This window comes from Tachypleus tridentatus, chromosome 10 (genome assembly GCF_004210375.1).
Source record: "Tachypleus tridentatus isolate NWPU-2018 chromosome 10, ASM421037v1, whole genome shotgun sequence".
Lineage (NCBI taxonomy): Eukaryota > Metazoa > Arthropoda > Merostomata > Xiphosura > Limulidae > Tachypleus > Tachypleus tridentatus.
Genome location: NC_134834.1, coordinates 25,531,485 through 25,603,573, shown reverse-complemented (window position 1 = coordinate 25,603,573; position 72,089 = coordinate 25,531,485). Strand labels below are relative to the sequence as shown.

Genomic DNA, 72,089 nt, shown 5'->3' with positions numbered 1-72,089 from the left:
CAATGGAATTCTTGACGAGTACGAAGTCTGCATAACATTCCGAACTTGAAATGGAATTCTGCTACTTACGTATATAGATAAATTTCTTTTACGTAAACCAACATTGCGCATGACCCAACGTAGGATACGTTTCAAGTGACTAGTTTGTACTGATATTTCTGAGGTGAAGCTTTTGATTGGGTGCTGTCAGCCAATACCTTGCAACGAATGGATGTTTGAAAGTGTTAGTTAGTCATAGATTACCTTCACGCCTGGTATATCCATACAGTAATCCACAGTTCATACAGGTACAGATGTGACCTTCGTATTAGATATGTTATACAACACTCACATTAGCACCTGTATAAACTGTGGATTACTGTATACATATCTAATACAACGGTCACTATTTACCAACATATAGTGGAATGACTCTCATTATAATGCCACCTTGGCTGAAAGGGCGAGTATATTTGGTGCGACGGGATTTGAGTTCACGACCCGTAGATTGCAGGTTGAGCCTCTAACCACCTGACTGTGCCAGGTCCCACTTGAGATTGTGCAAGTCTAAAAATTTGTCTTTACTGTTATACGTGTATTCTTCTGGTATGCTATCTCACTTGTCCACCACCGCAAATCTATCGTACCGTACAATTATCTTCCGGATTTACAACGCTAAAATCAGGAGTTCAATTCCACTCGGTGTACACAGCAGATAGCCCATTGTGGCTTTGCTAAAAAAAAAACACACACAAGCAACTCTCTTCAGAATTCGTAACAAAGATATAAAAGTCGTCGAAAGCAGGAATGGTACTTGGTGATGACGTTATCTTATCGAAATGTTGTACATTTAAAACAGTTTTTGTGCCATTTTCATATTTATAACGGCATGGCCAAGCGCGTTAAGGCGTCCAACTCCTACTCTGAGGGTGGCGAGTTCGAATCCCGGTCGCATCAAACATGCTCGCCATTTCTGGCGTGGGGGCGTTATAAGGTGGCAGTCAATTCCGCTATTCGTTGCTGAAAGAGTAGCCTAAGAGTCGGCGGTGGGGGATGATGACTACCTACCTTCCCTCTAGTCTTATACTGCTAAATTAGGGACGACTAGCGCAGATAACCCTCGAGTATCTTTGCGCGAAATTTAAAACAAACAGCCATACTTTTATTTTCTAAAAAGTAGGTCCTTCATGTGAGATAACAATTTTTTTTATCATTATGGTTGTGGTTATCGTTCATTTATTTTATTTGAATAAATTGTTTCTTGTTCTTGAAACCTGATTGACTTGTGCAACTTTTCCTTTATTAGTAACTATTTTGTAACTAACATCGTTTAGATGTTTCTAAAAAGGCTCAGCAGAAAGACGGTCTTTCACTTTAATTTTGTCTGTTTTCACTAATTAAAATTAATATAATAAAAAAGCAGAAAGTTTTAAACTGAATTGTGCTTTATTATAAATGCTTGCTTGCTTGCTTTTGAATTTCGCGCAAAACTACACGAGGGCTATTTACGCTAGCCATCCCTAATTTAGCAAGGAAAGACGAGAGGGAAGGCAGCTAGTCTTCACCACTCACCGCCAACTCTTGGGCTACTCCTTTACCAAAGAAAAATGGGATTGACCGTCACATTATAACTCCCCACGACTGACAGGACGAGCATGTTTGGTGTGATGGAGATTCGAACCGGTGATCCTCGGATTAGGAGTCACGTGCCTTAACCACCTGGCTATGCCGAGACGTATTATAAACGTCATATCTAGTGAAAATAAAGATTAGATGCAAGCTTATAAAAATACATTTCTTGTGATTGAGGTCTGTTTAATCTATACGGTTGGATAACGCAGTCCCCAAGATAGATTAAAATGTTCCTTCCCTTTAATCCGTAATATCTGTAATTAAAATAAATGTTATATATATAGAAACAACATCTAAGTAACTTAAATAATCATTCAACTGCTCTTCACATGGATCGGAAAGTTCGTGCTACAAATGGAAGTTGTTTATTATATAGTATCCACAAGTTATGTATCAAGCCAAGCTAATGTTGTCCATTAATCTAATTCTAAACTTAGCCTGCGTTTGTTGGCGAAATGTTATTTTTATAAGTTATATTTAATTCATCAAATGTCAGAACTGGGTCTATTTAGGACAGAGGAACCTGAGTATACTACGGCCAAAGCAGAGGTGTGGAAAAGATTTGTTGTTGTTGTTTTGAATTAAACACAAAGCTACACAATGGGCTATCTGTGTTCTGCCCACCACGGGTATCGAAACCCGGTTTTTAGCGTTGTAAGTCCGCAGATATACCGATGAGCCACTGGGGGGCGTGTGAAAAAGAACAGCACGTATAAACAATTAATAATAAATAAATCGTGTGTTATATCAAAAATACAAAAATTGGTAAAATTGAACTGTGTTTTTTTCACTCTTTTATCAGATGTCAGTAATTTTTAATTGTGTGAAATTTTCTGAAATGTCCACTTTGTAGCTGAAAATAAGAGAAAACACTTAATAATCGAAACATTTTAAACTATTTTCTGGCAAAATTACAGTAAACTAATCTATGACATTTTTTGATTTTTAATTAACTATACTTTGTGTGCCCCCAATACCAAGAGTGGGGGCACGTATATTCCAGATCAGATTTTATTACTCATCAGAATCTCTACCAGTCTACACTCAAATTTATGTTATTTTAGGCAGGGTTACAGTGAATGAATCAGTGATATTTTAGACGTGGTCAATGACATCAATCGAAAAGGTTTGACCTGCTGAGTTCAAAACTGTAATTAGATCTCATATCGGTTGAGAGATGAGAAAGCTGTGATCTAAAAGTTTGTACTTGAAAAAAACAACAAAAAACTCGGAACCGTAAGGAACCAAACAGTAGAACCATCGACAGTAGAAACCAGGCTTGAAAATTATAAACGTTCTTTTGATGGTTTCAATGGCATTTCGAATGACAATATAAAATAATCTTGAACGCATTCTATTTTTAAAAAATGTAATCCTGCGTGTTATTTAATTTCAATACAATAATTCCATAATGACTTTACGCTAAATCTTGGATTAGAAAAGGTAAAGAAAAAAAATTATTACATTGAGTATATATTTTTAACTGTAGTAAAGGTGAATGGCCCTGCATGGCCAAGCGTGTTAAGGCGTGCGACTCGTAATCTGAGGGTCGCGGGTTCGCATCCCCATCGCGCCAAAAACATGCTCAACCTCCCAGCCGTGGGGGCGTTATAATGTGACGGTCAATCCCACTATTCGTTAGTAAAAAGAGTAGCCAAAGAGTTTGCGGTGAGTGGTGATGACTAGCTGCCTTCCCTCTAGTCTTATACTGCTAAATTAGGGACGGCTAGCTACCGCTTTGTGCGAAATTCAAAACCAAACAAACAAAGGTGAAAAATTATGGCGAACATTTGGTGCACAAAAGAAATATTATGGTTGATAGAACTAGGTAAGTCAAATTAGCAAAATATACTCAAGTCGCTATATCTATACGTCATCAAGGTGGTTCATAACTTAGTGATTGACTTGGACTAAATTTCCAGAATAAATATATGGTGTTCTACAAGCATAGAATCTTCCAAATTTGGTGGAAGATTACATGTGATATAGGGTTAATTAGGTAACTTGCAAATACCTCCTAGCTCTGAGCCGTCTAATGAGTCTTACTGTTGCTCTTATAATGCATCTATAACTGAAAATGTGGTGTGTGTTTACGTGATATCCCTACTCCCTGTAGAACATGTTAGGCTTCACTGAGATAACTGCTGCAGTGAAGTTGCAAACATATTCTTATATTTCACAGCTTTCATAATTAAAAATTAATGTAATGTAATATTTTTGCGCAAGTTCTGTTTTCTATTCGGCTACGACGTTTTTCACATTTATCACGATTTTTTAGTTTCAAGATTAAACAAGTACTTGTCTCCTTGAATTGCGGGCATAACTATTCGAGGGCTATCTGCGCTAGCCGTCCCTAATTTAGCAGTGTAAGACTAGAGGGAAGGCAAATAATCATCATCACCCACCGCTAACTCTTGGGCTACTCTCTTTTTCCCCCCAACAAATAGTGATATTGACCGTCATAATATAACGTCCCCACGGCTGAAAGTGAGAGCAAGTTTGGTGTAACGGGGATTCGAACCCGCGACCCTCAGATTACGAATTGAAGCACCTTAACCACCTGGCCATACCGGGTTATTCACGAAGTGCAAAGCTACTCAATGGGCTATTTGCGCTCTGTTAACCGCGGGGAACCAAACCTTGAATTTTTGCAAGAACACAAAAGGAAAAACTTTAAGTGGTTCAAAACAAAATATAAACAGAAAGGTAAATCACCTAAGAATTTTATTTGGACTTTAATCTTAGATAAACTATAGAGAAAAAAAAATGAGTGTTTAAGGGTTAATTTGTTAAAAACACAACAAAAACTCTGGACTGATTTATACCTGAACATAGAAACCAGTGTATGCAAAATATTGGCAAACCTTGACCTTGACAGTATATACTGGCATCTTAGTTATCTGACACCAACCAGTTTTAGTTGGGTGATAATTAGTTAGCTTTTCTCTTTGTGAACATGCCGAAAGAAAATAACAACGAAAAAAAACACATTTGTAAAAACGGGTTGCCCCGGTATTCGATCATCAAGTCTGACATTATAGCGTGGAATGAATTTTTTTTTTTGAAACTCTTGCCTACAAAACGTGATGGCAGACTACAGTAATTATTAATTACAGATTTTCCGATATCCGCATTAAGCAGAGTATAGGTAGTTAAGCTTTGACAATTCGAATTGTTTATATGGTGATTAGTTCCTAAATAAATGACACATACGTTCTGTGTTTAATATTTATGGGACAGTTTCATTAGACGTTACATGATTAACGTTGTTCCCTATCTCTCCACGCTAACATCATCAATTAGAATAAAATAATATTTTGGTTTTTTTTTCAGAGTGATTATTTTGTTGCTAATATCTGATACAAACAACCGTTAACTGTCACAATAATGTATATAGAATACTTTTTGATGAAAGAAAGTGGTTAAATATACATGCCAGGTAAGGTTTGTTTGTTTGTTTTTAAATATCGCACAAAGCTACTCGAGGGCTATCTGTGCTAGCCGTCCCTATTTTAGCAGTGTAAGACTAGAGGTAAGGCAGCTAGTCATCACCACTCACCGCCAACTTTTGGGCTACTCTTTTACCAACGAATAGTGGGATTGACCGTCACATTATAACGCCTCCACGGCTGAAAGGGCGAGCATGTTTAGCGCGACGGGGATGCGAACCCGCGACCCTCAGATTACGAGTCGCACGTCTTAACACGCCTGGCCATGCCGGGATCGCCAGGTAAGGATTTTTTCCTATACGCCGTAGGGTTATATTTTCTTTTTAGTACAAATACGCACGTAATAACTGAAATTCAGTCAAATTCTTCTTGCTAAATCAATCGCTAAGCAATGGCCGATTTACAACTATTCAGAGTTCTCATTTGAATTTCTAGGGCAATCTTACTTGTTTTTGTTTTAGAAGTTGGTCCCCCCCCCTTACTTGAACGGCTTTACTTGATTTATTTCCATGTCGGTAGATAATATGTAAAAAGCGAGACAGAAGAATGGATTAACGAAATTAGGGAGGGTAGGTTGATAAAAAATGGGACATATAAATAGAGAATCAGATAAATATGAGCAAATTAGCCTTGGTTTATTCACTTCAAGCAGTGTAGTTTCATTTGTATTACTGAAAGAATCGTTGCTTCTCTAGTTTAAAAAAAATGACAGTTTTTAACGATATCAATTTCTTTATGAATAAGGTGAGACGCACAGGTAGAGAATTGTATGTTTGGTTTTTGGAATATCGCGCATAGCTACACACATGAAGTCACTTCCCTGGTGTTGAAACATAGGGGTTCAGTAATTTATCGATAGCGAAACAGGAAATATTTCCGCTTCAGAAAAAAAAAATGGTATTTTTCACTTGTGTAATCGGTCGAGCAAGAAATAAGAGTACAAAATAAGCTTGTTGCTTAATCTTATAAATGCATTAGTTGTTTATAAAGATTAAAAAAGTTCGCATAATATTCGGAATTATACACATGGTATGCAAAGAGATTAACTAATCGATTATTATTTGTTATTCTGTACGGTTACGAATACCATTCTATAACCTAGATAATTACATACATAACGGCTAGAGAGTTGTTTTAAATATAGAATTGCACTTTAAATGCAACCAATTATGGACGAATTATGCTAACATTAGGGGTTAGAAAGTTATTTGCACGTTGTCAGGCATAATGGTGACACATCAGTGAGCTACTCACCGCGGGTGTCGAAATCCGATACACAGATTTATTGCTATTTATATTTGAATTTCGCGCAAAGCTACACGACGGCTATCTGCGCTTGCCCTCCCTAATTTAGCAGTGTAAGACTAGAGAGAAGGCAGCTAATCATCACCGCCAACTCTTGGGCTACTCTTTTACCAACGAATAGCAGAAATGACTGTCACATTATAACGCCCCCACGGCTGAAAGGGCGAGCATGTTTGGTGCGACGGGGATTCGAACCCACGACCCTCAGATTACGAGTCGAATGCCTTAAATCCACCTGGCCATGCCGGGGCCTACAGGAAGAGAAGGAAAAGCTGGACTCTACAGCTACACTAAGATTAACCAACACTGAAGTTAGGCCTGTTATCTATTCACATGTACAGTGTTATGTGTTATAGTGATATTATCCATAATTTATGCTTCTCTACCATGCCTAAGAACAAAATATTCCTACGATTATCGAGCTAGACCATGTTCCATTCCATCTTATACACTCGTTCTATTTATTTAACCGTTGCTCAAACAACAGTTAGAAGAACGCTATTGAGCACTTTAACCCTCGAAAGATACATTCCTTTGTGTATTTAGAATCTTTTAATTTCCTATTCATAGTGAAATCATTATAAACATGTAAACAAGTCGGGGTGGTTCAACCAGTTGTCCATATAGACTTTACCCGTTTTATTTTTCTTTTTTAGCTCGCAGCATTTTGGACTTTGGTTATTCAAGACGTGAGACATAAATAAAAGATGCTGGGCTCGCACCAAAGAGTCGGGTACCTCTCTTCTCCCTATTACCGTCCCACGGTTTCCACCACATGTGTGATGTGATCCGAATCTGACCAATGTCCATTTGAAGAAGTGATAGCAGAAAGTAGATAATTAGGACTTGCAGTAAATCCTACTGTGCTGTATTCGGTGAAGACAACAGAGTAGTTCAGACAGCTCATACAAAATATAAAACCCGTGCTTATGTTATTAAAACTTTTTCGCGACGGGGTTGGTATAACATACACGAACTAAGTATTTCTACCATAACTTTCCAAGCAGTATGTATACCGTCGTAAAATTTGGTAGACTTTTCGTAAAGATTGCAAGATTTTCGTACGAAGAAAATCAGACGTTTTAATGAACTATTTTTACCAATAATTTATTTGTGAAAATATCAAGTCTGTTTCATTACTAATCCCAGTGCGAAGTGATTTTCATGTTGTGAATAGAAATGTATTCTCCGTTCTAAAAATATCAGATATTATTTGTTTAATCCCTACAAAAACAAAAAAAAAACCTTCAAATATATTTCAAACGTTTGTTTTATTAAAATTTATATTTTGTCTACTATTTTCTCCACTCTAACAATAGGGGTCTGCCAATTTTACCGACCTCGTAACCATCATAAGAATATAAATTATGTTTTTCTCCTTTTTATAATAAATACAGATTACAAAACAAAAACACAGCTGTTTAGTGTAAGTACTTCAACCCTCATATAACAATACATATTTATTATTTTTATTATGTTAACGTTCTAGTCGTGCCTGGTTAAGATTACAGAAGGTATCCCGCTAGTACAGCGGTAAATCTACGGACTTACAACTCTAAAATCAAGGGCTCAAATCCCCTCGGTGGGCTTAGCAGATAGCCCGATTAGGCTTTCTTATGAAAAACACACACATTACATAAGTTGCATTGGCGTGGTATACATGATTCTCATGTTATTGTCTCCAATAATATAAAACTGAACTGTGTTGGCTGTGATTTAATGGACTAGTATTTGGTAAAATATAGTCATATTTCAGTTATCATACATTTATATATGTATATAGATTATTACAATTTACAGATAAGTTCTTAATTTATTTTTTTAAAGTACAGAGCAGTAAATGTACGAAGGCCATGCCGTCTCTTTGGTGACCTGCATTCAAATTTTTTTGAATTGCTTTATGAATTATTTTGTGTATTTATGTGAACAAGTTTAGTATCAAATTGTAGATTAGAACACACCTAAATATCGATTTTGAATGTCACATGCTATGTTGAATGTAGCACTGGTTCGAATCATATATTTGTGTTGTCAACATATTAAGTCTGTTGTTTCATATAAATGAGAAACTCAAATTACTGATATTGGAAAGATAGAATATAAAATAAAAATATCATATATTTTTATTTGTTAAGATATGGCCTACGTACAGAATAAAACACAGTGGTTCCACTCACCTCTTTCTATTTTTGGAAACACCCCTTCAATCTATGATACATGATTAACAATGGCAATCTTCGAATGTCCTCCTCAATGCTTTTTCTGTCATTCTAAAATGCTTGAAAGTCATTTTTTCTTTCTAACTACGATTTCAAGCAGATAGATTAAGTCTTTAGTTCCAAAATACATGCCCGGCATGACCAGGTTGGTTAAGGCGTTTGGCTCGTAATCTGAAGGTCGCGGGTTTGAATCCCTGTCGCACCAAACATGTTCTCACTTTCAGCCTTGGAATCGTTATTATGTAGCGGTCAATCCCACTATTCGTTGGTAAAAGAGTAGCCCAAGAGTTGGCGGTGAGTGGTGATGACTAGTTGACTTCTCTCTAGTCTTACAATTTTAAATTAGGGGTGGCTAATGCAGATAGCCCTTAAGCAGTTTTGCACGAAATTCAAACCAAATTGTTTTTATTACAAATTACAGCTTAGCTACTAAGCTTCATAAATTATGGTAGAATTCTATGATTTCTATATAGTTAGTTATTTATGAGTTTTTGGTTATTTCAAATGTATATATGTTTGTTTATTTTTTCTGAATTTCGCGCAAAGATACACGAGGGTTATCTGCACTAGCCGTCCCTAATTTAACAGTATAAGACTAGAGAGAAGTCAATTAGTCATTGTAACCCATCGCCAACTTTTGAGCTACTCCTTTAACAACGAATAGTGAGATTGATCGTCACATTATAACGATTCCATGGCTGAAAGTGAGAACATGTTTGGTGTGACAGGGATTCAAACCCGCGACCTTCAGATTACGAGCCAAACGACTTAACCACCTAGCCATGTCGAGCAAATGCATATATAAAACCTCACAAATTATCATTTAGTTTCACGTGTCAAATTTGAAAAGGCTTTGCAGCTTACGGTAAACAGCAAACGAGTACAAAGGTTGTCATAACTAGAAAATATTATTGTTCGCTATACTTATTTATTTACTGTTCTATGTTTTAAGGAAAATGAGTTTAAGAACTTATTTGTAAACCTTAACAATCTATATACATATATAATGTAAGATAATTTAATTATAGCTGTATTTTACCAAATACTTGTCCATTAAAGCACAGTCAACACATTTCTGTTTTATATTATTGGATACAATAACATAAGTCACATGCAAAACGTCAATGCATCTAATGTAATGTTAACCAGACACGACTAGAATGCCATTATAATAAAAATAATGGATATGTATTGTTATATGAGGGTTGAAGTACTTATACTAAAATTTTGTGTTTTCCTTTTGTAATCTGTATGCATTACAGAACAAAAAAGGCATAATTTATATTCTTATGATGTTTACGAGGTCGGTAAAATTGGCAGACCCCTATAGTTAGAGTAGAGAAAATAATATAAATTTTCACTGAAAACAGACGTTTGAAATATATTTGAATGTTCTTCTGTTTTGGTTTTTAGGAATTACACAAATAATATCTGAAATTTTTGGGATGAAGAATGCTTTTTATTCATGACCTGAAATTCACTTCGTATTTGTACTAGTAATGAAACAGAGTCGATATTTTTACAAACAAAACTTTATTAAAATACTCCATTGAAATATTGGATTTTTTGTGTACGAAATGTTTGCAACCTTAACTGAAGGTTCACATAGTGTAGGAAAAGTTATAGCATAAATACTTAGCTCGTGTAGAAATAAGCATAATTGCAGATTCCAAAATAGATACTGATCAACGAATGTGTATGATATGAATACTTTTAAACAGGCTGGTACAAGGTATATTTAGCCTGAACATTAAGTAATACGATACATGGGCCAAATGACTAAGTTAGAAATCCCAAGGTTCAGATATAGCCATCCTTGTTTCACAAATGGTGACCAGATGAATTAGTCAGCAGTACTCGTGATCCATGCAGTTACAAAAAATTAAGTTTATGGATAGAGAAGGTTATGTCACAGAGTACCGAAAGTATGCTTCTGAGATATTTATTTCGTTGTTTTTAAGTTGTATTCTTGATCAGAGTACAACTTTTGATCGAGTTCCTCATAATCATCTAGATTTTTGGATTTTGAATTTCAGATCCCTGGAAATAAAGCTGATTGGACAACAACTACAGCTGCTGCTTACAAACGAGTATCAGACTTATGTAATGTTGTAAAGCTTGTACCATCTTGGCAGAAAGAATGTAAATATTTGATTCTGTGTTTTCATCAGTTAACCTAAGACCATGCTAGGACTCTGATAATTTATAACTCACTTCGAAACACCCACATATATTAAGAATACACCTGTAACTAGAGGTTTGTACTGCCATCTAGTGAGAGTTATGCATATTCACAATAATTAATTGTTGGAGTGGAAATATAGATTGACCTACCATCTGCTGGTAGCATTTCAAATTAGACAGCATTTGCTATTTTAAATCATATGTCTAAGACATTTTATTTATTTATTTTACTCAAAGAGCTTTGCTCTTAAAGAATTATAAAAATATTTTCATCAATTTTCTTCTATATATCCAAGCATCGTTCTTCTGGAACGTTCTATGTTATTAGAAAACTAGGCTCACAGAAGATATGACGATTGATGTACAAATTACCTTTCTGATCTCTTTTTTTTTTTTTTTGAAACGTTTTACATGACAAGACGACTTTTAGAAATCTAATTGAAAAACTCTTCGATAAATCTTCATTTCAAGAGGGGTGCTGAATAACGAATGAAATAAACTACATTATCGGACCTTCATCCACTAACAATGAATGATTAATATGGAAAAAAAAAGATTTCTCTGTCACGTTACGCCATTCTAGACGAGGCTGTGTTTCCATCTTTGATAGAATTATGCAGGAATAACCGTACCTTGTTTGGACGATAATACCACGCCTTATTTCATTTAGTATTCAACAGTACTTTGATAAATAAATGTTATCATTAAGAATATACCTGTTGTGAAATTTTGCTCATCTTATATGATTAGTTTTAAGAAATAATCGATTTTTATGTATGTGTGTGTGTGTATGTATATATATATATATATGTATATAATTAATATAAAATATTATAACCATAATTTTAAGCCAAAACAAAACACATTAAAATTAAACAAAATACGTTGCATTTAAAAAAATATATCCTCGGGTAGAAGATACAAGGTGGGATTATAAAATGTATCCTAGGCTTTGGAGGTGAAGTAATAGGACCCACATCGCGGTGTAAATACATCGTCTATCAGTCTTATAATCAGATTATAATTATAATCTCAGTAAGATAGGCAGTCAAAAGTAATAATAATAACATAGTAGAGAAATAGTATCTTATTTTTTTATTTTACTTTATCATTTTCTTTTTCTTGTTTTAACTTGGGATACCAATCACCTTCCCACAACCACCTGCAGGCAGTGGAGGGTGATATAGATGTGGGACGTTGTGGCCTTCAGCACCCACATCTCGCTCTCCAAATTTCTAGTCTCATTGTGTCTATTTCTTAAGTGAGACTAGCAAATTGGAGGTTAAGACTATAGACGGTGTATCCCCACTGCAATGTGAACCCTACTCCCCAGTCACCTTCAAAATCTAGGATATATTTTATAATCCCACATTGTAGCTTGCACCCTGGGATCTTTTTTTTAAATACAGCGTATTTTGTTTAGTTTTTTAATTTTAATATATTTTGTTTTGACTTTTAAAAATTATGGTTATAACATAATTAATTAGTGGTTGGGATTTACTGTTTCTAAAGCAGTACATACTCATGATTTGTTTACCTATTTAACTTTATTTAAATGAGGCCCGGAATGACCAGGTGGGTTAAGGCGTTCGACTCGTAATGTGAGGGTCGCGGGTTCGAATCCCCATTAACCAAACATGATCGCCCTTTCAGCCGGTCAATCCTACTATTCGTTGGTAAAAGAGTAGCCCAAGAGTTGGCGGTAGGTGTTGCTAACTAGTTGCCTTCCCTCTAGTCTTACACTGCAAAGTTAGGAACGGCTAGCGCAGATAGCCCTCGTGTAGTTTTAAAACAAGCAAACATTGTCAGTAGGCGAGCAAATCATCGCCTATAAAAATATATTATGAAATTGGTACAAATCAAAACCAAAACGTTCAAAATAAAGCTTTTTTTTTTCCTTAAATAGCCTTTTTCGCTACCATTAGGTTATAATGAAAAATGTCTGTGGTCGTTGGAGTTGTTCTACCATTTAGACTCGATCCAAACGGATACGTCGAACTACTTAACAGCCACGGAGAACAAATTAAGGTTAGGAGTTTAGTGTTTAAGTCAACAACGTGTCAACTTCTACTGCCTTTAGACTCGTAATCTGAGGGCCGCGGGTTCGAATCCCAGTCGCACCAAACATGCTCGCCCTTTCAACCGTGGGGGCGTTATATGTGACGGTCAATCCCACTATTCGTTGGTAAAAAAGTAGCCCAAGAGTTGGCGGTGGGTGGTGATGACTAGCTGCCTTCCCTCTAGTCTTACACTGCTAAATTAGGGACGGCTAGCATAGATAGCCCTCGAGTAGCTTTGTGCGAATTTCAAAAAACAAACAAACAAAACAGCTTTGTACGAAATTCAAAATAAACAATAAACAATCTACTGCCTTTTGTTGACTACAACCAGCTGTGATGAAGCAGTTTCTACAAACGTTAGACATAAAATAGTGTTATAGTAGAAACAAACCACTCTATATTTCTACAATTTTATGATCTCCTACCTCTACCCTTTTCAATAACTATTACGTATCAGATTTATACTCAGATATAAAAATAATTTTGTATTAGAAATAACAGAGGCCTGCGATGGTTTTATTGTTTTGAGATGTTTACGCATTTTACTGTAATTCTTGTTCACCGAATACTGAAATGATATCCATTTTTCTCCACCGCATACAGATTTTTCACGAACCGCATATGCACTTTTGGTCAAGTAAATCGTTCTAAATGAAATCGGGTCTCATTTTGTTATGCTTAAAATGATGACAACCACCAGTTATATATTTCTCTAGACCAATCGCGACGTGACAGTCTTATCAATCGTTCTAGAACCCAAACATAATAATAAAAATGTTCAGTGTGGTAAATGAAACAATACTTTGATCTAAATAAAAGTTTTCTTTTCCCGATTTGTACAAAAACCGATAGAAAAATTACATATTATATTCGGAAACTGCGTAGTTAAATTATGATTTGTTTTCTGGTTTCGCGCAAAGCTATCGAGGGCTATCTGCGTAAGCCGTCCCTAATTTAGCAATGTAAGACAAGAGGGCTACTTTTTTACCAAAGAATAATGGAATTGACAGTCACATTATAACGCCCCCACGGCTGAAAGGGCGAGCATGTTTGGCACGATGGGGATGCGAACCCGAGATTACGAGTCGAACGCCTTAACACACTTGGCCATGTCGGACTGTCTGAGTTGTGGAAAAATCTGTTATTAAAACCAAAACTACTTTTACGAAGTTTACATTTGCAGGTGTTGTGTAATTCACCCTATTTGCAGTTTTGTAATACCACTAGCCTCCATGGTTTAATAATTATTACAAAATAATATTCACTGGTGTTAAAGTAAACAGAAAATCACTAAGAATTCTGTAACTTTTTGTTTTAAAAAAATGTTTTCAAGCAAAACAGCGTTGGCTGAGACATGTTTAACTGTTTGAAGTTGGTCCTTCAGTCACGATATACTGAACAGATGCCTAAATATATATATAGAAAAATAAATTATTGCGGGTATTTAATTTTCAAAGGAAAGATATTGCCCTTTCATTAAGTGAAATGTTCAGGAGTGTTGTTATCCCCCGAACCCCGCTCGTGTAAAGGAAGGATTTTGCTTGAGTCATGAGGCTGAGAGAAATTTGATAGATTGTTGATACTTATTGGCAGAGAGACTTGGCGTACGTGTAGTGGATAGACCATGAGGCAGAGTGAGGACGAATATAAATATAGCTATTTATGGCTATATAAATTTATAAATAATTAAGTAGTGACCTCTATGTATTCCAAAAGTAAGTTCAGTAATCAAATATTCATTTTTTTTAAATATGTTATCATATTTAGCCTAAAAGTGTAAAACTATAATTATTTGTCAGACTTTATAATATTATTTTTAATTTATTTGTTAATATTTGAACATTAGCAATAAAGGGATTGATACTGTTAGAAAGTGTCAAACGTTTTGTTTGTTTTTAATTGAGAAATAACAATTATTGTTAATACTATAAACAGAACTACACTGGAAAATTAAAAACCCTTCTTGTATTAAAAATGATTAATTATGCTCTGACTTCGACGAAAACAATATTTAAATCTAAGCAATGTGTAATAATATTATTATAGTTATTATTACTTTTATCTATTGATCTATTGGATATATTTAATTTAGAATAACATTTTATTATTGGTAGATATTAGATCATTAATATAGCGAAATGAATAAGTGTACAAGTTATGGTTTATTTCTTGTTTTATAAATAAAGTTTCAGTCTCATAAAAGCACAGGTACAGGTTTAACAATATCTGTGCAGAAATTAGTTATATGAAATAACCTTCCGTAATAAGCACATTCCCGCCATGAAACAGATGATACAAAGGTTATCATCCTGTTCAGAGTCAAACTTTCATTCTGAGGAAAGATTATTGGTAGCCATATAATTCCTGGTCTGTGGTTCTTCTGGTGACGTGTTTTTCATACTGTTTAAATTAAAGATAATTATAATGACATCGGTGACACAAAGAACTTTATTATTAAAGATCACTTTGTGTGATACATAAAAACAAAGTTAAGTCATTGTATTTCATTTAAAAAAGTATATTAAGGTCCTATTATTATAATATCTTAATATTTTACCAGCATTATATGACGTACAAAGCAATCAACACAGTACAATTAACTTTACTTGGAGTTTTAACGGATACAAGATAAATACTTTTAATAACTTCAAACATTCGCTGAATTGGTCTAAGATTCTAAATATATTTTTATATGTTGTAATGAATTCGCCACATTTATTAATATACAGACGCTTGTTTCTGTACAGTTTTCGTTTTTTACATGTGACGTATATTCTTGACTGTGTATTGCGCAAGTCTCGCATGTTCTCGAAATGTGTAGAATGTTCTTGAGTGAGGATTAACTATATATTGTTTGCGTGTATAATACTAGTGATTGACAGTATTGTCCCAAGCTTTGCTAAATCTCTAAAAACGTAAGGCGAGATTATTATTGGACAGCTACAGTCGGTGTGTTATTGGCCTTGGAAGCTGTAATTGTGATTTAACATCTATTAATCGAAAAAATATAAAATTTCAACAAGAAAGTTCACAGATTTCGAATATCACAAACCTTTCAACTTCAGTGAATTACTTGGGACGTTAGAATTTTATGAGAACATTAAATATGTTTGCTGGTTGGAGTCGGTTTTTACACCGTGTGAGGCCAGTCAGTAAAAAAAAAAAAGGCTTTAGCTTCAGCGTGGTGTGACAATATTAACTCAGAACTATTTTGTTCGTCGTAGACCTGAATCGTCGATAAAATATTTATTTCTAAACTGGATATAAGACTCAGTGTCGTCTGTTAGCTCGTAAAACTGTTGTACATAAACCACCATTTGTAATAATTATTAGTAATAACCGTTATTATAAATTGTATTGTTTTTATGTTTGTATAATAAAACATATTTGTGTTAAAAAAGGAAATTGTGTTTATCAATATTGTTGGCAAATAGCATAAATTTAATGTTTATTGTTATTTAATTAACTACTAAGTTCAAATACAAATTTCCGGTTATTTGAGATGGTAATACAAAACGTACATAACACGTCCGAAATAAAAGTAATATCAGTAAATAACATCATGCTAATTGCTCTCGATATAATTATGACGAATTGCACTGTTTTTGTTTCGTTTCCACGTTCGTCTCCTCCGCCCTTACTTTTTCAGTTTGCTAGAACATTCAAAAAGCATAGAAAGGGTGAAATCAGATTTCTCATTCTCACTCAGTTGATCACTTTGCCTCGCTCCGTGTAAAGTTAAAACAACGGTCGATCTTCTTTCTGCATCATATTGGTGATATACTAAAATTTTGAGAGAGTTTTAAAATGATGACAATTTCCAGCTTAAGTAAATTTTGAAAGTGTGAAAGTCAACCAAACAATTTCTGCTACATTTATGAAAAATGTATGACAGCTTCATGAAGGAAAACCATCACACACAAGGTAAAGATATCTTACTATCACTATTTCAGATATAAAAATAGACACTAAGAACAACGTTGGGCTCCATGTGTGTATAGTACAGTTTACAAACTTGGCTTGGCACAGTGGCTAAACAAGAAGAGAGCAAGTATGTCATCTCTATTTCTCATGATAATGTGCAAATCCAAAGATAATTTTACTGTTATTTTTGCATGATTAATGTTTCTGTGTATCCAGGTAAAAACTAAACAATACGTTAATATCTAGATATTGCATCTATAATAAAACCAATACCTCATGGAGATGGTCTTCCAGTACCACATCCACCAGCGAATTGGGAACCAGATGCGTTATCCTGTGAAGACAATGAACCGTCTTCATCTAGTAACTCTATTCCTGTGACACCTCAATATAAACTGTCTCATCTGATCACACAAGAAGAAACAAATGATCTGTTTTCTAACTTGTTTCTACCAAAGCAACATGAGGAACTTCTTAGCTCTCATTTACAACATTGAAACTTATTAACTCCAGGAACAAAGGTTTTAATTAACCAAAGTCGTCATCAAAGTCTTGCTTCTCACTACAACATGTATAACACTGTCTCTACAGATTTTGATGCACTACAACATGTATAACACTGTCCCAACAGATTTTGATGCACTACAACATGTATAACACGGTCCCTACAGATTTTGATGCACTACAACACGTATGACACTTTGTCTCTACAGATTTTGATGCACTACAACACGTATGACACTTTGTCTCTACAGATTTTGATGCACTACAACATGTATGACACTTTGTCTCTACAGATTTTGATGCACTACAACATGTATAACACTGTCCCAAAGATTTTGATGCACACTGTCCAGATTTTGATGCACTACAACATGTATAACACTGTCCCTACAGATTTTGATGCACTACAACATGTATAACACTGTCCCTACAGATTTTGATGCACTACAACATGTATAACACTGTCCCTACAACATGTATGACACTACAGATTTTGATGCACTACAACACGTATGACACTGTCTCTACAGATTTTGATGCACTACAACATGTATGAAAGATTTTGATGCACTATAACATTTGTCTCTACAGATTTTGATGCACTACAACATGTATGACACTTTGTCTCTATGCAGACAACATTGATTTTGATGCACTACAACATGCACTTACATAGAATAATTAGGTGCTACAACACGTATGACACGTCATTCTCAAGAATGGAAACTTTTTATTAACTCATCTAAAGTTAGTCTGAAAGCTGTACACAATGAGAACACCAAGTCTTCGATTGTTCTTGTTCTTGGTGTGGAAGATAAAAGAAACTTATCAAAGCATGCAAGTGATACTTGAGACCATCAGACATGATCACAAGAGGTGGGATATATGTGGCGATCTAAAAGTTACTGTACTCCTTCTAGCCAACAAAGTGAGTATACCACACATTGTTGGTTTTGTCTTTGGGACCCGAGATGATAAAAAGAAGGAAAGGCTAGTGAATGAAAATTACATATCAGGGAAACATAATTTTAGTATATCCTCAAAATGCTTGTCTGCCCTAATTCATATCGAACGTAACTCGTGAAGAATTTTATAAAAGAAATTAACAAAGACATTAATGGTAGCAGATATCTGTCTGAAAAGTTTCCAAAAGTCAGTAAAGCAAAAGTGAGAGGAAGTATCTTTGTTGGGCCACAGACACGGGAAGTGCTGATGGGTGATGATTTTGAAACAGTTCTCAAATAGAAAGTACTTGCTATCTGAAAATAATTCAAACTGGTTATCCAAACTTCTTAGGATATCACAGAAATTAAAAGATTGATGATATACTCGAGAACTACAAGAAAATGAAGTCTAGGATGCCACTAAATATGCACCTCTTACACTTCTTTCCAAATGATCTAGGTTCAGTAAGCGATGAGCATGGTGAGATGTTTCTACAATGGAACAGCGATGTAAAGGACAATGACGGGAGATTACTGTTGGTTTTTACAGCGTGAAACTGAGAACATACACAAAAGGTGCAAGTTCAACCAGATTTTTTGTAATAAAAATTAAAAATAATACCATGATGAAAGTTTCAAACATAGCCTGAATGTGCTTTCAGTATATGATTACAGTCATTACCTTTTCAAACTCGTATTGTTTCTGAACATTCTAAGATGCAAATTTCAAGGAATATATAACAAAAAGTAATTTTCACAACAGAAAAGAATATTTTGAATACATTTATCATAAGTTGAAAACTACAGGTTATCGGTAATTTTAAACATGGTTTTTGGAATCAGCATTGTCAAATTACTCACGAACAACTGTAATATTTCTACTAGCAATAAAAATTGTCTTTGTTGGCTGGTGTTATAAGACGGTTGTTGCTCAAGTTACTGCAAAGTGTAGGATAAAATATAACATAATTGAAAATAACAAACTCGGGTGAAGATTAGTAAATAAACACTTAAAAACTCTTAAGATACATTTACTTACTCAGAAACTGTATTTAATAATAGATTAATATGAATAGAAAATTGTCCGCCATATTAAAAAAAAAACGTGACGGTAAAATATCAAAGCGAAATTTATGTTAACATTTTTTGTCCATAAATGTGGGCAGAGATAAAATGCTCTAAGTTTTTTTCTTAAAACGCGTTCCGCACTTAAGATTTATTAATATAACTTTTTAATAAAAACACACAATTTGTTTATAATACTTCTATCAGGAAAACATGTTCTAAACTATGTTAAATTACAACCCAAAATGTGTCGACACTTGAAAAAAAGTTATGTAGGTAGAACATATAAAAAAGAATATATGTCGACATTTCATGCAACATGTATGAATTTGAGGAAAGATATGGAAAGCAACAAGACACCCATCAGTAACCCTTGTGGCGAAATGGAAGAACTACCACAAGTCTCCATGTCGACATCTTTACAAGTCATTTCCATGCTATCTAACATCTGTCCCATGGCTTTATTCATAAGATTCTCTATAAAATCGCTGCATTTCTTCTCCAGGACATGACGAACACACATTTCGGTTTGTTTCATCGTGCTGGAAAAGAAAAAAAACAAAAAACAGGAAAGCTCATTGTTATCAAATTAGCCATTTATTCAGTGTACATGTACGCCAGTAACTCAAGGGGGCGCTTTTGTTGAACACGTAAATGTTTGTTACTTTCGATGAGGTTTTGAAGATAAAGAAAGCTCATCTTTTCGACAGTGGGACTTAGAATCTGACTGCTGCTCACATATTACGCGATTTATCTTGTTTGTTTGTTTGTTTTGGAAATTCGCGCAAAGCTACACGAGGGCTATTTGTGCTAGCCGTCCCTAATTTAGCAGTGTAAGACTAGAGGGAAGGTAGCTAGTCATCACCACCCACCACCAACTTTTGGGCTACTCTTTTACCAACGAATAGTGGGATTGACTCTCACATATAATGCCCTTACAGCTGAAAGGGCGAGTATGTTTGATGCGACGGGGATTTGAACTCGCGACCCTCAGATTACGAGTCGAACGCTTTAACCCACCTGGCCATGCCGGGCCTGATTTATCTTGAAAACTGAAGAAAGAATAGTTATGATTATCTATCATGCATTTATAAAGAAGACGGTAGATCGTATAAAGGCCCCCAGTGACACAGCGGACTTACACCTCCAAACAACTGTTTTCGATACTCGTGGTGAGCAGAGCACAAATAGCCCATTGTGTAGCTTTGTGCTTATGTCAAAAACAACGACAACAACAATAGATCGTATAAGGACATCCGCTTATGGTCAATAAAGATGCGAGGGTTAACAACACAAATAAACTAGAAAAACCAAAGTGAGGTTATGGACTTGACCACTGGATGATAATACAGTAAGAGTTTAAGAACTACAAAAATGTCATGGTATATTTACATTCATGTTTTTTCTATCGTTCAGTTTGCTTGTATGTTGGTTACGACATCAGTGGGACCGATGGTGTGAAACGTTTGTATATAGTTATTAAGTTAGTAGGCGTTGAAAATGGTTCATAATGTTTTTGTTTGTTTGTTACTAGGTGCAAAGCTATCTTTTCTTTGCCAACAACGGCTATCGAAACCAGTTTCTAGCAGTATAAGTCCACAGACATACCACTGTGCCACTGAGTAGCTTGATAACAGTTTAACAACAATGCATTTATTCAGCAACACACACACACTCATGCGCTCGCAAAGCGTTGCGAGAAAAAAAATGCGGATTTCTTCCCTGTTCTAAAATTAAATCGTATGGAATTTGAACTTCCTCTTGATGCAACAACCACGTGCAGGAAAGATTTTTTCCGTTTTTTCTGAGTAAAAAAAACACCCAGAGGCACTCACATGCTTGAGCTACTTCAGGTCAAAATGAAAAAAAAAAATTAACAAAGATATGAACAGCATCTTGGACTAAAAGAAGTACGGTCTGAGTAAAGCTACATACAGGCTGCCTGGGCTAGCTAACACTAATTTTAAAATGGTAGGCTAGAGAGAGACAAGGCAGCTAGTCAAGAACACCTATCGCCACCTCGTGGACTGCTCCAATCGAATAGTGGGATTAGACAGTCAATCTTACAATACACTCACGACATGTGTAGTTTTTTTTTAGACGCGAACTAGAGAATTCTCAAATTCATCATTCTGCAGTATGCATATTATTAACTCACAGCCAGTCTAAGAAATACAGGAGGACTGTTTTAAGGCTTACCAGCACAGGAAACGAAGTTTTTCTTTTCCTTCCTTTCCTTCTACCGCACTTGAAGATTCTTCAACTTTTGATGTACATTCTTTCAAATCCTCGGCTACTTCAGAAAGGCAGGCCATTTCTGTTTGAAACAGAATATAAGAAGAAAAAGTTAAATTGAGCATCTATTCTTCAGATGATCACAAGTTTTTCCTCTTAAACTCTTGAAAAATGCTGACCTCTACTACTACACCATGGTATTTGATTTCGTATTAACCAATATAAAAAAAAAAACATGCTGAGAGGTGTTTATTCATGAGACATTATCATGTGCATATCAGTTTGCACTCACTTCAAAACTACCTTCTGTAATGCTATTATAATCAATAAAGGCTAGTCCCTTATCACATCCCAGAAGAGAGATCCACCCTATTGTGTAACCACGTATTTCATGAAATTTTATTTAGTAATCACGTGATGAACTAGAGTAATATGCTTTTATTATAATAAAATAATTTAATTATACTAAATGACTGACTATTATGAAAATAAGGAAATTCTCCTGTGTAAGATACTCTGACCTTTTAGGTTGATTAAATCCCTTTTTACTGGCAGAACTTTCCACAGATTGTTTTGTTTTTGAATTTCGCGCAAAGCTACTCCAGGGCTATCTGCGCTAGCTGTCCCTAATTTTGCAGTGTAAGACTAGAGGGAAGACAGCTAGTCATCACAACCCACCGTCAATTCTTGGGGACCCGGCGTGGCCAAGCGTGTTAAGGCGTGCGACTCGTAGCCCAAGAGTTTGCGGTGAGTGGTGATGACTAACTGCCTTCCCTCTAGTCTTAAACTGCTAAATTAGGGACGGCTAGCGCAAATAGCGAATAGCTTTGCGCGAAATTCAAAACCAAAACAAAACAAACAACTCTTGGGCTACTCTTTTACCAACGAATAGTGAGATTGACCGTCACATTATAACGTCCCCACGACTAAAAGGGCGAGCATGTTTGGCGCGACGGGGATGCAAACCCGCGACCCTCAGATTGCGAGTCGCACTCCTTACTCCACTTGGCCATGCCGGGCCTACTTTCCACAGACTGACCGTCCTCTAACGAGTAAAACAGAATTTAATTTCACCAGGTAGAGCTTTACAAGAAACAAGAATTTCTATGTTCTATAGAAACTGTTGTATGGATTGTATGGTTAAATTCTCCTTCACATCAAACATGCTCGCCCTTTCAACCGTGGGGGCGTTATAATGGGACAATCAATTCCACTATTCGTTGGTAAAATAGTAGCCCAAGAGTTTGCGGTGAGTGGTGATGACTAACTGCCTTCCCTCTAGTCTTACACTGCTAAATTAGGGACGGCTAGCGCAAATAGCCCGCGAGTAGCTTTGCGCGAAATTCAAAAACAAAACAAAACAAACAACTCTTGGGCTACTCTTTTACCAACGAATAGTGGGATTGACCGTCACATTATAACGTCCCCACGACTAAAAGGGCGAGCATGTTTGGCGCGACGGGGATGCAAACCCGCGACCCTCAGATTGCGAGTCGCACTCCTTACTCCACTTGGCCATGCCGGGCCTACTTTCCACAGACTGACCGTCCTCTAACGAGTAAAACAGAAAAATTAATTTCACCAGGTAGAGCTTTACAAGAAACAAGAATTTCTATGTTCTATAGAAACTGTTGTATGGATTGTATGGTTAAATTCTCCTTCACATCAAACATGCTCGCCCTTTCAACCGTGGGGGCGTTATAATGGGACAGTCAATTCCACTATTCGTTGGTAAAATAGTAGCCCAAGAGTTGGTGGGAGGTGGTGGTGACGACTAGCTGTCTTCCCTCTAGTCTTACACTGCTAAATTAGGGACGGTTAGCGCAGATAACCCTCGTGTATCTTTGCGCGAAATTCAAAACAAACCAAACCCTATGTTCAGAGTCGTCAGTCATTTAGTATAATTAAATTAGACATGTTTAAAGAACATTTGGAACTTGTTACCACTACACTTACGAACAATAAAATAAAGGTGAATATACGATATTCTAGAATTAAGAAGAATTTTAGTCATGACAAATTCTGAGTGTTTTATACTGCTAGTTTTGAGGTCCTTTAGTCATAAGCTGTACATTTCTTTATCGGTAATAATTATCAATCACGATTACTTAGTATAATTAGTATAAATATCACCTATCATTAATTTATAACCTGCTGACCACTGACCACTACAAATTAAGATGTTTAAGGCACAAAACTCGGAACTTAGTTACCGAAAGTAAAGTTCTTTTGTTTTTGACACCTACCTTCAGGAGAAGGTGCAGACAATTTTTGAGCGTAGGGTTTGTCCATCTTGCCCTTGGTCTGATTAAGTCTAGGACATTGCCACACTAATTCTCCAAACTTGTCAACCAGAAATAAGTCTAGCTTTTCTTTAGGACAGGCTTTGAGCTTGTTTGTGACACACTCCTTGTAATACGTGTATTTTCTAGTTGGTACAAAACAAGTAAATAAACATCTCAATGGTTAGCATTAAACTTAAAATAATGAATATTATTTTGAAGAAACTTAATACAGAAAAGATACTGAGGAAAACCAAAAATACACATTTCATTAATATGAAAATACTCGAGAAGAAATAACACAAACAAATACAAGATTTACAGTTTTGTTTTGGGATATATATTTTTAAAAATATCAACTAATACAAAGGCACTCTCGAATTAATGAGATAGATTTTCTTTCAACGATTTTTTTCCCCAGTAAAATACGCACGAAGACATTAAACATAACCCTAGAACTGTCGTATTAAGTTATTTAAAAATTGGTAACATGTTTTGTTTGTTTCTACCTTAGAGTTACCCACTCTAGCTGTCCATGGTTATGAACAATAGGTTAGAAGGAAGGCAGCTAGTTAACAGTTACCCACCGACAACTCTTGATTGACGGAATAATTAGATATTAACATCATCCCTATAACACACCCATGGCTCAAAAGTGAGAAGCGCGAACATTTGTCCCTCAGATTCATAAACCGCACGTGAACAAGTGAACCACACTTGACCATCTATGAACACTAATCTATTGAAAACCTTTTTCCAATTTTTGCGATCAAAAATTGATCATCTATTCGTTTGTTGAAACAAGTAGTCAGTTCACAACGTGTTTCAACAAATAAAAATCACAGGGCCACAATACTATTTTTCATGACCACTACAATGCATACTGTGAACTCCCTTTCTGTTTCCAAGTTTAAAAACATGTTTGATGACGTCAGTTAGTTTGTACTTTCCTTAGATTTAAACGTCATTTAATGAACTCCTTGAACATGTTCAAAATGCATTGTTTTGTTATTATCCTGATTTAATATTAAACTTCCTAATGATAACGTTCTCAGTACGCGCATATGTGCACTGAGGCACATGTTTGTGCATGTCGTTAGTTGCACCAGTGTTGAACGGATGTATCTTTTATAAACATTTTGCAATTCTTTGATACTGATAAAGGTCACGTATTGCAAACCTTTGTCTTTGTTGACTCTCAAACAAGCGTGTATGTGCCACTCTAACGGAGTTATCGTAGATTAGCTTCTTGTTGTTTTGAATTAAGCACAAAATTGCACAATGGGTTATCTGTGCTCTGCCCACCACTGTTATCGATACCCGGATTTTAGCGTTGTAAGTCCGCAGACATAATGCAATTAGCTTGTTCGTTCTAATGATAAATAAGCTACCATTTAAACTTATCAAATAAGCTAACTTATCTGCAGACTGTCAGATAAACTGTCTAACGTGTACAATATACATATTTTTAAAATATTCCCGAAACTTACAACTTAACTGCACAGGTTGTTTTACACAATATTTTATAGTTGAATCACATTTAAATTTTATGTATTGGATAAACTATATCCCCAGCTTTGGTACATAATTTACATATTTCTGCCTCCTGAATAAAAACCGTTCTTAAGAGTTTATTCCTGTGCTGTCAAGTGCTTATATAAGGGGTGAATCTACTTAAAACGTCCCTCGCTAGTACAGTGGGAAGTCTACGGATTTACAACCCTAAAATCAGGGGTTTGATTCCCCTCCGTAGACTCAGCAGATAGCCCGAGGTAGCTTTGCTATAAGAAAACACACAAACAGTCTAATTAAAACAGGCATACGTATCAGCATCAACAATTTTTTTTTCGGGTCTTTTCGGCTTCCATCTCTCCAAACACCAACTCTTACCACCCGAGTAGTATTTTCATAATTCTCATAAATCATGAGTAGGTCGTTTGACTGCCACTGGTTTATACCTAAAATCTAAATATCTGCTAAGCTGATAAAATCCACTATCAACATCCTTTGACGATTGTTTGTTTGTAATTAAGTAGAAACACTCCAGCTAACCAAACCCGGTTTAATCCCGGTCGCACCAAACATGCTCGCCCTTTCAGCCATGGGGGCGTTATAATGTGACGGTCAATCCCACTATTCGTTGATAAAAGAGTAGCCTAATAGTTGGCGGTGGGTGGTGATAACTAGCTGCCTTCCCTCTAGTCTTTCACTGCTAAATTAGGGACGGCTAGCGCAGATAGCCCTCGAGTAGCTTTGCGCGAAATCCAAAACAAACAATTATCTTTGTTTGCACTATTCATTCTTATTTTTAGACTGAATTTACTCTTATAAAATAGTTTTTTTCCTACTGTTTCAGGTTGAGGTTCGATAAACTCACTCTACGATTGCAAGAGCTAATTTTCAGTTCAAAAATATTAATAAATCGTTTCAGTAGTTAGAAGAAGTAATTTGTTTATTGAACACAAATGTTGGAGATCCACACACTACAAAATATTAATAAATTCAAAATATATTTAAAATCGAATAGAGAAAAAAAATTGGCCAGGTGGGGTAAAGAGTTCGACTCGTAATTTGAGGGTCGCGGGTTTGAATTACATCTCGCCAAACATGCTCGCCCTTTCAGCCGTTGAGACGTTACAATGTGACGGTCAATCCCACTATTCGTTGGTAAAAGAGTAGCCCAAGAGTTGGCGGTGAATGGTGATGATTAATTGGTTTCCTTCTAGTCTTACACTGCTAAATTAGAGATGACTAGCGTAGATAGCCCTGGAGTAGCTTTGCGCGAAATTCAAAACAATAAATCAGAGAAAAAAATCATTTAAAAATACGTTTCGCCACTGTTAATGTGGCATCATCGGAGGTGAAACGTTATTTTAAAATTATTTTTAATTCTATCAGATTTTCGATGTATATGATTTTTAAAAATTTTGTTTGTTGTTAAGTTATCTGTGCCGTGCCCACCACGGGTATTAAAACTCGGATTTTAGCTATATATAATATTAAGTAAAAACGTAAAATAATGACATTGAAACAATCAACTTATTAATGGCATTTGGGAATAATGAATCCCTTAATCTTGAAATGCCATTAGAAAAATAAACATCACTAATAAATTCAGCCAATCAGAGTCGATAGAGAGTTCGCAAGTTTTATTTACTCAACTGAAACTTTTAAGATGATCCCTTTAGAGTGTTTAACTTTATAAAAAAATAATTTGAAACTAAAGTTGTCGTTAAGAGAACAAATGCACTAACCGACAATTATCAGCTGACAGCGATGGTTTCAAGACTGGATCATAGCAGTCTTCTATGTGAGATGATTGAAAACATTCACTTCCTTCCCAACCTTATGATAAAATAGAGAATAATAGGGTTTAATTACATTAATAGCTGTGAATTAGCATTATAAAAAACAAAACAAAAATGCAAGTTGATATTTAATATTTGACCTAAATTAAAAGGTTATCTCCAAATTTGTTCTTTCTGTTTTTTACACAACTTAATTAAAAATGTGTGAGAAACGAAACTTAAGAGTTTGATAGGAAAAAATACCAGAAGTAAGAAGCGAAGCTACGCACAGACACAAAGAAAGGCTATCACATTACCGACACAGCGTGATAGAATTATTTAATGCTATTTATTACTTTAGTTTTTAATCCACGAAATAAAATAATTTTTAGCTGCACAATTCTTAGTCAGGCGCACTTTTGCGCTGAAGGTCTTTCACTTTTAATTTATTTCACTTTCACGTAAAGAGCTATAAAGAGATAACTCAAGGCTTAACTATGATGAGTTTTTAGGGGCTAAAGAGAGCACACAGTTAGTTATATAAATATAGAATATTTTACAGCAGCTGTGAGTGATGCAACATTAACAAAGAGTTGGCATTCACTAGAAGTCCTTAATATAGCACCAGGAGATGCAACATTAACAAAGAGTTGGCATTCACTAGAAGTCCTTAATATAGCACTAGGTGATGCAACATTAACAAAGAGTTGGCATTCACTAGAAGTCCTTAATATAGCACTAGGTGATGCAACATTAACAAAGAGTTGGCATTCACTAGAAGTCCTTAATATAGCACTAGGTGATGCAACATTAACAAAGAGTTGGCATTCACTAGAAGTCCTTAATATAGCACTAGGTAATGCAACATTAACAAAGAGTTGGCATTCACTAGAAGTTCTTAATATAGCACTAGGTGATGCAACATTAACAAAGAGTTGGCATTCACTAGAAGTCCTTAATATAGCACTAGGTGATGCAACATTAACAAAGAGTTGGCATTCACTAGAAGTCCTTAATATAGCACTAGATGATGCAACATTAACAAAGAGTTGGCATTCACTAGAAGTCCTTAATATAGCACTAGGTGATGCAACATTAACAAAGAGTTGGCATTTACTAGAAGTTCTTAATATAGCACTAGGTGATGCAACATTAACAAAGAGTTGGCATTCACTAGAAGTTCTTAATATAGCACTAGGTGACGCAACATTAACAAAGAGTTGGCATTCACTAGAAGTCCTTAATATAGCACTAGATGATGCAACATTAACAAAGAGTTGGCATTCACTAGAAGTCCTTAATATAGCACTAGGTGATGCAACATTAACAAAGAGTTGGCATTCACTAGAAGTCCTTAATATAGCACTAGGTGATGCAACATTAACAAAGAGTTGGCATTCACCAGAAGTTCTCAATATAGCACTAGGTGATGCAACATTAACAAAGAGTTAGCATTCACTAGAAGTCCTTAATATAGCACTAGGAGATGCAACATTAACAAAGAGTTGGCATTCACTAGAAGTCCTTAATATAGCACTAGGTGATGCAACATTAACAAAGAGTTGGCATTCACTAGAAGTCCTTAATATAGCACTAGATGATGCAACATTAACAAAGAGTTGGCATTCACTAGAAGTCCTTAATATAGCACTAGGTGATGCAACATTAACAAAGAGTTGGCATTCACTAGAAGTCCTTAATATAGCACTAGGTGATGCAACATTAACAAAGAGTTGGCATTCACCAGAAGTTCTCAATATAGCACTAGGTGATGCAACATTAACAAAGAGTTGGCATTCACTAGAAGTCCTTAATATAGCACTAGGTGATGCAACATTAACAAAGAGTTGGCATTCACTAGAAGTTCTTAATATAGCACTAGGTGATGCAATATTAACAAAGAGTTGGCATTCACTAGAAGTCCTTAATATAGCACTAGGTGATGCAACATTAACAAAGAGTTGGCATTCACTAGAAGTTCTTAATATAGCACTAGGTGATGCAACATTAACAAAGAGTTGGCATTCACCAGAAGTCCTTAATATAGCACTAGGAGATGCAACATTAACAAAGAGTTGGCATTCACTAGAAGTCCTTAATATAGCACTAGGTGATGCAACATTAACAAAGAGTTGGCATTCACTAGAAGTCCTTAATATAGCACTAGATGATGCAACATTAACAAAGAGTTGGCATTCACTAGAAGTCCTTAATATAGCACTAGGTGATGCAACATTAACAAAGAGTTGGCATTCACTAGAAGTCCTTAATATAGCACTAGGTGATGCAACATTAACAAAGAGTTGGCATTCACCAGAAGTTCTCAATATAGCACTAGGTGATGCAACATTAACAAAGAGTTGGCATTCACTAGAAGTCCTTAATATAGCACTAGGTGATGCAACATTAACAAAGAGTTGGCATTCACTAGAAGTTCTTAATATAGCACTAGGTGATGCAACATTAACAGAGTTGGCATTCACTAGAAGTCCTTAATATAGCACTAGGTGATGCAACATTAACAAAGAGTTGGCATTCACTAGAAGTTCTTAATATAGCACTAGGTGATGCAACATTAACAAAGAGTTGGCATTCACCAGAAGTTCTCAATATAGCACTAGGTGATGCAACATTAACAAAGAGTTGGCATTCACTAGAAGTCCTTAATATAGCACTAGGTGATGCAACATTAACAAAGAGTTGGCATTCACTAGAAGTTCTTAATATAGCACTAGGTGATGCAACATTAACAAAGAGTTGGCATTCACTAGAAGTCCTTAATATAGCACTAGGTGATGCAACATTAACAAAGAGTTGGCATTCACTAGAAGTTCTTAATATAGCACTAGGTGATGCAACATTAACAAAGAGTTGGCATTCACTAGAAGTCGTTAATATAGCACTAAGAGATGCAACATTAACAAAGAGTTGGCATTCACCAGAAGTTCTCAATATAGCACTTGGTGATGTAACATTAACAAGGAGTTGGCATTTACTAGACCACGTAAATTATTCTCTTCACACAATATCCAGTTTTTATTATTTGCCATTTGATGACATAAAACGTTTCAAATAGTTATATTAATACTGTTCGTTCACAGTCACCAGTTTGGACCTAAATACTTTGTCTATAGGGTTTACTTTTCACGAACTGAATTAATTTTACTGACGAGACAAAATAACCTTCTTGGGCATATTAATATTCATGGTTTAATCTTTATTAAAACAGAATGATGATTATTTAGATAAATACATGTATTAAAATCATTATGGTAACATAAACAAATGAATTGTTAAACGATATTAAACAATAATATATTTTATGGACAAATGACTCTGATTGCTAAAATTTTTTGAATGTCATAGCTTACTGGACACATTACATGGCCAAAATCATGTTGACACCTCTTTTAATTAGGGGGTTCAGCTACACACCCATTGCTAACAGGTACATAACATCAAACATACAGCCATACAATTTCCACTGACAAACATTGGCAGTAGAATGGGTCGTACTGAAGAGCTCAGTGACTTTCAACGTGGCACTGTCATAGGATGCCACCTTTCCAACAAGCCAGTTCGTCAAATTTCTGCCCTTTTGGAGCTGCCCTGGTCAACTCTAAGTGCTGTTATTGTGAAGTTACTCTGGTCAACTGTAAGTGCTGTTATTGTGAAGTTGCCCTGGTCAACTGTAAGCGCTGTTATTGTGAAGTGGATGCATCTGAGAGCAACAACAGCTCAGCTACGAAGTAATAGGCCACACAAGCTCATAGCGAGTAAAAATAATCTGTCCACAGTTATAACAATCATTACCAACTTCCCAACTGCCTCTGAAAGCAACGTCAGCACAAGAAATATTCGTCGGGAGTTTCATGAAATTGGTTTCCTTAGCCGAGTAGCCGCACACAAACTTAAGATCACATTGCATAATGCCAAGCTTCAGCTAGAGTGGTGTAAAGTACACCACTATTGGACTCTGGAGCAGTGGAAATGAGTTTTCTGGAGTGATGGATCACGCTTCACTATCTGGCAGTCTGACGGACGAATCTGGGTTTGGCGGACGCTAAAAGAACGCTACCTGCCTGAATTCATAGTGCCAAATGTAAAGTTTTATGGAGAAGGAATAATGGTCTGGGGCTGTTTGTCATGGCTGTTTCTAATGTTATAGAATTGTGTGGCTTCTAACTTTGTGGCAACAGTTTGGGAAAGGCCCTTTTATGTTTCAGTATGAAAATGCCCCCGTGCACAAAGCAAAGTCCATAAAGAATGGTTTGCCGAGGTTGTTGTGGAAGAACTTGACTAGCTTGCACAGAACCTTGACCTCAACCCCATCGAACACCTTTGAGATGAATTTGAACGCCGACTGCGAGTCAGGCCTTCTCGCCCGACCTCACTAATGCTCTTGTGGCTGAATAGAAATGAATCTCCACAGTCATATTCCAAAATGTAGTGAAAAGCCTTCCCAGAAGAGTGGATGCTATTGTAGCAGCAAAGGGGGGACAACTCCATATTAATGCTCATGGTTTTGGAATGAGATGTTCAACAAGAACATGTGGGTGTAATGGTCGGGTGTCCACATATTTTTGGCCATGTAGTGTATATATCATACTAAACAATAACAATATATAAAACTAATAGTAAATCTAAATTGTCCAATTATTCAAGCAAAATGTCCGATTCCGTTAATATCTTGTTAAATTAGTGATGTTAAGTATTGTATTGACGAAAAAACAACACAATGGTAATTATAGAATAATGTTAGAATAAAAGTGTCGTGTTAGTGAAATGTACTTCTACTAATAACCTTGATTTTGGTTGCACATTTTCTTCATATATTCACGTCCCTTAAGTAATATATTGCTGGTCTCCCTGTTGGTATCTTTGTTCTCACATAGCGAGAATTCATTAAGCAGGCAAGCTATGTTGTGATGGAAAGCCCTGTAAAATTATCATATCACAAAATTAGCTTTGTTCAGAACTTCACAGGAATAGAATTTGGTTAACTTGTATTTTAATGTATTGTGTTAGAGAATATTAAAATGACAGAAATATCGTATTTTGAACCAGTCAGAATAAGCGAGCATTTAATAATTTGGTCAGAATAATAATAATTCCATTAGCAAAAATAACCTTAAACTTATAATTTCAGTTTATAACTTTTGTGAAAAAAGTTTTAATTTGAAACCGTAATTAAAAAAAGGATTAATCTCAGAATTTATTATTTGTTAATATTATGTTAATGTTATTAATATTATTATTAATGTTAATATTATGTTAATTTGTTAATATTATGTCACAAGCTTTTGAAATCCAAATGTCGCTCATACTTTTCGGATAATTATGACCACGTAAAGGTTTATATACACTTTAACGTAAACGGATGAGAAACAAAGGCGGTGAGGTGGCTAATAGGAGGATTTTAAGAGGAAAATAATGAATTAATATGTTATATCAGAAAATACCTGCAAAAGTCGTCCTTGTCGATTTGGGAGAACAAACTGGCTTCGGTTTCTATTTTCTGAAGTACGTCTTCCCTGCATTTTTTTGCTATAGAATTTTCACAGTCATGGGCTAAACATAACTGCCCAACTGGAATCAAGTGAATTTGTTGTATAATTCAAAATGTGGCACGCTAAACGTGTTATACAAAGAATAATATAAAAACATTAAACAGTTAGGCTTAATAAACACGGACTAATATTAACTCAAGGTAAATATAACACGTTCCACAGAATATGTGATAATTGCATTAAATACCTATGCTTAATACAACAAATTACACAGAAGAGTACAATAATACAGCATGTTGCACAAGGAAATATATGATACTAAACACTTGGGAACACCTAAATGAAAAATTGGTGTGTTGACACATTTAATATTAACATTTTTAAAATATCCCCCGAAATGTATAACTAACTTTGCAGGCTGTTTTACCTAATATTTCATTTTCATTCATACTTATCTGTTACAAAAAGTATCAAATGTATCAAAAATGTATTGAATGTAAAGTAGAAAATACAACTCGTAAACGGCATGAGACCAGCGAAGAATAAAAATCTAGCTGGCGACCTGTTAAGTGAACTGTATTGATATCAACTATAAACTAATTTGTTCATCGTGGAACGTCGATAAAATATTCAGTTACAGACCACATAGAAGACTCAGTACTGTTTGTAAATTTGTAACAATTTTGTATATAAATCATTATTTGGAACAACCGTTATTATAAATTGTATTACTTTTTTGTATATTAAAATATATTTGTCAAGAAATCTTGTCTAATGATTTGTAGCAACTATTACCTGAAATTGTTTGTTTGTTTTGAATTTCGCACAAAGCTACTCGAGGGCTATCTGTGCTAGCCGTCCCTAATTTAGCAGTGTAAGACTAGAGGGAAAGCAGCTAGTCATCACCACCCAACGCCAACTCTTGGGCTACTCTTCTACCAACGAATAGTGGGATTGACCTTCATATTATAACTCCCCCACGGCTGAAAGGGCGAGCATGTTTGGCGCGATGGGGATGCGAACCCGCGACCCTCAGATTACGAGTCCATGCCTTAACACGCTTGGCCATGCCGGGCCCATTTCATGAAATAACCATCGGAACCAGAACGACTTCGCATGGCCAAGTGGTTAGGGCGCTCGACTCGTAATCTGAATGTCGCGGGGTCACATCAAACATGCTCGCCTTGCCAGCTGTGGGGCGTTATAATGTGACGATCAATTCCACTATTCGTTGGCAAAAGAGTAGCCCCAAAGGTGGCGATGGGTGGTGATGACTAGCTGCCTTCTCTCTAGTCTTACACTGCTAAATTATAGACGGCTTAGTGCAGATAGCCCTCGTGTAGCTTTGCGTGAAATTTAATAAACCATTGTCAAGAAAGAAAACTGTGTATGTCAGAGCATAGAGAATTCTTTGTGTAGTTTTGGTTTTAATGTCAAACTAGATACTGATCAGTTACACCCGTTTTAATCACCTAAGGCATAATGAAGGCCAGTGGAACAGGGGCTTTTTTAATTCTGATATTTGAGCCTGAAGGGAATAAGCTGAAGAACATTAAGAATTATAAATGATTATATATCATTGATATATAATCAAAATATGATATATCAGTTATATGTAATTATATGTCAATAATTATAAACATCTTTCACAAAACAATCAAGTTTAACTGCCTTGACATTACAGTTTTTCTAACAAACGGAACTTTTGAAACAGACTTGTACAAAAAACCCACAGACAGACCATAATATCTTCACTATATAAACTGTCACTCCTCTCACACTAAACGAAACATTATCTACAGTCAGGCTCTTAGAATAAAGAAAATATGCTCAGATGAAACAGACTACAGAAAACACACTAAGGGTCTAAGACAAACCATGTTACAAAAAGGGTATAAAGATACCAAAATCGGCAAACAAATTGAATAGGCTAACAAGACTTAGCGGACAAACATCCTAAATCAGGGTGATACTAAACTTTCAAATTAGAATTCTTCTTGTTATTACATCAGTTTAAACTCAGAAATGTTTCACAAATTCTGAAAAACAACAACATTTTCATCTACTACAGCTCGACAGTCGTCTTAAACAGATATTTCCTGAAGTTCCCTTTGATTCCTTCTGATAAAACAGAACTCTGAAAGATATCCTTGTTCACACAGAAATACATTACATCCCACCCCAAAATGGTTGTCGTCCATGCAATAAAGTCCGCTGTCAAACTTGCAAATTCATAAAAACCACTGACTCATTTTCCGACAAATACAATCAAATTTGAAAAGATCTAAGGAAATCACTTGTGAAACAAAAAAAAAAAACATCATTTATCCTATACAATGTAAAAAATGTAATCGTCAATGTAAAGGACATACAAAAACAACTTTAAGAGGATGTTTTAACAATCATAAATCTTATATTAACACTGAAAAAGATCTCCCTGTCTCCATTCACTCCATTAACGATGTGACTCTCACTGGGATTGAAACAGGATTCAAAACTAAACCAGACATAGAAATAAAACAAACATATTGGATTGCCAAGCTAAACACTGGTCAACCTTTCTGAATTAATCTAGAACCAGGAATCAGTGACCTCTGGTCATTAGTTTCATCTTCACCCATTTTTTTATGAAATATCAAAGCTGATTTTTTAATTGATTAGTACACCATATCACCTCCAGGTGTTATTTATATTTTATTTTACCTAAAAACTTAAGCCTATTTGTTTTAAAACATTTAGCCATTTCAAAATTAAAATATCACAAACATCTTTTTATACACACACTCTGACCACCGGCTACATTCACCAGAAATGAGACACTCACAACAGTACACAGAGAAATAAACAATTCCTGGAAAACTGGGTGATCCCTATGATGACACTAAACACTCTCTTATATATATCACTCATTCAATCCACTCCCAGTTTGCCCCTGAAGAAGAAAGGTCCACCCTTCGAAAGCGCTTCGGTTATAGGGTTTCCATTTCATTTTTATTAATACTTCTTGGACCTACGCGTTTTTAGCACATCAAGAATTATAAACATATTTCCATTACAAACGGGTACTTTGAGTGACAAGTGGTCCTTCGTGCATTTGAGTCCACACGTCATTAACTGTGTAAGCTAAATTATGTTTCCAAAAAAATACAAACGTGATGGGAAAATAAACTGTTAAAAAAATAACCAACTGTGTCGAAAAAAAGTCGAAGCCTTATCGCATAGTGATTAATTATACGACTTCCGTTGTAGAATGAATAACATGTTGAAAGCCGGAAGGTGATCACTCAAGTGAAATATCGTGTTGGTAAGTTATCCAATAATGAACAGCTGTAAGCAGGATCATGTTTATATAGTTATAAGAGTATAATGATTGCACGTTGATACATCATTTTATAAAGTGCTTAACGGAATAATCGGTTTGGTCTGTTACACGACATTTCATGTGCAGACCACGTTTTTTTGTAAGTAGTATTACGTCATAAAAGCAACCAATTTTCCGACCCTATAGTTCAAAGTACACTCCTTCCCCTTCCTTCCTTATGCTCTGTTATTGAACACATAAAGACTGAGCATGGTGGTCTAGAGTACTATGATCAGACTGTGAGGTTGAACGTTCATGGTTCGCATTCCGCCATTGCAAAGGGAAAAAACAATATCTTTAGAGTTATCGCAAGATTTTGCGATGTTGACTGGGTGTTTTAACTCCAGACTTTAGCCCGGCACGGCCAGGTGGTTAAGGCACTCGACTCGTAATCCGAGAGTCTGGGGTTCGAATTCCTGTCACACCAAACATGCTCGCCCTTTCAGCCGTGAGAGCGTTATAATGTGAGAGTCAATCCCACTATTCGTTAATAAAAGAGTAGCCCAAGAGTTGGCGGTGGGTGGTGATGACTAGCTGCCTTCCCTCTAGTCTTACACTGCTAAATTAGGGACAGCTAGCGCAGATAGCTCTCGTGTAGCTTTGCGCGAAATTCAAACCAAACCACACTTCTTGACCATCATTTTAACAGTGCACTAGTTTATGCACACATAGTAACTTGTAAAGTGTGGCGCGAAAAACTCTGTAAAAAGAGTAAGAAATGAAAATTGTTTAAGCTTACATTTTAGATATGGTTTGTGTCAAATAACGTCAGATGTATTTATAGTACAAATTAATGCAGAATCGAAGAAAAATCGACAAGACGTGAGTTTCCTTTTATCTATATCTATGGTCAGTAGTAAAAGTGAATTTAAGGAAGAACAAACTAACACGTTAGCTTAGATTTCAATACAAGAGGGAATCTTCAATAATCATGGCTTTAATTAGATCTCAACTCGGCTGGAGCTATAAGTTAAATGTTTCTGAGAAAAAACGAAAAACAAAGTCAGAGCCATTCTATCAGCTGCTATGCTGCAAATAATAAATAATATTGTGTTATTAATCTTACTAATTCTGACTTGTAAATAACTTTTAAAAATTGATAATAATTATAATTTACTTACTTGTGGTTCACACCATAACAATTGTCCAGAAATCGACAATATATGTAGCGACTCGACAACCACTGTGCCTGTCTTATCCCAGTCAGTCTGATGAAACCTGACGTCAAAGAAAGGCCTCGACGAGAATGGATATGGCAGATGTAACGTGTTAAAATATTACCCGTTTGTGTATCGCTGTTATTTCTTTGACGTATTCTTTTAAATTGTCTTTAAGTTAATTTTACGTCCAATCCAGTAACAATAATAAATTATTTTATTTCTTCTCCTTTTTGTTTCTACAAGCTTTAGCACTAGCACTGTTTCGTAAGTCGTTGTAGGCCTACGTTACAAATTATTTTAATGCAAAACCAATCAACTTAGATGTTCAGCGTAATCCAACACCCACGATAACAGAAACAGATTCAAATATTTCACGAAAACGTAGGTCGATTCACCTACGAAAAAACCTCTTCGCATTTCTGCTATTTCGTATTTATAATCCAGTTTTCAATGTGCTAGAACACCTTAAGTCACATTCTTAGACTTTTCTAGATGTTTTAGGCCTATCTTAAATTAAAATCTTCTAATCTCAATATCATTATTAAGAATCCACATCTCTCCCGTACTAATACTTTCCTTAACATCATCATTAAGAATCCATATCTCACCCGTACTAATACTTAAATTAAAACATTAAAATTACAACCTACAGTGATATTATCCTCTTTTCATTCGCGCGCGTGTTTGTTGTTTTTTTGTAATTTCATATAATTACTATAATAATCTAAAATGCTAACAGAATAATGTTTTTTTTCGCACTTACTCTAATGAAGATGAAATGGTTGGGAAAGAATTATCTAGAAAGTAAGGGCGTTTTTTTGTTGTAGTTTATTTAACTCTATCAATCAAACTGTCTAAATGCAATACAAACTCCAGAATTTTATCACGAGCGACAGTTAGAGTTCCGCTAATATCTGTTTCTAAAACTTTAATTAGGCACAACATATTTCTATGCCATGATAGCATATACTGTTATTTACAATTGCTGCATTAAAGAGGGATAAACCAGTCCATAACGCAAGCCGCTTACGCGGCTACTATGAACTGAGTAACTGGGTTGACTGTCACTTTATTAACGCACCACTGGCTGAAAGTGCAGTGTCAACTCATGCTCTAATATTTCACCGTCGTATAATAAGTCAGATTCGCTGTTTTTATACAAAAAGTTATCAGTGTGTGAGAACGAAGTTTCATTTAAAGTTAGATGTCCAAGCTTGCACAAAGTATTATACATGTGAATACACCAGTTTATTGTGAAATTGTGCAATGTGAAATATGTAACAGGAACTCAGTGGAAGTGCTTGAGCTCAGCAATCAGTTAATATTTTGTGTATCCCCGTTTGCTTTCCTCCCCTGCTGGTACAGTGGTAAGTCTACAGATTTACAACGCTAACATCAGGCGTTCGATTCCTCTCGGTGGACTCAGGAAATAGCCCGATGTGGCTTTGCTATAAAAACACACACGCAAACATCATTTTGCTTTAATAACTACAGACGGTCTTTCAGGCATGTTTTATCATATTTAATCAAAGTATCTTTTGAGATTTTTCTCTAAGTGTCTATAATACACTTTAAGAGATGCCACCTATTTGAAATAACTGGGCGTAATGATTGTAGACAGAGCCTTTTCACAGTTTTAGTTCTTTTAGATTTGCCAGAAACAAGACAATCTAGTGAAAGAGACTTTTTTTTTCCATCTTGTGAACGATCGCATTGGTGTTTCTATGCCGCTTAGAAAACGAGAAATACCCATCTATACGAGCGCTGATTGGCTGACACGCACTGATGACGTAACTATGGATCTTCCCACGTACCCAGTATGGAGAAGCACCGCACTCAAACTATTGGTTGACGTCGGAGATGCAAATATTTTTTATTATTTCAAGCACAAACATGATTATCGCAAGAAGCCATTTGGGCTATGTCTTTTATTTATAATCAAAATTTATTTGTATCTCATTAGAAATTTTCTTTTCACCCCTTTTAAGCCCTGGGGGAACAATTTTTTCCTTTATTGTATAGGCCTATATAATATATAATAATTTGGGACTTGCAACAAGTCGTAATATTTGTCTGTATGAGCGTATAGTCGTAATGTATACACCAAAATCGTAATGATTACGCTCAAATCGTAATGGTTGGCATCTCTGTACTTCTATAAAGTTTCTTTGGAAGTAACGTTTTTAATTGTCAAGTTTCCGATGCATCAAATTTCAGATCTGCTCAACTGGGTTGAGATCGGGGCTCTGTTGGAAGCATTGTATCATTTGAATGACTTCAACAGCTTCTTTCTTAGCTAAGTAATTTCTGTATAGGTTGAATGAGTGTTTAGGGTCATTATCGTTTTGGTAATATAATCTTTTACCAATAATACACAAAAACCTGAGTATACCATGACGGATCAGTATCTGATGGTACTTGGGCTGGTCCATTAGCCCACCTATTTTGTAAATATTCTCATATCAACTCAGTAGAAAAAAAACACAACATCTCCAAACCACCACACTACCTTCTCCATGCTTCATGGTAGATGTATTGAGGTACGTATCTTTCACCTTTCTTCTGCTGAATGTACAATCTACACTTTGAAGTAAATAGTTAAAGACTTTATCTCATCTGTCCATAACATCGTTTTCTAATCACCAACAGCTCAGTTTACGTACTGGCATGGCCAGGTGGTTAAGGCACTCTACTTGTAATTTGAGGGTCGCGAGTTCGAATCCCCGTCGCACCAAACATACTCGCCCTTTCAGCTGTGAGAGCGTTATAATGTGAGAGTCAATCCCACTATTCGTTGGTAAAAGAGTAGCCCAAAAGTTGGCGGTGGGTGGTGATGACTAGCTGCCTTCCCTCTAGTCTTACACTGCTAAATTAGGGACGGCTAGCACAGATAGCCCTCGAGTAGCTTTGTGCGAAATTCCGAAAAAACAAAAAAACCTTATGCTTGAGATCAGTGGCACTCTTCCTTCTGTTCTTAAAACTGCATAAAACAAAGATACTGTTAAGTATCCTTGAGTTTAGGTGTTCTGTCTCTTCTTTTCCTATTTTCAAAGTTACCTGTCTCAGTCGCAAGATCTAGTGTGCCCTGAGACAATATTTGGAAAGCATTTCAAGGATACAGTAACTGATGTAGAGTCCAACCAACATCGCGTAAAGATTTTATGCGAATTCTCTGCTCTACTAATAATTCTATACGCTCTTTTGAGCTGTGACATGACAATAAAATTTAATATATAATGTAAAATACTGTTTTCATTAAAGTTTATTTGTAGAGTGCTATTACATCGATTTATTCTAGCATATACTGGTACCGAATGCTAATTTCTCGCTAGCTTCCTTCTATATAGTTAGAACATTCCATAACATACCATGACAGTTATTTCAGACCCTAAATTTGATCGATATGCTCATTCAAACACAGCTCTCAGTACAAACATATGGAAATTCTAAAGAATAAGTAATCTTACCTAGGCTCATTCAATTCTCAAAATGTATCAGTGAAGTATTACCATTCTGTAATGGCATGGAAGAATTAGCCCCATAAAATGGAAGGTTTGATTTGTTTTGAATTTCGCTCAAAGTTACGCAAGGGCTATCTGCGCTAGCCGTTCTTAATTAAGCAGTGTAAGACTACAAGGAAGGCAGCTAGTCATCACCATCCACCGCCAACTCTTGCGTTACACTTTTACCAACGGATAGTGGGATTGACAGTCATATTATAACGTCCCCACGGCTGAAAGGGCGAGCATGTTTGGTGGGACGGGGATACGAACCTGCGGCCTTCAGATTACGAGTCCAGTTAGTTAACCACCTGGCCATGCTGGGCCCAAAATGGAAGAAATGACAAAATATTATGTTGTCCTAATACTTTTGCACAGTATCAAATATATGAAAATAATAGTGATTAAAAAAATACAACTTATTGAACGCACAGGTTTTCATAATATCTTGCTACAAGCGACTGTTATTGAATATTTGTAACTAATGTTTAATCACACATATACGTATACGGCAACTGTCCTTGGTGGTTTTGATCATCTACCAGTTTTTAAGTTGGTTACGTACCATAATTATCTTCTCAAGGTTATATTCGAGGAACTTTACATTGAAATGTTAGTTTTCAATGTGTTACATCTCACTCAAGGCCAACGTTACAAGAAGCAGAACTGCCAATGCAGATGTGTAGGGGCCGTGTTCAGCACCATTGCCAATGCAAATATATAGGGGTCTCGTTCAACGTCTACCACACCTAAAGGTCGTCAACAATGAAAGCCTTGATGTCCTGATGGTGGATATTTACACTTGCGATTCGTGTTCGTCCCTTGCGACAGAAAAAAAAAACCCAACAACAATACGTGATCCATACTTTAGGATTGTAGGTGCGGTATAAGAGTGACAGTCACATCCCACTTCTGTAAGACAAGAGCAGCCCATAGATTGGTGGTATTTGCTGTTAACTAAATGCCTTCGCTTCAGATTGCAACGTAACGATTCAAAATCATGGAGAGACGTGGAACTGTTATGAAAATATCTTAACACTTTAGATATACATTATGGAATCTGGACTTAAAATAATTCATTACCATTGCAGGTTTGTGCTTCCCTTGGACATAGTTAAGTTAATGTTCATGGAAGTTAAATGTTGAATTTCGAGGAGCAACAAGAAAGCTTTATTAATAGCATTAACAAGGAGATAATAAGGTTTTAAGATGTGTAACGTACATGCTCACACATATACGCATGCGTGGTAGATTTCTATGCAAATAATCCTTGAACACGTACTGAATCGTTGCACCATCATCAGTGATGACAGGACATAAAAAAAATAATTGGAATGCACCTTGAATAACGCGTGCGCAGTTGTTGGACGATTATGCTCTGTGGCGATTAGTAATTACACCGAATTAATAACATTAAATATTACAACACACACATTAAGTTGGAGTACAAATAAAATACATCCAACAGTGACAGTTGTCAATATTTCTAGAATGATTGTGGAAAACCAACATTTTTATATCGAATTTGTTTTTGTGTAAATAAACCTTCTATTGAGTAAAATAGTATTGGCGGAAGTTAGTCACTTCAACTGTTAATGGGTTTTTTGTTTTGTTTTTTACCGTGACGTTGGTTAGTCATCACCAGACGCAATCATCTTTATTAAAGTTTCGGTACATCCGGCTAACCTATTATGTATATATCACGTAATTCCCCTTGCATCAATAATGGATAATTCAGAATTTTTGTTATTTTCAAAAACTTAGAAATCGTAATATAGGGAATTTTGTGTGTATGTGTGGGGGGAACAGATGTTCCTGTTTGTTTTTTTGTTTGAATTTCGCGCAAAGCTATACGAGAGCTATCTGCGCTAGCCGTCCCTAATTTAGAAGTGTAAGACTAGAGGAAAAGGCAACTGGTCAGCACCACCCACCGCCAACTCTTGGGCTACTCTTTTACCAACGAATAGTGGTATTGACCGTCACATTATAATGCCCCCACGGCTGAAAGAACAAACATTTTTGGTGTGACGGGGATTCGAACCCGCGACCCTCGGATTGCGAGTCGAGTGCCTGGCCATGCCGGGGCCTGATGCTCCTGTATGAAAAAAAAAATATTGAAAGGACGTCATTCTCTTTCAATGACAAAAAAATAAACTTACCAATGTTGACCAGTAGCAATAACTTTATACATTTCTGTTTCCCTGTTTCGTATTGGTAATGACCAAAGATTGACAACATATCTTTAAAAATACATTTTGTGTTCGCTTTTGGAAAAGAAAGGATGAGGAACACAAATAAAGTGTTTTTTGGTTTTTTTTTGTAGGTTTGTTAAAATGGCGAAATCTGAATCGCTCCCAAGCTGATAACTGAAACAAAATTGTGTTTTTTTGTAGGTTTGTTAAAATGGCGGGATCTGAATCGCTCCCAAGCTGATAACTGAAACAAAATTGTGTTTTTTTGTAGGTTTGTTAAAATGGCGGGATCTGAATCGCTCCCAAGCTGATAACTGAAACAAAATTGTGTTTTTTTGTAGGTTTGTTAAAATGGCGGGATCTGAATCGCTCCCAAGCTGATAACTGAAACAAAATTGTGTTTTTTTGTGGGTTTGTTAAAATGGCGGAATCTGAATCGCTCCCAAGCTGATAACTGAAACAAAATACGTTAAATACGTCTTTGCTTAACAATATTTATGTACGTATGTGTGTAAAAGACCAAAACTACTTTCTACTCCATGTCTGTTGATTGTCAACGTCATTTACCCGCAACGGTTATACGATACACTACACATGTTGAAGAAAAAATAGATTCTCTTCCCTTAACCAGCTTGCACGTTCTCTCTCTCTCTCTTCTCTCCTCCCACCCGTTTTTTTTTTTTTTTTGAACCGGTTTTAAATCTTTGTTCTCAGAAACGTTCTGCACGTCAAGACCTTGACATATTGCAACAAGTTAAGTAATCGTTTTCGCACTATTCCACATTGAACAATTTGTTGGTATTTCTCCCGCAACATTTGCAGGAAATAGAAGAGACATCTTTTGCAAATATTTTTAACATGGTAGTATTTTAACATGTGATTATTAAAGGTAAACATACGCTACGTTGAAGTCTCATAATGCTAAAAAAAATGGGTTTTGATACCTGGTGACACCAGCATAGATAGCTTAGTGCTTAATAGTGAATGAAGAAAGTAGTCACATATTATTTATTTCTTTAAAACAAACACCGAGATATTAATCGTATGCAGGAGGAATATGTTTTGAGGCGACTTATATAAGTGAAGTGTTTGGTTGTGTTAAGGTCAGCTTTCAGTTAGTGTCTGCATGCTTATTATTTCAACTACTACATTTTCTGTAGTTAAAGAATTAAATACTTAAAGAACTCTAATACGTAAATGTTTCTTACTATACAATAGTCTTAACAAGTTAGCTGTTCCACTACGTACACAGCCTCTGCCTTTGCTACAGAGGGCTACAACTACCCTAATGTATCTCAGAATGGCCGGCATGGGTATCAACACTTTTACTAATAAAGCAGAGAACAACGTTTCGACCTTCTTAGGTCATCTTCAGCTTAACCTTGGAAGGTCAAAACGTTATTCTTTGTTAAAGTGTTAACACCCATACCAGCCATTCTGAGATATATTTTTACTTCAAGTGGGTTTCTCGTCCTTAAAAAGTGCCCTAATGGTTAGCTTGTCTTTCGTTAAGCCGTTGAACATACTTTCACTTTTAGCTCGGAGGATTGTGACACTCACTCCTATTATTCACTGTTAAGTGTAGCTTGATAGGCGTGAGTGTTACTGTTTGTTTGTCCTTCTTCTGCCCAGGAGTTTTAAGTTAGAAATGACCAAGCCCAGACCTTAAAATCTGTGATTGTTGTTTCGATAACACAAATAAAGAGTGTAAAACCAATTAAATCAGCAATTTATAAGAATATTGAAATTAATATAAATCGAAACGTTCACAATAAGATCGAAAACAAATAAAACAAAAACAAACAAACGTTTTTCTCACCATTACCAGTCGGTGCCATCATCATTATTAACTAGTAATGGAAATGAAATAATCTTATATGAAAACTTATATTACCGGCAGCTTCAACAGCTTCCTGTACTGTTTGATACAGTGTTGTTTAGCCTCACTAATGTATACATCTATCGCTTCACGTGCTGTTTGATACAATGTTGTTTAGCCTCACTAATGTATACATCTATCGCTTCACATGCTGTTTGATACAATGTTGTTTAGCCTCACTAATGTGTACATCTATCGCTTAACTTCACATGGTGTTTGATACAATGTTTAGCCTCAAGAGTGTGTACATTTACCATTTCTTATATTGTTTGATACAAAGTTGTTTAGCCCGGAAAATGTGGACAACTACCTTTCCAGTTTGAATGATATTAGAAAAACGCACGTGAACTTCTTTTTGGTAAAACGGTGCTTTATCAAGAGAGAAAAACACAAAAAACCGACGTTCTTTGGCACAATGAAAGGTGAAATCTGTAATATTGTTGTTTTACTACTGATACAGTAGCACAACATGCCTGAAAATAAGTTATAAAGTCGTTGCTTGTGTATAGCACGATTACGCGAAAGGTTTGGAAAGTAAAAAGTCTCCTAAGAGAATTATTAACTTAAATCTTTGAGAAAGATTGAAACATCCGATTTTATCAAGAGGGCCTCAAATTCACATCCGCAGCTGTCTTTAGAGTTAAATTTATTTTAGATATTTCTTTTAAGTTTCAGCATTGTGTGCAAAACTGTCAAATTGATGGACTGCACTCGTCTCATCGAATAGGAGGATTCCAAAGCTACTCTTACAGCGCACTCTAGGTCCCAGAGTACGGAGCGTAATTTTTACAACAAACTGAAACACGAACCTTAGGATCCATAATCTAAACTTTCTAACCACTAGGCCACGTTCGTCCCTCCTAACCGTGTCACTAATTAGGATAAACATTTCTCCCTCTCATTTCCTCTTTAAAGTAAATAACTTCAGAACAGGTACAGTTGTTCAAAACTCTTTTGAAATATATTCAAACTTAGTGAGTTTTTCTTGAATTTTCCACAACTAAATACCTCGAAATAATATTTGTTTCTTTATAGTTTCTTTGTCTGAAGTTAGAGATTATAAATCTAAGCTACTTATACAAGCATAGAGTTTTGTTTTGACAGTAAACTAAAATATATTCTAAACTTACCAGACAACGCGAGAGTGAAAAGATACAGCATCATCTTTGTCGACAACTTACTGATGTATACACACACACACCCAGAGTGAGCTGGCCTTCGGCTCACTGCCTGCTTTTCATTCTTGCGTATGTACATTTACAAACAATGACGTGGGTAAGAACGTGGCTATTTCAGTGAGGAAACTCGCGCAACGGGTGAGTTTCCTCATAGTGCGCAACTCATGACCTTTCACCGATTGCATTCAAAATTTAATTAATGTACTTTCTTATGAATGCATAAGAATAAACTTTTTGTATTGCATCATTTATAACCAATAAAAATATAAGGTTTTAAGTTCTAAAATAACGTATTATATTGCGCTGTTTCCAGTAAAGAGTATTTTCTATTTCGCTTTCACTATGAAGTTTGTTTGTTTTTGGAATTTCGCACAAAGCTACTCGAGGGCTACCTGCGCTAGCCGTCCCTAATTTAGCAGTGTAAGACTAGAGGGAAGACAGCTAGTCATCACTACCCACCGCCAACTCTTGGGCTACTCTTTTGCCAATGAATAGTGGGATTGACCGTAACGTTATAACGCCCCCAAGGCTGGGAGGGCGAGCATATTTGGCGCGACGGGATGCGAACCCGCGACCCTCAGATTACGAGTCGCACGCCTTAACGCGCTTGGCCATGCCGGGCCTTTCACTATGAAAGTTTCATTCGAGTTGTTCTGATCCAAAAGCTTTGGGAATTATTTTAAGGCTCTTAAGGTATACATGTGCTTAAAAAGCCAGTGGCATTATGATAATAAAACATAATTGTTTGCTTTGTAGTGTCATTATTCTGTATTTTTGGGTGTTTTAATACTATTATTTATGTAAACAGAAGTTAGTGTATCAGAGCCATCAGTATAAAAAAGTAGGTTTATATTTCATCGTAATTAATAGCCAAAAAGAAGAGGCCAAAACTTATTGGTGTATAATATATTTTTTATTTTGCATGTATAGTATATTTTTATTTAATGCTATTAAAATAACTATAATGTGAAAATTAGAAACCTATTAAGTCAGATTGGTTTGAATTTCGCGCAGAGCTACACAAGGGATATATCAGCTAGTCGTCCCTAATTTAGCAGTGTAAGATTAGAAAGAAGGCAACTAGTTATCATCACCCACCGCCAACTTTTGGGCTACTCTTTTCCAAACGAATAATGAGATTGACCGGAACACTATATCGCCCTCACGGCTGAAAGGGCGAGCATTTATTGGTGTAACGGGGACTCGATTCGAACCCGCGACTCTCTGATTACGAGTCGAATGCCTTAACCACCTGGCCATGCCGGGTCGTTAAGTCGGATATGGTTAGATTAGGCAAGACACTAAAAACGATCAATTACAGTAATAATTCTACCCGAGGTATGACACACAGTAGCTCGAGCATGTATTGGAAACAGAGGTGAAGATTCTCATTCTAAATACATATTTCATGTGTTTGTATTGGAAACAGAGGTGAAGATTCTCATTCTAAATACATATTTCATGTATTTGTATTGGAAACAGAGGTGAAGATTCTCATTCTAAATACATATTTCATGTGTTTGTATTGGAAACAGAGGTGAAGATTATCATTCTAAATACATATTTCATGTATTTGTATTGGAAACAGAGGTGAAGATTCTCATTCTAAATACATATTTCATGTATTTGTATTGGAAACAGAGGTGAAGATTATCATTCTAAATACATATTTCATGTGTTTGTATTGGAAACAGAGGTGAAGATTATCATTCTAAATACATATTTCATGTGTTTGTATTGGAAACAGAGGTGAAGATTATCATTCTAAATACATATTTCATGTATTTGTATTGGAAACAGAGGTGAAGATTCTCATTCTAAATACATATTTCATGTGTTTGTATTGGAAACAGAGGTGAAGATTATCATTCTAAATACATATTTCATGTGTTTGTATTGGAAACAGAGGTGAAGATTATCATTCTAAATACATATTTCATGTGTTTGTATTGGAAACAGAGGTGAAGATTATCATTCTAAATACATATTTCATGTGTTTGTATTGGAAACAGAGGTGAAGATTCTCATTCTAAATACATATTTCATGTGTTTGTATTGGAAACAGAGGTGAAGATTCTCATTCTAAATACATATTTCATGTATTTGTATTGGAAACAGAGGTGAAGATTATCATTCTAAATACATATTTCATGTATTTGTATTGGAAACAGAGGTGAAGATTATCATTCTAAATACATATTTCATGTATTTGTATTGGAAACAGAGGTGAAGATTCTCATTCTAAATACATATTTCATGTGTTTGTATTGGAAACAGAGGTGAAGATTCTCATTCTAAATACATATTTCATGTATTTGTATTGGAAACAGAGGTGAAGATTATCATTCTAAATACATATTTCATGTGTTTGAAGATTATCATTCTAAATACATATTTCATGTGTTTGTATTGGAAACAGAGGTGAAGATTATTCTCATTCTAAATACATATTATTTCATGTGTTTGTATTGGAAACAGAGGTGAAGATTATCATTCTAAATACATATTTCATGTGTTTGTATTGGAAACAGAGGTGAAGATTATCATTCTAAATACATATTTCATGTATTTGTATTGGAAACAGAGGTGAAGATTATCATTCTAAATACATATTTCATGTATTTGTATTGGAAACAGAGGTGAAGATTATCATTCTAAATACATATTTCATGTGTTTGTATTGGAAACAGAGGTGAAGATTCATTTCTAAATACATATTTCATGTATTTGTATTGGAAACAGAGGTGAAGATTATCATTCTAAATACATATTTCATGTATTTGTATTGGAAACAGAGGTGAAGATTATCATTCTAAATACATATTTCATGTATTTGTATTGGAAACAGAGGTGAAGATTATCATTCTAAATACATATTTCATGTATTTGTATTGGAAACAGAGGTGAAGATTATCATTCTAAATACATATTTCATGTATTTGTATTGGAAACAGAGGTGAAGATTCTCATTCTAAATACATATTTCATGTATTTGTATTGGAAACAGAGGTGAAGATTATCATTCTAAATACATATTTCATGTATTTGTATTGGAAACAGAGGTGAAGATTATCATTCTAAATACATATTTCATGTGTTTGTATTGGAAACAGAGGTGAAGATTCTCATTCTAAATACATATTTCATGTGTTTGTATTGGAAACAGAGGTGAAGATTATCATTCTAAATACATATTTCATGTATTTGTATTGGAAACAGAGGTGAAGATTCTCATTCTAAATACATATTTCATGTATTTGTATTGGAAACAGAGGTGAAGATTATCATTCTAAATACATATTTCATGTATTTGTATTGGAAACAGAGGTGAAGATTCTCATTCTAAATACATATTTCATGTATTTGTATTGGAAACAGAGGTGAAGATTCTCATTCTAAATACATATTTCATGTATTTGTATTGGAAACAGAGGTGAAGATTATCATTCTAAATACATATTTCATGTATTTGTATTGGAAACAGAGGTGAAGATTCTCATTCTAAATACATATTTCATGTATTTGTATTGGAAACAGAGGTGAAGATTCTCATTCTAAATACATATTTCATGTGTTTGTATTGGAAACAGAGGTGAAGATTATCATTCTAAATACATATTTCATGTGTTTGTATTGGAAACAGAGGTGAAGATTATCATTCTAAATACATATTTCATGTATTTGTATTGGAAACAGAGGTGAAGATTCTCATTCTAAATACATATTTCATGTATTTGTATTGGAAACAGAGGTGAAGATTCTCATTCTAAATACATATTTCATGTATTTGTATTGGAAACAGAGGTGAAGATTCTCATTCTAAATACATATTTCATGTGTTTGTATTGGAAACAGAGGTGAAGATTATCATTCTAAATACATATTTCATGTGTTTGTATTGGAAACAGAGGTGAAGATTATCATTCTAAATACATATTTCATGTGTTTTGTATTGGAAACAGAGGTGAAGATTGTATTGGAAACAGAGGTGAAGATTCTCATTCTAAATACATATTTCATGTATTTGTATTGGAAACAGAGGTGAAGATTATCATTCTAAATACATATTTCATGTATTTGTATTGGAAACAGAGGTGAAGATTCTCATTCTAAATACATATTTCATGTGTTTGTATTGGAAACAGAGGTGAAGATTATCATTCTAAATACATATTTCATGTATTTGTATTGGAAACAGAGGTGAAGATTATCATTCTAAATACATATTTCATGTATTTGTATTGGAAACAGAGGTGAAGATTCTCATTCTAAATACATATTTCATGTATTTGTATTGGAAACAGAGGTGAAGATTATCATTCTAAATACATATTTCATGTATTTGTATTGGAAACAGAGGTGAAGATTATCATTCTAAATACATATTTCATGTGTTTGTATTGGAAACAGAGGTGAAGATTCTCATTCTAAATACATATTTCATGTGTTTGTATTGGAAACAGAGGTGAAGATTCTCATTCTAAATACATATTTCATGTGTTTGTATTGGAAACAGAGGTGAAGATTATCATTCTAAATACATATTTCATGTGTTTGTATTGGAAACAGAGGTGAAAATATCATTCTATATACATATTTCATGTGTTTGTATTGGAAACAGAGGTGAAGATTATCATTCTAAATACATATTTCATGTGTTTGTATTGGAAACAGAGGTGAAGATTATCATTCTAAATACATATTTCATGTATTTGTATTGGAAACAGAGGTGAAGATTATCATTCTAAATACATATTTCATGTATTTGTATTGGAAACAGAGGTGAAGATTCTCATTCTAAATACATATTTCATGTATTTGTATTGGAAACAGAGGTGAAGATTGGATTCTAAATACATATTTCATGTATTTGTATTGGAAACAGAGGTGAAGATTATCATTCTAAATACATATTTCATGTATTTGTATTGGAAACAGAGGTGAAGATTATCATTCTAAATACATATTTCATGTATTTGTATTGGAAACAGAGGTGAAGATTATCATTCTAAATACATATTTCATGTATTTGTATTGGAAATACAGTAGGTGGAAACAGAGGTGTTCTCATTACATATTTCATGTATTTGTATTGGAAACAGAGGTGAAGATTCTCATTCTAAATACATATTTCATGTGTTTGTATTGGAAACAGAGGTGAAGATTATCATTCTAAATACATATTTCATGTGTTTGTATTGGAAACAGAGGTGAAGATTATCATTCTAAATACATATTTCATGTGTTTGTATTGGAAACAGAGGTGAAGATTATCATTCTAAATACATATTTCATGTGTTTGTATTGGAAACAGAGGTGAAGATTATCATTCTAAATACATATTTCATGTATTTGTATTGGAAACAGAGGTGAAGATTTATCATTCTAAATACATATTTCATGTATTTGTATTGGAAACAGAGGTGAAGATTCTCATTCTAAATACATATTTCATGTGTTTGTATTGGAAACAGAGGTGAAGATTATCATTCTAAATACATATTTCATGTATTTGTATTGGAAACAGAGGTGAAGATTATCATTCTAAATACATATTTCATGTGTTTGTATTGGAAACAGAGGTGAAGATTATCATTCTAAATACATATTTCATGTGTATTGGAAACAGAGGTGAAGATTCTCATTCTAAATACATATTTCATGTGTTTGTATTGGAAACAGAGGTGAAGATTATCATTCTAAATACATATTTCATGTATTTGTATTGGAAACAGAGGTGAAGATTCTCATTCTAAATACATATTTCATGTATTTGTATTGGAAACAGAGGTGAAGATTATCATTCTAAATACATATTTCATGTATTTGTATTGGAAACAGAGGTGAAGATTCTCATTCTAAATACATATTTCATGTGTTTGTATTGGAAACAGAGGTGAAGATTCTCATTCTAAATACATATTTCATGTGTTTGTATTGGAAACAGAGGTGAAGATTATCATTCTAAATACATATTTCATGTGTATTGTATTGGAAACAGAGGTGAAGATTATTCTAAATACATATTTCATGTATTTGTATTGGAAACAGAGGTAAGATTATCATTCTAAATACATATTTCATGTATTTGTATTGGAAACAGAGGTGAAGATTCTCATTCTAAATACATATTTCATGTGTTTGTATTGGATTGGAAACAGAGGTGAAGATTCTCATTCTAAATACATATTTCATGTGTTTGTATTGGAAACAGAGGTGAAGATTATCATTCTAAATACATATTTCATGTATTTGTATTGGAAACAGAGGTGAAGATTATCATTCTAAATACATATTTTTGTATTTGTATTGGAAACAGAGGTGAAGATTATCATTCTAAATACATATTTCATGTATTTGTATTGGAAACAGAGGTGAAGATTCTCATTCTAAATACATATTTCATGTATTTGTATTGGAAACAGAGGTGAAGATTATCATTCTAAATACATATTTCATGTGTTTGTATTGGAAACAGAGGTGAAGATTCTCATTCTAAATACATATTTCATGTGTTTGTATTGGAAACAGAGGTGAAGATTATCATTCTAAATACATATTTCATGTATTTGTATTGGAAACAGAGGTGAAGATTCTCATTCTAAATACATATTTCATGTATTTGTATTGGAAACAGAGGTGAAGATTATCATTCTAAATACATATTTCTTGTATTTGTATTGGAAACAGAGGTGAAGATTCTCATTCTAAATACATATTTCATGTGTTTGTATTGGAAACAGAGGTGAAGATTATCATTCTAAATACATATTTCATGTATTTGTATTGGAAACAGAGGTGAAGATTCTCATTCTAAATACATATTTCATGTGTTTGTATTGGAAACAGAGGTGAAGATTATCATTCTAAATACATATTTCATGTGTTTGTATTGGAAACAGAGGTGAAGATTATCATTCTAAATACATATTTCATGTGAAGATTCTCATTCTTACATATTATTGGAAACAGAGGTGAAGATTCTCATTCTAAATACATATTTCATGTGTTTGTATTGGAAACAGAGGTGAAGATTCTCATTCTAAATACATATTTCATGTATTTGTATTGGAAACAGAGGTGAAGATTCTCATTCTAAATACATATTTCATGTATTTGTATTGGAAACAGAGGTGAAGATTATCATTCTAAATACATATTTCATGTATTTGTATTGGAAACAGAGGTGAAGATTCTCATTCTAAATACATATTTCATGTATTTGTATTGGAAACAGAGGTGAAGATTATCATTCTAAATACATATTTCATGTATTTGTATTGGAAACAGAGGTGAAGATTCTCATTCTAAATACATATTTCATGTATTTGTATTGGAAACAGAGGTGAAGATTCTCATTCTAAATACATATTTCATGTATTTGTATTGGAAACAGAGGTGAAGATTATCATTCTAAATACATATTTCTTGTATTTGTATTGGAAACAGAGGTGAAGATTCTCATTCTAAATACATATTTCATGTATTGGAAACAGAGGTGAAGATTCTCATTCTAAATACATATTTCATGTGTTTGTATTGGAAACAGAGGTGAAGATTATCATTCTAAATACATATTTCATGTATTTGTATTGGAAACAGAGGTGAAGATTATCATTCTAAATACATATTTCATGTGTTTGTATTGGAAACAGAGGTGAAGATTATCATTCTAAATACATATTTCATGTGTTTGTATTGGAAACAGAGGTGAAGATTATCATTCTAAATACATATTTCATGTTTGTGTTTGTATTGGAAACAGAGGTGAAGATTATCATTCTAAATACATATTTCATGTGTTTGTATTGGAAACAGAGGTGAAGATTATCATTCTAAATACATATTTCATGTGTTTGTATTGGAAACAGAGGTGAAGATTATCATTCTAAATACATATTTCATGTGTTTGTATTGGAAACAGAGGTGAAGATTATCATTCTAAATACATATTTCATGTATTTGTATTGGAAACAGAGGTGAAGATTCTCATTCTAAATACATATTTCATGTATTTGTATTGGAAACAGAGGTGAAGATTATCATTCTAAATACATATTTCTTGTATTTGTATTGGAAACAGAGGTGAAGATTCTCATTCTAAATACATATTTCATGTGTTTGTATTGGAAACAGAGGTGAAGATTAGAAATACATATTTCATGTCAGAGGTGAAGATTCTCATTCTAAATACATATTTCATGTATTTGTATTGGAAACAGAGGTGAAGATTCTCATTCTAAATACATATTTCATGTATTTGTATTGGAAACAGAGGTGAAGATTCTCATTCTAAATACATATTTCATGTATTTGTATTGGAAACAGAGGTGAAGATTATCATTCTAAATACATATTTCATGTATTTGTATTGGAAACAGAGGTGAAGATTCTCATTCTAAATACATATTTCATGTATTTGTATTGGAAACAGAGGTGAAGATTATCATTCTAAATACATATTTCATGTATTTGTATTGGAAACAGAGGTGAAGATTATCATTCTAAATACATATTTCATGTATTTGTATTGGAAACAGAGGTGAAGATTATCATTCTAAATACATATTTCATGTAATTGGAAACAGAGGTGAAGATTCATTCTAAATACATATTTCATGTATTTGTATTGGAAACAGAGGTGAAGATTATCATTCTAAATACATATTTCATGTAAATTTGTATTGGAAACAGAGGTGAAGATTATCATTCTAAATACATATTTCATGTGTTTGTATTGGAAACAGAGGTTTATCATTCTAAATACATATTTCATGTATTGGAAACAGAGGTGAAGATTATCATTCTAAATACATATTTCATGTATTTGTATTGGAAACAGAGGTGAAGATTATCATTCTAAATACATATTTCATGTATTTGTATTGGAAACAGAGGTGAAGATTCTCATTCTAAATACATATTTCATGTGTTTGTATTGGAAACAGAGGTGAAGATTATCATTCTAAATACATATTTCATGTGTTTGTATTGGAAACAGAGGTGAAGATTATCATTCTAAATACATATTTCATGTGTTTGTATTGGAAACAGAGGTGAAGATTCTCATTCTAAATACATATTTCATGTGTTTGTATTGGAAACAGAGGTGAAGATTATCATTCTAAATACATATTTCATGTATTTGTATTGGAAACAGAGGTGAAGATTATCATTCTAAATACATATTTCATGTATTTGTATTGGAAACAGAGGTGAAGATTATCATTCTAAATACATATTTCATGTATTTGTATTGGAAACAGAGGTGAAGATTATCATTCTAAATACATATTTCATGTATTTGTATTGGAAACAGAGGTGAAGATTGGAAACAGAGGTGAAGATTCATTCTAAATACATATTTCATGTATTTGTATTGGAAACAGAGGTGAAGATTATCATTCTAAATACATATTTCATGTATTTGTATTGGAAACAGAGGTGAAGATTATCATTCTAAATACATATTTCATGTATTTGAAGATTCTCATTCTAAATACATATTTCATGTATTGGAAACAGAGGTGAAGATTATCATTCTAAATACATATTTCATGTGTTTGTATTGGAAACAGAGGTGAAGATTCTCATTCTAAATACATATTTCATGTGTTTGTATTGGAAACAGAGGTGAAGATTCTCATTCTAAATACATATTTCATGTTATCATTCTAAATACATATTTCATGTTTGTATTGGAAACAGAGGTGAAGATTCTCATTCTAAATACATATTTCATGTGTTTGTATTGGAAACAGAGGTGAAGATTCTCATTCTAAATACATATTTCATGTATTTGTATTGGAAACAGAGGTGAAGATTATCATTCTAAATACATATTTCATGTATTTGTATTGGAAACAGAGGTGAAGATTATCATTCTAAATACATATTTCATGTATTTGTATTGGAAACAGAGGTGAAGATTCTCATTCTAAATACATATTTCATGTGTTTGTATTGGAAACAGAGGTGAAGATTATCATTCTAAATACATATTTCATGTATTTGTATTGGAAACAGAGGTGAAGATTCTCATTCTAAATACATATTTCATGTATTTGTATTGGAAACAGAGGTGAAGATTATCATTCTAAATACATATTTCATGTATTTGTATTGGAAACAGAGGTGAAGATTCTCATTCTAAATACATATTTCATGTATTTGTATTGGAAACAGAGGTGAAGATTCTCATTCTAAATACATATTTCATGTGTTTGTATTGGAAACAGAGGTGAAGATTATCATTCTAAATACATATTTCATGTATTTGTATTGGAAACAGAGGTGAAGATTATCATTCTAAATACATATTTCATGTATTTGTATTGGAAACAGAGGTGAAGATTATCATTCTAAATACATATTTCATGTATTTGTATTGGAAACAGAGGTGAAGATTATCATTCTAAATACATATTTCATGTATTTGTATTGGAAACAGAGGTGAAGATTCTCATTCTAAATACATATTTCATGTATTTGTATTGGAAACAGAGGTGAAGATTCTCATTCTAAATACATATTTCATGTGTTTGTATTGGAAACAGAGGTGAAGATTATCATTCTAAATACATATTTCATGTGTTTGTATTGGAAACAGAGGTGAAGATTCTCATTCTAAATACATATTTCATGTGTTTGTATTGGAAACAGAGGTGAAGATTATCATTCTAAATACATATTTCATGTGTTTGTATTGGAAACAGAGGTGAAGATTCTCATTCTAAATACATATTTCATGTATTTGTATTGGAAACAGAGGTGAAGATTATCATTCTAAATACATATTTCATGTATTTGTATTGGAAACAGAGGTGAAGATTCTCATTCTAAATACATATTTCATGTATTTGTATTGGAAACAGAGGTGAAGATTATCATTCTAAATACATATTTCATGTATTTGTATTGGAAACAGAGGTGAAGATTCTCATTCTAAATACATATTTCATGTATTTGTATTGGAAACAGAGGTGAAGATTATCATTCTAAATACATATTTCATGTATTTGTATTGGAAACAGAGGTGAAGATTCTCATTCTAAATACATATTTCATGTGTTTGTATTGGAAACAGAGGTGAAGATTATCATTCTAAATACATATTTCATGTATTTGTATTGGAAACAGAGGTGAAGATTATCATTCTAAATACATATTTCATGTGTTTGTATTGGAAACAGAGGTGAAGATTATCATTCTAAATACATATTTCATGTGTTTGTATTGGAAACAGAGGTGAAGATTATCATTCTAAATACATATTTCATGTGTTTGTATTGGAAACAGAGGTGAAGATTATCATTCTAAATACATATTTCATGTGTTTGTATTGGAAACAGAGGTGAAGATTATCATTCTAAATACATATTTCATGTATTTGTATTGGAAACAGAGGTGAAGATTATCATTCTAAATACATATTTCATGTATTTGTATTGGAAACAGAGGTGAAGATTATCATTCTAAATACATATTTCATGTATTTGTATTGGAAACAGAGGTGAAGATTCTCATTCTAAATACATATTTCATGTGTTTGTATTGGAAACAGAGGTGAAGATTCTCATTCTAAATACATATTTCATGTGTTTGTATTGGAAACAGAGGTGAAGATTATCATTCTAAATACATATTTCATGTATTTGTATTGGAAACAGAGGTGAAGATTCTCATTCTAAATACATATTTCATTTGTTTGTATTGGAAACAGAGGTGAAGATTATCATTCTAAATACATATTTCATGTATTTGTATTGGAAACAGAGGTGAAGATTCTCATTCTAAATACATATTTCATGTATTTGTATTGGAAACAGAGGTGAAGATTATCATTCTAAATACATATTTCATGTATTTGTATTGGAAACAGAGGTGAAGATTATCATTCTAAATACATATTTCATGTATTTGTATTGGAAACAGAGGTGAAGATTCTCATTCTAAATACATATTTCATGTGTTTGTATTGGAAACAGAGGTGAAGATTATCATTCTAAATACATATTTCATGTGTTTGTATTGGAAACAGAGGTGATTGTGAAACAGAGGTGAAGATTATCATTCTAAATACATATTTCATGTATTTGTATTGGAAACAGAGGTGAAGATTCTCATTCTAAATACATATTTCATGTGTTTGTATTGGAAACAGAGGTGAAGATTATCATTCTAAATACATATTTCATGTATTTGTATTGGAAACAGAGGTGAAGATTGTATTTGTATTGGAAACAGAGGTGAAGATTATCATTCTAAATACATATTTCATGTAATTGGAAACAGAGGTGAAGATTCTCATTCTAAATACATATTTCATGTATTTGTATTGGAAACAGAGGTGAAGATTATCATTCTAAATACATATTTCATGTATTTGTATTGGAAACAGAGGTGAAGATTATCATTCTAAATACATATTTCTAAATACATATTTTCATGTATTTGTATTGGAAACAGAGGTGAAGATTCTCATTCTAAATACATATTTCATGTATTTGTATTGGAAACAGAGGTGAAGATTATCATTCTAAATACATATTTCATGTATTTGTATTGGAAACAGAGGTGAAGATTCTCATTCTAAATACATATTTCATGTATTTGTATTGGAAACAGAGGTGAAGATTATCATTCTAAATACATATTTCATGTGTTTGTATTGGAAACAGAGGTGAAGATTATCATTCTAAATACATATTTCATGTGTTTGTATTGGAAACAGAGGTGAAGATTCTCATTCTAAATACATATTTCATGTGTTTGTATTGGAAACAGAGGTGAAGATTATCATTCTAAATACATATTTCATGTGTTTGTATTGGAAACAGAGGTGAAGATTATCATTCTAAATACATATTTCATGTGTTTGTATTGGAAACAGAGGTGAAGATTATCATTCTAAATACATATTTCATGTGTTTGTATTGGAAACAGAGGTGAAGATTATCATTCTAAATACATATTTCATGTATTTGTATTGGAAACAGAGGTGAAGATTATCATTCTAAATACATATTTCATGTATTTGTATTGGAAACAGAGGTGAAGATTATCATATACATATTTCATGTGTTTGTATTGGAAACAGAGGTGAAGATTCTCATTCTAAATACATATTTCATGTATTTGTATTGGAAACAGAGGTGAAGATTCTCATTCTAAATACATATTTCATGTGTTTGTATTGGAAACAGAGGTGAAGATTATCATTCTAAATACATATTTCATGTGTTTGTATTGGAAACAGAGGTGAAGATTCTCATTCTAAATACATATTTCATGTGTTTGTATTGGAAACAGAGGTGAAGATTATCATTCTAAATACATATTTCATGTATTTGTATTGGAAACAGAGGTGAAGATTATCATTCTAAATACATATTTCATGTATTTGTATTGGAAACAGAGGTGAAGATTCTCATTCTAAATACATATTTCTAAATACATATTTTCATGTGTTTGTATTGGAAACAGAGGTGAAGATTATCATTCTAAATACATATTTCATGTGTTTGTATTGGAAACAGAGGTGAAGATTATTCTAAATACATATTTCTAAATACATATACATTTTCATGTGTTTGTATTGGAAACAGAGGTGAAGATTATCATTCTAAATACATATTTCATGTATTTGTATTGGAAACAGAGGTGAAGATTCTCATTCTAAATACATATTTCATGTATTTGTATTGGAAACAGAGGTGAAGATTATCATTCTAAATACATATTTCATGTATTTGAAGATTCTCATTCTAAATACATATTTCATGTATTTGTATTGGAAACAGAGGTGAAGATTCTCATTCTAAATACATATTTCATGTATTTGTATTGGAAACAGAGGTGAAGATTATCATTCTAAATACATATTTCTTGTATTTGTATTGGAAACAGAGGTGAAGATTCTCATTCTAAATACATATTTCATGTATTGGAAACAGAGGTGAAGATTGTATTTGGGAAACAGAGGTGAAGATTATCATTCTAAATACATATTTCATGTGTTTGTATTGGAAACAGAGGTGAAGATTCTCATTCTAAATACATATTTCATGTGTTTGTATTGGAAACAGAGGTGAAGATTCTCATTCTAAATACATATTTCATGTGTTTGTATTGGAAACAGAGGTGAAGATTATCATTCTAAATACATATTTCATGTATTTGTATTGGAAACAGAGGTGAAGATTCTCATTCTAAATACATATTTCATGTGTTTGTATTGGAAACAGAGGTGAAGATTATCATTCTAAATACATATTTCATGTATTTGTATTGGAAACAGAGGTGAAGATTGTATTTGAAAACAGAGGTGAAGATTATCATTCTAAATACATATTTCATGTATTTGTATTGGAAACAGAGGTGAAGATTATCATTCTAAATACATATTTCATGTATTTGTATTGGAAACAGAGGTGAAGATTCTCATTCTAAATACATATTTCATGTATTTGTATTGGAAACAGAGGTGAAGATTATCATTCTAAATACATATTTCATGTGTTTGTATTGGAAACAGAGGTGAAGATTCATTCTAAATACATATTTCTAATTGGAAACAGAGGTACATATTTTTCATGTGTTTGTATTGGAAACAGAGGTGAAGATTCTCATTCTAAATACATATTTCATGTGTTTGTATTGGAAACAGAGGTGAAGATTATCATTCTAAATACATATTTCATGTGTTTGTATTGGAAACAGAGGTGAAGATTCTCATTCTAAATACATATTTCATGTGTTTGTATTGGAAACAGAGGTGAAGATTATCATTCTAAATACATATTTCATGTGTTTGTATTGGAAACAGAGGTGAAGATTCTCATTCTAAATACATATTTCATGTATTTGTATTGGAAACAGAGGTGAAGATTATCATTCTAAATACATATTTCATGTATTTGTATTGGAAACAGAGGTGAAGATTCTCATTCTAAATACATATTTCATGTATTTGTATTGGAAACAGAGGTGAAGATTCTCATTCTAAATACATATTTCATGTATTTGTATTGGAAACAGAGGTGAAGATTATCATTCTAAATACATATTTCATGTGTTTGTATTGGAAACAGAGGTGAAGATTCTCATTCTAAATACATATTTCATGTGTTTGTATTGGAAACAGAGGTGAAGATTATCATTCTAAATACATATTTCATGTATTTGTATTGGAAACAGAGGTGAAGATTCTCATTCTAAATACATATTTCATGTATTTGTATTGGAAACAGAGGTGAAGATTATCATTCTAAATACATATTTCATGTATTTGTATTGGAAACAGAGGTGAAGATTCTCATTCTAAATACATATTTCATGTGTTTGTATTGGAAACAGAGGTGAAGATTATCATTCTAAATACATATTTCATGTATTTGTATTGGAAACAGAGGTGAAGATTATCATTCTAAATACATATTTCATGTATTTGTATTGGAAACAGAGGTGAAGATTATCATTCTAAATACATATTTCATGTGTTTGTATTGGAAACAGAGGTGAAGATTATCATTCTAAATACATATTTCATGTAATTGGAAACAGAGGTGAAGATTCTCATTCTAAATACATATTTCATGTGTTTGTATTGGAAACAGAGGTGAAGATTCTCATTCTAAATACATATCATGTGTTTGTATTGGAAACAGAGGTGAAGATTATCATTCTAAATACATATTTCATGTATTTGTATTGGAAACAGAGGTGAAGATTATCATTCTAAATACATATTTCATGTATTTGTATTGGAAACAGAGGTGAAGATTATCATTCTAAATACATATTTCATGTATTTGTATTGGAAACAGAGGTGAAGATTATCATTCTAAATACATATTTCATGTGTTTGTATTGGAAACAGAGGTGAAGATTCTCATTCTAAATACATATTTCATGTGTTTGTATTGGAAACAGAGGTGAAGATTCTCATTCTAAATACATATTTCATGTGTTTGTATTGGAAACAGAGGTGAAGATTATCATTCTAAATACATATTTCATGTATTTGTATTGGAAACAGAGGTGAAGATTCTCATTCTAAATACATATTTCATGTATTTGTATTGGAAACAGAGGTGAAGATTATCATTCTAAATACATATTTCTTGTATTTGTATTGGAAACAGAGGTGAAGATTCTCATTCTAAATACATATTTCATGTATTTGTATTGGAAACAGAGGTGAAGATTTATCATTCTAAATACATATTTCATGTATTTGTATTGGAAACAGAGGTGAAGATTCTCATTCTAAATTCTAAAAACAGAGGTGAAGATTCATTCTAAATACATATTTCATGTATTTGTATTGGAAACAGAGGTGAAGATTTCTCATTCTAAATACATATTTCATGTATTTGTATTGGAAACAGAGGTGAAGATTCTCATTCTAAATACATATTTCATGTGTTTGTATTGGAAACAGAGGTGAAGATTCTCATTCTAAATACATATTTCATGTGTTTGTATTGGAAACAGAGGTGAAGATTATCATTCTAAATACATATTTTATGTATTTGTATTGGAAACAGAGGTGAAGATTCTCATTCTAAATACATATTTCATGTGTTTGTATTGGAAACAGAGGTGAAGATTATCATTCTAAATACATATTTCATGTGTTTGTATTGGAAACAGAGGTGAAGATTATCATTCTAAATACATATTTCATGTATTTGTATTGGAAACAGAGGTGAAGATTATCATTCTAAATACATATTTCATGTATTTGTATTGGAAACAGAGGTGAAGATTATCATTCTAAATACATATTTCATGTATTTGTATTGGAAACAGAGGTGAAGATTATCATTCTAAATACATATTTCATGTATTTGTATTGGAAACAGAGGTGAAGATTCTCATTCTAAATACATATTTCATGTGTTTGTATTGGAAACAGAGGTGAAGATTCTCATTCTAAATACATATTTCATGTGTTTGTATTGGAAACAGAGGTGAAGATTCTCATTCTAAATACATATTTCATGTATTTGTATTGGAAACAGAGGTGAAGATTATCATTCTAAATACATATTTCATGTATTTGTATTGGAAACAGAGGTGAAGATTATCATTCTAAATACATAAATACATTTTCATGTGTTTGTATTGGAAACAGAGGTGAAGATTATCATTCTAAATACATATTTCATGTATTTGTATTGGAAACAGAGGTGAAGATTACATCATTCTAAATACATATTTCATGTATTTGTATTGGAAACAGAGGTGAAGATTATCATTCTAAATACATATTTCATGTGTTTGTATTGGAAACAGAGGTGAAGATTCTCATTCTAAATACATATTTCATGTGTTTGTATTGGAAACAGAGGTGAAGATTATCATTCTAAATACATATTTCATGTATTTGTATTGGAAACAGAGGTGAAGATTATTATTTAAATGCATATTTCATGTATTTGTATTGGAAACAGAGGTGAAGATTCTCATTCTAAATACATATTTCATGTATTTGTATTGGAAACAGAGGTGAAGATTCTCATTCTAAATACATATTTCATGTATTTGTATTGGAAACAGAGGTGAAGATTCTCATTCTAAATACATATTTCATGTATTTGTATTGGAAACAGAGGTGAAGATTCTCATTTCTAAATACATATTTCATGTATTTGTATTGGAAACAGAGGTGAAGATTCTCATTCTAAATACATATTTCATGTGTTTGTATTGGAAACAGAGGTGAAGATTATCATTCTAAATACATATTTCATGTATTTGTATTGGAAACAGAGGTGAAGATTATCATTCTAAATACATATTTCATGTATTTGTATTGGAAACAGAGGTGAAGATTATCATTCTAAATACATATTTCATGTGTTTGTATTGGAAACAGAGGTGAAGATTCTCATTCTAAATACATATTTCATGTGTTTGTATTGGAAACAGAGGTGAAGATTATCATTATTTCTAAAAACAGAGGTAAGATTATCATAAATACATTCATGTATTTGTATTGGAAACAGAGGTGAAGATTCTCATTCTAAATACATATTTCATGTGTTTGTATTGGAAACAGAGGTGAAGATTATCATTCTAAATACATATTTCATGTGTTTGTATTGGAAACAGAGGTGAAGATTCTCATTCTAAATACATATTTCATGTGTTTGTATTGGAAACAGAGGTGAAGATTCTCATTCTAAATACATATTTCATGTATTTGTATTGGAAACAGAGGTGAAGATTATCATTCTAAATACATATTTCATGTATTTGTATTGGAAACAGAGGTGAAGATTCTCATTCTAAATACATATTTCATGTATTTGTATTGGAAACAGAGGTGAAGATTATCATTCTAAATACATATTTCTTGTATTTGTATTGGAAACAGAGGTGAAGATTCTCATTCTAAATACATATTTCATATTTCATGTATTTGTATTGGAAACAGAGGTGAAGATTATCATTCTAAATACATATTTCATGTATTTGTATTGGAAACAGAGGTGAAGATTCTCATTCTAAATACATATTTCATGTATTTGTATTGGAAACAGAGGTGAAGATTATCATTCTAAATACATATTTCTTGTATTTGTATTGGAAACAGAGGTGAAGATTCTCATTCTAAATACATATTTCATGTATTTGTATTGGAAACAGAGGTGAAGATTATCATTCTAAATACATATTTCATGTGTTTGTATTGGAAACAGAGGTGAAGATTCTCATTCTAAATACATATTTCATGTGTTTGTATTGGAAACAGAGGTGAAGATTATCATTCTAAATACATATTTCATGTATTTGTATTGGAAACAGAGGTGAAGATTCTCATTCTAAATACATATTTCATGTATTTGTATTGGAAACAGAGGTGAAGATTATCATTCTAAATACATATTTCATGTATTTGTATTGGAAACAGAGGTGAAGATTATCATTCTAAATACATATTTCATGTATTTGTATTGGAAACAGAGGTGAAGATTATCATTCTAAATACATATTTCATGTATTTGTATTGGAAACAGAGGTGAAGATTATCATTCTAAATACATATTTCATGTATTTGTATTGGAAACAGAGGTGAAGATTCTCATTCTAAATACATATTTCATGTATTTGTATTGGAAACAGAGGTGAAGATTATCATTCTAAATACATATTTCATGTGTATTGTATTGGAAACAGAGGTGAAGATTATCATTCTCATTCTAAATGAAGATTCATAAATACATTTTCATGTGTTTGTATTGGAAACAGAGGTGAAGATTATCATTCTAAATACATATTTCATGTATTTGTATTGGAAACAGAGGTGAAGATTCTCATTCTAAATACATATTTCATGTGTTTGTATTGGAAACAGAGGTGAAGATTATCATTCTAAATACATATTTCATGTGTTTGTATTGGAAACAGAGGTGAAGATTATCATTCTAAATACATATTTCATGTATTTGTATTGGAAACAGAGGTGAAGATTATCATTCTAAATACATATTTCATGTATTTGTATTGGAAACAGAGGTGAAGATTATCATTCTAAATACATATTTCATGTATTTGTATTGGAAACAGAGGTGAAGATTATCATTCTAAATACATATTTCATGTATTTGTATTGGAAACAGAGGTGAAGATTCTCATTCTAAATACATATTTCATGTATTTGTATTGTGAAGATTCTCATGGAAACAGAGGTGAAGATTCTCATTCTAAATACATATTTCATGTGTTTGTATTGGAAACAGAGGTGAAGATTATCATTCTAAATACATATTTCATGTATTTGTATTGGAAACAGAGGTGAAGATTCTCATTCTAAATACATATTTCATGTATTTGTATTGGAAACAGAGGTGAAGATTATCATTCTAAATACATATTTCATGTATTTGTATTGGAAACAGAGGTGAAGATTCTCATTCTAAATACATATTTCATGTATTTGTATTGGAAACAGAGGTGAAGATTATCATTCTAAATACATATTTCATGTGTTTGTATTGGAAACAGAGGTGAAGATTATCATTCTAAATACATATTTCATGTGTTTGTATTGGAAACAGAGGTGAAGATTATCATTCTAAATACATATTTCATGTGTTTGTATTGGAAACAGAGGTGAAGATTCTCATTCTAAATACATATTTCATGTGTTTGTATTGGAAACAGAGGTGAAGATTCTCATTCTAAATACATATTTCATGTGTTTGTATTGGAAACAGAGGTGAAGATTCTCATTCTAAATACATATTTCATGTGTTTGTATTGGAAACAGAGGTGAAGATTATCATTCTAAATACATATTTCATGTATTTGTATTGGAAACAGAGGTGAAGATTCTCATTCTAAATACATATTTCATGTATTTGTATTGGAAACAGAGGTGAAGATTATCATTCTAAATACATATTTCATGTATTTGTATTGGAAACAGAGGTGAAGATTCTCATTCTAAATACATATTTCATGTATTTGTATTGGAAACAGAGGTGAAGATTCTCATTCTAAATACATATTTCATGTATTTGTATTGGAAACAGAGGTGAAGATTCTCATTCTAAATACATATTTCATGTATTTGTATTGGAAACAGAGGTGAAGATTCATTCTAAATACATATTTCATGTGTTTTGTATTGGAAACAGACATTATTTCTAAATTATTTCATGTATTGGAAACAGAGGTGAAGATTCTCATTCTAAATACATATTTCATGTGTTTGTATTGGAAACAGAGGTGAAGATTCTCATTCTAAATACATATTTCATGTTATTTGTATTGGAAACAGAGGTGAAGATTCTCATTCTAAATACATATTTCATGTATTTGTATTGGAAACAGAGGTGAAGATTCTCATTCTAAATACATATTTCATGTGTTTGTATTGGAAACAGAGGTGAAGATTATCATTCTAAATACATATTTCATGTGTTTGTATTGGAAACAGAGGTGAAGATTCTCATTCTAAATACATATTTCATGTAGTATTGGAAACAGAGGTGAAGATTTCATTCTAAATACATATTTCATGTGTTTGTATTGGAAACAGAGGTGAAGATTATCATTCTAAATACATATTTCATGTGTTTGTATTGGAAACAGAGGTGAAGATTATCATTCTAAATACATATTTCATGTGTTTGTATTGGAAACAGAGGTGAAGATTATCAAAATACATATTTCATGTATTTGTATTGGAAACAGAGGTGAAGATTATCATTCTAAATACATATTTCATGTATTTGTATTGGAAACAGAGGTGAAGATTATCATTCTAAATACATATTTCATGTATTTGTATTGGAAACAGAGGTGAAGATTATCATTCTAAATACATATTTCATGTATTTGTATTGGAAACAGAGGTGAAGATTATCATTCTAAATACATATTTCATGTATTTGTATTGGAAACAGAGGTGAAGATTATCATTCTAAATACATATTTCATGTATTTGTATTGGAAACAGAGGTGAAGATTCTCATTCTAAATACATATTTCATGTGTTTGTATTGAAGATTCTCATTCTACAGAGGTGAAGATTATCATTCTAAATACATATTTCATGTATTTGTATTGTGAAGATTTCATTCTAAATACATATTTCATGTATTGGAAACAGAGGTGAAGATTCTCATTCATTCTAAATACATATTTCATGTATTGGAAACAGAGGTTTGTATTGGAAACAGAGGTGAAGATTATCATTCTAAATACATATTTCATGTATTTGTATTGGAAACAGAGGTGAAGATTCTCATTCTATACATATTTCATGTGTTTGTATTGGAAACAGAGGTGAAGATTCATTCTAAATACATATTTCATGTGTTTGTATTGGAAACAGAGGTGAAGATTATCATTCTAAATACATATTTCATGTATTTGTATTGGAAACAGAGGTGAAGATTATCATTCTAAATACATATTTCATGTATTTGTATTGGAAACAGAGGTGAAGATTCTCATTCTAAATACATATTTCATGTATTTGTATTGGAAACAGAGGTGAAGATTCTCATTCTAAATACATATTTCATGTGTTTGTATTGGAAACAGAGGTGAAGATTATCATTCTAAATACATATTTCATGTATTTGTATTGGAAACAGAGGTGAAGATTCTCATTCTAAATACATATTTCATGTATTTGTATTGGAAACAGAGGTGAAGATTCTCATTCTAAATACATATTTCATGTATTTGTATTGGAAACAGAGGTGAAGATTCTCATTCTAAATACATATTTCATGTATTTGTATTGGAAACAGAGGTGAAGATTATCATTCTAAATACATATTTCTTGTATTTGTATTGGAACCCACGGCTGAAAAGGCGAGCATGTTTGGTGCGACGGGATGAACCCGCGACTCTCAGATTACGAAACGCCTTAACACGCTTGGCCATGCCGGACCTATACTGTTAGTACTGTAACGTTTAGGAGATTCCCCATACTGTTAGCACTAGAATGTTTCACTGTGAAATTTTTTTGATCTGACAGTGAAACTGTTATTTATTTGAAATATTTATCTGTTAAAATCTTGTTTCTTTATTAGATGAGTTTTCAACCTCTAATACAAAGAAAAATTTCGCTTGGACAAAAAAGTTTATCAAATATTAACAGGAAAACCTAAGTAAACGTAGTTAGAATCCATTTAAAAGTCTTTTTTCTTGGTATTGTTGATTACACTATGTAACACAAGATTTGTTCCTGGATAGCATGTGTTATTTCTTAATTGCTATGTGTAAAAAGTACAGAAAATGGCCATTATTCCTCTCAAACTTTGCTTTTTTGTGACCTGATATTGAAATTTAGAAATTAACATATTTTCTGTGTAAAACTGGCAAATTCTTAACATTTTCATTTACAAGGTCTGAATAACAACATATGAATCAAGATTTACATGTATTTATACTATACAAAATGAACAAAATGTTTAGAAGTGAGTAGTTTTTTCGAGATTTGCAACTGTAATGTAAATCACTTTCACGTATCAGTCCCAAATACAGTCTTCCATCATGTTTTCATTATACGCCCTTGGTAGCGGAAGCGTTCAAAGTCCAGCATATCTTATGGAAGCGTCACTTGCTCCCCATGTTCTCCCTTGAATTTATCAAGATGAGCGTAAAGGATATGGACTTTAGGGACATCCTGCAGCCCATTTTGCCGTAGTTCTTCACCAGAGCCTCAACCAGTTCCACATAATTTTCGGCCTTATGATTGCCCAAAAAAGCCTTGAACCACTGCGACAAAGCTACCCCAAGCTTTTTTTCCTTCCTACTGAGTTTCTGTGGAATTCTGTGCACCCAGAATCTTCTTTATTTGTGGTCCAATGAAGACCTTGCCTCAGACAGCTTAGGGAAGAAGTCTCAAGATACTTGAAGGCTGCAGACTCCTTATCAAGAGCTGTGACAAATTGTTTCATAATACCCACCATTGTAAAATGATGGGAACAAATCCTTCTGGAGGTCCACTAGTGGTCACACACTTGACATTGTGCCTCCCCACAGAAAACTCGTTCGTTGTGATAAATTGGCCACATACAGAAGAATGCGTCTGAGAACGCTTGCAGCTTCTTGATGCCATCTCTGATAAAATCAGATAGATCTATGTGTTCACTTAGGCAGCTAGAACTAAAGTAAAGTGATGAGTGGTGAGCCCCTGTATATATATTACAACGAAAGTTCTAGAAAATTCTAAAAGTTTCTTAAAATTCTCGTAGTTCTACAACAAGCTAGAAAGTTCTTCAAAATTCTTGTAAGTCTGATAAAATTTTATCAGCTACCCAGCACTGAATCTACCTTGAATGTTCTTGAAAATGGTAATTTGAAAATTTCATTACCCAGGTCACAAAAGCAAAGTTTGAAGAAACTAATAGGCCTTTTCCATTTACTTTAGGCATAGCAATTGTGAAATAGCACATTCTGCCCAGGAACAAAAAAGTAAAAAATTTTGTTACATAGTGTTATCTGTTTTATCAACATTCTTGTAATGAATAATAAAAATGTCCATGTGCAAAGATATGATACCGAGATATGTACATTATGTAATCAAGAAGCTTTTAACTGTATTGCCTTTGCCTATTGGTTCAGCCGTTTAGGCACTGGTTTTGAAATAATTCTATTAATTTTAATACAGCCACACCGAAACTACGTAATATTGTGTACCTTTTGTTATTTATTATCAAGAGATGAAGGTTTACGGTGTACGTTTTCAATTATTATGGGTAAATATACTATAGTTAAATATGAACTGTTTTTTTTTGAGGGGTTAAAATTTGTTTTATTGTAAGACTCAAGTTAGAACATTACACTGATTTTCTAGCTAATAACAATTTCGCTTCTCGACTTGCTCATGCATCTTTACCCCGTCTTTTACTATAACTTTTCCGATTGTGTATTTATTCATCATTTGTATTTTTGTGTATTATCCATCTTTTCTTTATGTATTATTTGGTTTAGTTCTTTATGCAATTAATTTTGCTGTATTTTAATAAGTTCCTGAGAAGGACGTTTCAATAAAATACATTAAACAGACAAGTCTTAATTGTTTAAAATAGTTTAACATTAATATATAAGGTTTTACTACGACAATATACACATTTAGATACTATTGTAATAGCATAAACACTTCAGTCTCGCTGGATTCTTCTGATAAAACATGCTTAAATTTGTACTTTGAGGTTTTATCGAAAGATGGTTTTATTATATGACCATGAATAAACAAACCAAGAGTATCAAATTAAAATCTTTTAAGGAAAAATTTGTGTTTAATATAAAAGCATATTTATCTTAAATGAAAGAAGCTGAATCACCTAACTTATTGATTTTTTTGATGGCTCACCGTCAAGTCCTAGGGCTTATAATGCGAAAATTCGGTTTTAGATGCTAGCAGTCAGAACAGCAGACAGTTGATTGTTTACCTTTGTGCTCATGAAATAAAACAAATAAAAAAACAGTTATTACAGTCTTATCTGAAACATTGGTGAAACAGAAAGTGACTATAGCTTAATGTCTATGAATAATGTCTAGTCTATTTTTACAAAGCATAAAACCTGTGTGTTTGTCTGTTTGTTATCTAATTACTCCTAGATTACTGGGCCAATCCCAATCAAATTATGTGGGTTAATTTTTGCAAAATGGCATGTTATTGTTATTTCTGTTATTGAGTATTTATTATCTTTGATGTACTTATTAATTTTTTTTTGTAACACAACATTCGCATAGTATGGAAGATAGCACATAAATGTTTTATATATATAGAGAGTGCAAGAACTCTCTATAGAGGAATACAGTGGAACCCCTAAGCGACCACCCCTCAAATTCGGTCACCACTTGAAAGCGATCATTCAATCACAGTCCCTTTTGCCATAATCCCAAATTATGTACAGTGGAACCCTCTAATCAGGCCAGTTTGTCTCAGTCCCGAAGGTGGCTGCTTTAGAGGGGTTCCACTATATAATGAAAAACTGGCCGTTATTGTTGCAGTAATACATAAACTCAGCTGTTTTACCCAACAAGTACTATAAGGCTGATACGAAGAGTCGTTTCTTGAGTTATACCCACTTCCTGCTCTGACCCGTAATCTTTAACTTTGATCCCTAAGACTCTTCTGCGACCGATAACCGTTAATAAATTAATTACGTGAAACACTGTGTAAAAAACATTAATAGGTGGGTGTTGAAAACAGATAACAGAAGGCACACCTACCGCCACTTCTCCACCTACGAAGTCACCTCGATCATCGCATAATGTACATCATGTTTTAAGTATATACATTATAAGTTCTAAAGTTTATTCAAAACTTTTAGTGAGGTAATATGAATACTGTAATATGTTATGCTAAAAATAAATTGTGTGAAAGTTGATGTTTGTGCTATATATCATAGCACCCACCTCTACTTTTTTTTTTAAAAGTTCATAACTCGGACAAAGGACAGGTACCCTCAACTTATATATAATGTTTGAGATAAATAATCGTTATTAATAATGTAATGTATGTGGAAATGCGTCGAATTCATTAGCACACAAACTACAAATAATGGCGCAACAAAGCGTAAGGCGTTCTCATATTCCCATACACCTCAGTTGCAGTCAAGGTTCTTGTTGTTTTTATTTTTATTTTACTTTTTTAAATCTACTTATCAGCATAGGCAGGCGTATCACAAGACGGCCTGCCCTTCTAGGCCCATCCCAGTCTTTCTGGTACGTTAGTAACGTAGAGAGTGCACGTC

The 72,089-nt window shown here is 33.4% G+C and overlaps 1 protein-coding gene across 1 annotated transcript; it reads right to left on the bottom strand.

The window, feature by feature from the left end:
* Nucleotides 1-18,967: 18,967 nt before the first annotated feature.
* On the bottom strand, nt 18,968-46,342 carry LOC143228908 (uncharacterized). The gene is made up of 7 exons (XM_076460350.1): nt 45,802-46,342; nt 32,532-32,658; nt 31,874-32,007; nt 27,037-27,127; nt 23,747-23,928; nt 21,465-21,582; nt 18,968-19,807 (listed from the first exon to the last, which is right to left on the bottom strand). Exons 1-7 carry the CDS (start codon nt 45,926-45,928, stop codon nt 19,576-19,578), a joined length of 1,011 nt encoding a protein of 336 aa, XP_076316465.1. The 5' UTR covers nt 45,929-46,342; the 3' UTR covers nt 18,968-19,575.
* Between the last annotated feature and the right edge of the window lie 25,747 nt (nt 46,343-72,089).

Coding starts and splice junctions, on each gene's coding strand:
- LOC143228908 (XM_076460350.1), bottom strand. CDS start 45,928: ATGTACATACGCAAGAATGAAAAGCAGGCAGTGAGCCGAAGGCCAGCT. Junction 27,128..31,873: donor AATGTGCAACCAAAATCAAG/GTTATTAGTAGA, acceptor TTTTATCATAAG/GTTGGGAAGGAAGTGAATGT. Junction 23,929..27,036: donor CTGTCAGCTGATAATTGTCG/GTTAGTGCATTT, acceptor TGTACCAACTAG/AAAATACACGTATTACAAGG.